We start from the raw sequence: 63,460 nt of genomic DNA, 5'->3' as shown, positions 1-63,460 counted from the left end.
CCACAGCATCCGCCCATGTAACACTTCCCAATCTGCAGTGAAAGGTGACAGAGCTAGAGCTGTGTTTGTCAGACCATGAGACATCCCGATAATCAGTCTTCTCACAAAATCGTCTGAACGGTTTGGCCTACAAACTATTATGACCTCTCTATGGAAAGATGACTCTCTCATCCATTTTGCTCTACGACCCCCACAAGCGTCTTGGGACTCGTCTGAAGTCGGTACAGCCGATCTGCCAACTTCTGTCTGTAGCGTCCAAACAGTTTGGGCTACACACTGATATGACCCCTCTGTGGAAAGGTCAGACTCTCACCTCACCTCCTCACTCTGTGGAAAAGTGTTTTGCTCTAGGATGCCGACAGGCCTCACAAGACTCGTCTGAAGGTCCCCTGGTACCAGTTGAAAAAATGAATGAAAGTATATATGGAGACTGTTTAGTGCCAAAAATAAGGGGTTAAATGCATGTCAAACAAATAGCAAATGTTTCCTAATCGTTCTTATATCTCCAGATATAGGACAGACACTTCAGAACAACATTTGTATGGGCTAATAGCAGTAAGACCAAATACACATTTTCATCAAATACTTTTTTTATATATATTTTTGATACTTCAAGGGGACTTGGTATGACCTTCTTAAGAGTCTAAGCCCTGACTAAACCCTGACTAAACCCTGACTAAGCCCTGACTAAACCCTGACTAAACCCTGACTAAACCCTGACTAAACCCTGACTAAACCCTGACTAAGCCCTGACTAAACCCTGACTAAACCCTGACTAAGCCCTGACTAAACCCTGACTAAACCCTGACTAAACCCTGACTAAGCCCTGACTAAACCCTGACTAAGCCCTGACTAAGCCCTGACTAAACCCTGACTAAGCCCTGACTAAGCCCTAAATAAGCCCTGACTAAGCCCTGACTAAACCCCCCCCCGGCTTAGACAAGGTTTAGACTCTTATGGGTTAAAATAGCAAGAGAGAAAAGTGACAAAAAGTAAAATAAAGATGTATTAATTAAAATAAAATAAACAATCTGAAAGGGCTTTTCTCATAGAGCACCTGCACTTTTGCCCTCCTATCCGTGCCTGTGTGTGTGGGCACACACCAATAAGAGTGGTGAATTTGCCATCACTCTGAAAGAGCCTGCATGCTGGCCGCTCTGCCACAGAGACTTAAGAACTACAGATGTATCAATCAATTGCTATTTGTATGTGAAAATGTCATTGGATGCATTTGTTCCATCGTTAACATTTTTTTGTTGGTGGCCCAGTTTGAGGGTGTTTTAAAATATCTCCTAATTTCACTGTGACCTGCTGCTGCTGACTACCAGGCAGTGGGGAGGGCTGTTGGTGAGGGAGGGAGTGGGTTTGTTTGACATTGCAGCTGAAATAACTACTCATTATTATTTGTAAATCAGTCAGTCAGTCACCATTTACCCACAATGCATCATGGGTTTGATGCTCTCTAAAACGGCCAATGAGTGAGTGGTGGGGAGGGCTGGACTGGGACGGCTGGAGGGGTGTATGTGTTGAGAGAGCGCTGCAGGCAGCTGGGTGAGTGTGTTGAGAGAACGCTGCAGGCAGCTGGGTGAGTGTGTTGAGAGAACGCTGCAGGCAGCTGGGTGAGTGTGTTGAGAGAGCGCTGCAGGCAGCTGGGTGAGTGTGTTGAGAGAGCGCTGCAGGCAGTTGGGTGAGTGTGTTGAGAGAGCGCTGCAGGCAGCTGGGTGAGTGTGTTGAGAGAGCGCTGCAGGCAGCTGGGTGAGTGTGTTGAGAGAGCGCTGCAGGCAGTTGGGTGAGTGTGTTGAGAGAGCGCTGCAGGCAGCTGGGTGAGTGTGTTGAGAGAGCGCTGCAGGCAGCTGGGTGAGTGTGTTGAGAGAGCGCTGCAGGCAGAGCAGGCAGCTGGGTGAGTGTTGAGAGAGCGCTGCAGGCAGCTGGGTGAGTGTGTTGAGAGAGCGCTGCAGGCAGAGCAGTCAGCTGGGTGAGTGTGTTGAGAGAGCGCTGCAGGCAGCTGGGTGAGTGTGTTGAGAGAGCGCTGCAGGCAGAGCAGTCAGCTGGGTGAGTGTGTTGAGAGAGCGCTGCAGGCAGCTGGGTGAGTGTGTTGAGAGAGCGCTGCAGGCAGTTGGGTGAGTGTGTTGAGAGAGCGCTGCAGGCAGCTGGGTGAGTGTGTTGAGAGAGCGCTGCAGGCAGTTGGGTGAGTGTGTTGAGAGAGCGCTGCAGGCAGTTGGGTGAGTGTGTTGAGAGAGCGCTGCAGGCAGTTGGGTGAGTGTGTTGAGAGTGCGCTGCAGGCAGTTGGGTGAGTGTGTTGAGAGAGCGCTGCAGGCAGCTGGGTGAGTGTGTTGAGAGAGCGCTGCAGGCAGCTGGGTGAGTGTGTTGAGAGAGCGCTGCAGGCAGCTGGGTGAGTGTGTTGAGAGAGCGCTGCAGGCAGTTGGGTGAGTGTGTTGAGAGAGCGCTGCAGGCAGCTGGGTGAGTGTGTTGAGCGAGCGCTGCGGGCAGCTGGGTAAGTGTGTTGAGAGAGCGCTGCAGGCAGTTGGGTGAGTGTGTTGAGAGAGCGCTGCAGGCAGTCGGGTGAGTGTGTTGAGAGAGCGCTGCGGGCAGCTGGGTGAGTGTGTTGAGAGAGCGCTGCAGGCAGTTGGGTGAGTGTGTTGAGAGAGCGCTGCAGGCAGCTGGGTGAGTGTGTTGAGAGAGCGCTGCAGGCAGTTGGGTGAGTGTGTTGAGAGAGCGCTGCAGGCAGAGCAGTCAGCTGGGTGAGTGTGTTGAGAGAGCGCTGCAGGCAGCTGGGTGAGTGTGTTGAGAGAGCGCTGCAGGCAGTTGGGTGAGTGTGTTGAGAGAGCGCTGCAGGCAGCTGGGTGAGTGTGTTGAGAGAGCGCTGCAGGCAGTTGGGTGAGTGTGTTGAGAGAGCGCTGCAGGCAGTTGGGTGAGTGTGTTGAGAGAGCGCTGCAGGCAGTTGGGTGAGTGTGTTGAGAGTGCGCTGCAGGCAGTTGGGTGAGTGTGTTGAGAGAGCGCTGCAGGCAGCTGGGTGAGTGTGTAGAGAGAGCGCTGCAGGCAGCTGGGTGAGTGTGTTGAGAGAGCGCTGCAGGCAGCTGGGTGAGTGTGTTGAGAGAGCGCTGCAGGCAGTTGGGTGAGTGTGTTGAGAGAGCGCTGCAGGCAGCTGGGTGAGTGTGTTGAGCGAGCGCTGCGGGCAGCTGGGTAAGTGTGTTGAGAGAGCGCTGCAGGCAGTTGGGTGAGTGTGTTGAGAGAGCGCTGCAGGCAGTCGGGTGAGTGTGTTGAGAGAGCGCTGCGGGCAGCTGGGTGAGTGTGTTGAGAGAGCGCTGCAGGCAGTTGGGTGAGTGTGTTGAGAGAGCGCTGCAGGCAGCTGGGTGAGTGTGTTGAGAGAGCGCTGCAGGCAGTTGGGTGAGTGTGTTGAGAGAGCGCTGCAGGCAGAGCAGGCAGCTGGGTGATTGTGTTGAGAGAGCGTTGCAGGCAGCTGGGTGAGTGTGTTGAGAGAGCGCTGCAGGCAGAGCAGGCAGCTGGGTGAGTGTGTTGAGAGAGCGCTGCAGGCAGCTGGGTGAGTGTGTTGAGAGAGCGCTGCAGGCAGCTGGGTGAGTGTGTTGAGAGAGCGCTGCGGGCAGCTGGGTGAGTGTGTTGAGAGAGCGCTGCAGGCAGCTGGGTGAGTGTGTTGAGAGAGCGCTGCAGGCAGCTGGGTGAGTGTGTTGAGAGAGCGCTGCAGGCAGCTGGGTGAGTGTGTTGAGAGAGCGCTGCAGGCAGAGCAGGCAGCTGGGTGAGTGTGTTGAGAGAGCGCTGCAGGCAGCTGGGTGAGTGTGTTGAGAGAGCGCTGCAGGCAGCTGGGTGAGTGTGTTGAGAGAGCGCTGCGGGCAGCTGGGTGAGTGTGTTGAGAGTAGCACCAGCATGAGTGCACGTCATGACATCACTCAGGCTTTGTGGGTAGGTTTTGAGTTGTCATTGGGCTGGAGCTTTTTTGCTAGACCTGGCAACCATGCCCTGATTCCGCCATTCCTGAAGAGGGTGGCTTTACACATCCTCATCACGAGCTCCACAAACCCTGAAGGCTTGTCAACTTCAACCCTGGTTTCAACCACATGAAATGCAGCCTAGCAGAACCTGCTGTGGGAATCTCCCTTGATATAAAACCTTTGCTTCCTCATGTCTCTCAGAACATGAAATAGGCTAGAGGCCAATCCTCCTACCCAAGGTATAGCAAAGCACAACCATCTCCTACCCAAGGTATAGCAAAGCACAACCATCTCCTACCCAAGGTATAGCAAAGCACAACCATCTCCTACCCAAGGTATAGCAAAGCACAACCATCTCCTACCCAAGGTATAGCAAAGCACAACCATCTCCTACCCAAGGTATAGCAAAGCACAACCATCTCCTACCCGAGGTATAGCAAAGCACAACCATCTCCTACCCGAGGTATAGCAAAGCACAACCATCTCCTACCCAAGGTATAGCAAAGCACAACCATCTCCTACCCAAGGTATAGCAAAGCACAACCATCTCCTACCCAAGGTATAGCAAAGCACAACCATCTCCTACCCGAGGTATAGCAAAGCACAACCATCTCCTACCCGAGGTATAGCAAAGCACAACCATCTCCTACCCAAGGTATAGCAAAGCACAACCATCTCCTACCCAAGGTATAGCAAAGCACAACCATCTCCTACCCAAGGTATAGCAAAGCACAACCATCTCCTACCCAAGGTATAGCAAAGCACAACCATCTCCTACCCAAGGTATAGCAAAGCACAACCATCTCCTACCCAAGGTATAGCAAAGCACAACCATCTCCTACCCAAGGTATAGCAAAGCACAACCATCTCCTACCCAAGGTATAGCAAAGCACAACCATCTCCTACCCAAGGTATAGCAAAGCACAACCATCTCCTACCCAAGGTATAGCAAAGCACAACCATCTCCTACCCAAGGTATAGCAAAGCACAACCATCTTCTACCCAAGGTATAGCAAAGCACAACCATCTCCTACCCAAGGTATAGCAAAGCACAACCATCTCCTACCCAAGGTATAGCAAAGCACAACCATCTCCTACCCAAGGTATAGCAAAGCACAACCATCTTCTACCCAAGGTATAGCAAAGCACAACCATCTCCTACCCAAGGTATAGCAAAGCACAACCATCTCCTACCCAAGGTATAGCAAAGCACAACCATCTTCTCCCAAATATGACATGGATGGTTGTATAAAAATATTTTACTACCTTAGACTGGGGGCGAAGATTTACATTCCAACAGGACAATGACCCCAAGTATACAGCCAAAGCAACGCTGGAATGGCTTCAGAACAAGAATGTGAAAGTGAGTGGCCCAGCCAAAGACTTGAATCTCATTGAAAATCTGTGGAAAGACTTGGAAGATTGCTATTCACCGCCGCTCTCCATCTAACTTAACAGAGCTAGAGAAAATCAGCAAGCAAGAATGGGAGAAAATCCCCAAATCCAGATGTGATACAGACATACCAAAGACGACTCAAAGCTGCAATGGCCGACAAAGATGCTTCTACAAAGTATTGACTCTGGTGTGGATACTTATGTAAATGATATATCTGTATTTCATTTTCAATACATTTGCAAACATTTCTAAAATGTTTTCACTTTGTCATTATGGGGTATTGTGTGTAGATGGGTGAGTTCAAAACATTGATTTAATCAATTTGGAGTATTCACACCCAAGTCAATGCATGTTAGAATCTGCTTTGGCAGTGATTACAAGCTGTGAGTCTTTCTGGGTAAGTCTCAGAGCTTTGCACACCTGGCTTGTACAATATTTGCACATTATTATTTAAAAAATTCTAAAAGCCCTGTCAAGTGGGTTGTTGATCATTGCTAGACAGACATTTTCATGTCTTGTCTTAGTTTTGACTTAAATCGGCTTGAAAATCTAACACGGCCACTCGAACATTCAATGTTGTCTTGGTAAGCAACTCCAGTGTATATTTTGCCTTGTGTTTTAGGTTATTGTCCTGATGAAAGGTGTATCTTCTCAGTATATCCATAATGACCACCCATACACAAAAATGTATGCACGCATGACTGTAAGTCGCTTTGGATAAAAGCGTCTGCTAAATGGCATATTATTATTATTATTATTATTATTATAATATTTGGTTAAACTCATGGGTACGCTAGCAATTTACATATTAGTCATTTAGCAGACGCTCTAATCCAGAGCAATTTACAGTTAGTGCATTCATCTTAAGGTAACTAGGTGAGACAACCACATTTCTCAGTCATAGTAAGTACATTTATTCCTCAAAGTAGCCATCAGCAAAGTCAGAGCTAGTCAAGTGCAGGTTCAATGATTATACATTTTTATTTTATTTTTTTGGGGGGGGGGGGTAGGAATATTTAAGATACTGTTTGAAGGTTTTTTTGTGTGAGACCAGAGGACTCAGTAGGCTGAGTGAATGAGTAGTTGATGTCGTCAACATTATTTATTTTTTGAAACAATTTTTTTTTTTTTACATTTCATTTCACCAATTTGGACTATTTTGTGTATGTCCATTGCATGAAATCCAATGAAAATCTATTTAAATTACAGGTTGTAATGCAACAAAATAGGAAGAACGCCAAGTGGGATGAATACTTTTGCAAGGCACTGTATGTTCATTTTTATTTTTCAATTATACTTTTTTTGGTAGGTGTATTGAGGCTTGAAATACATTTATTTTATTTTATAATACACAGATATTTTTTGGAATAGATTAGATTAGAATATAATATACAGTATCAGTCAAACTGATTCAAGTGTTTTCTACATTGTAGAATAATAGTGAAGACATCAAAACTATGACAAAACATAAATGGAATCATGTAGTAACTAAAGAAGTGTTAAACAAATCAAAATATATTTTATATTTGAGATTCTTCAAAGTAGCCACCCTTTGCCTTGATGACAGCTTTGCACTCTTGCCATTCTCTCAACCAGCTTCATGAGGTAGTCACCTGGAATGCATTTCAATTAACAGGTGTGCCTTGTTAAAAGTTAATTTGTGGAATTTCTTTCCTTCTTAATGAGTTTGAGCCAATCAGCTGTGTTGTGACAAGGTAGGGGTGGTATACAGAAGATAGTCCTATTTGGTAAAAGACCAAGTCCATATTATGGCAAGAACAGCTCAAATAAGCAAATAGAAATGACAGCCCATCATTACTTTAAGACATGAAGGTCAGTCAATACGGAAAATGTCAAGAACTTTAAACGTTTCTTCAAGTGCAGTCACAAAAACCATCAAGCGCTATGATGAAACTGGCTCTCATGAGGACCGCCACAGGAAAGGAAGACCCAGAGTTACCTCTGCTGCAGAGGATAAGTTCATTAGAGTTACCAGCCTCAGAAATTGCATCCCAAATAAATGTTTCACAGAGTTCAAGTAACAGACACATCAACATCAACTGTTCAGAGGAGACTGTGTGAATCAGGACTTCATGGTTGAATTGCTGCAAAGAAACCACTACTAAAGGACACCAATAAGAAGAAGATACTTTCTTGGGCCAAAAAACACGAGCAATGGACATTAGACCGGTGAAAATCTTTCCTTTGGTCTGATGAGTCCATATTTGAGATTTTTGGCTCCAACCTCTGTGTCTTTGTGAGACGCAGAGTAGGTGAACGGATTATCTCTGCATGTGTAGTTTCCAACGTGAAGCATGGAGGAGGAGGTGTGATGGTGTGGGGGTGCTTTGCTGGTGACACTCAGTGATTTATTTAGAATTCAAGGCACACTTAACCAGCATGGCTACCACAGCATTCTGCAGCAATACGCCATCCCATCTGGTTTGCGCTTAGTGGGACTATCATTTGTTTTTCAACAGGACAATGACCCAACACACCTCCAGGCTGTGTAAGGGCTATTTTACCAAGAAGGAGACTGATGGAGTGCTGCATCAGATGACCTGGCCTCCACAATCACCAGACCTCATCCAAATTTGAGATGCTTTGGGATGAGTCGGACTGCAGAGTGAAGGAAAAGCAGCCAACATGTGCTCAGTATATGTGGGAACTCCTTCAAGAACGGTTGGAAAAGCATTCCAGGTGAAGCTGGTTGAGAGAATACCAAGAGTGTGCAAAGCTGTCAAAGGCTACTTCGAAGAATCTAAAATATATTTTGATTTGTTTAACACTTTTTTGGGTTACTACATGATTCCATGTGTTATTTCATAGTTTTGATGTCTTCACTATTATTCTAGAGTGTAGAAAATGGTAAAAATTAAGAAAAACCCTTGAATGAGTAGGTGTGTACAAACTTTTGACTGTATTAGAATATAATTTTTTTAAACCGAATAAAATGTACCATTAAATATATAAAACATCTAAATTCACACATAACAGATACAAATGCTAGACAAGATATATTAAGTATTATTGAGTATTATATTTGAGTATTTTGTTTTCTAAAGGAGGCATCTAGGGAACTGTCACGGATTTGTACATTTCTCCACGTCCAATTTGATCTGTAGTGTCCAAGGGTTCTTTTTACTTTGTCAAAGTTTATGGTTACATTTTCCAGATAAGCAGAGTTAAGACTGACCCAATTCATGTTTTTTGTGGGCCGCTGGCCAGATTTCAATGTCATTCTCTGCATACCACTATGTGAGCAGGCAACTGTATGAGACTAGTACAAGATGTACCCGTCCCAAACTTAGTCGAACCAAAGTGTATTTAGTTGTCTCAACTCTTTATTTGTCAATTTTGCTAAAGATGAAGCTACTTTAAGGAATATCCTTGGAGAGACCAACATATTCTCTCTCATGTATATCACATATGGATATTAAAATGCATGTACCATGTTGAGAATTCCTCTGCCGGAGACTAACACCCTCTTCAGCTCTCTGTCAAGCTCCCCCAGACGTATAGCTCTGGTCCAGGTCGTTGGTGTGTGTTCCTCCACTGCTATACGTTTGGGGGTAGCTCTGGTCCAGGTCGTTAGTATTCCTAAACACTCTTAGAACAGATGTGTTACTTTTCTAAGAGTGTTCTAACGCAGTGGAGGAACACACATCAACAACCTGGACCAGAGCTACCCCCAAACGTATAGCAGTGGAGGAACACACACCAACAACCTGGACCAGAGCTACCCCCAAACGTATAGCAGTGGAGGAACACACACCAACAACCTGGACCAGAGCTACCCCCAAACGTATAGCAGTGGAGGAACACACACCAACAACCTGGACCAGAGCTACCCCCAAACGTATAGCAGTGGAGGAACACACACCAACAACCTGAACCAGAGCTACCCCCAAACGTATAGCAGTGGAGGAACACACACCAACAACCTGGACCAGAGCTACCCCCAAACGTATAGCAGTGGAGGAACACACACCAACAACCTGGACCAGAGCTACCCCCAAACGTATAGCAGTGGAGGAACACACACCAACAACCTGGACCAGAGCTACCCCCAAACGTATAGCAGTGGAGGAACACACACCAACAACCTGGACCAGAGCTACCCCCAAACGTATAGCAGTGGAGGAACACACACCAACAACCTGGACCAGAGCTACCCCCAAACGTATAGCAGTGGAGGAACACACACCAACAACCTGGACCAGAGCTACCCCCAAACGTATAGCAGTGGAGGAACACACACCAACAACCTGGACCAGAGCTACCCCCAAACGTATAGCAGTGGAGGAACACACACCAACAACCTGGACCAGAGCTACCCCCAAACGTATAGCAGTGGAGGAACACACACCAACAACCTGGACCAGAGCTACCCCCAAACGTATAGCAGTGGAGGAACACACACCAACAACCTGGACCAGAGCTACCCCCAAACGTATAGCAGTGGAGGAACACACACCAACAACCTGGACCAGAGCTACCCCCACTCTCAGTCGGGCCCTGCTGCAGCAGATTGCAGGGCCATAAAATGGGATAGTGAGCTCGCAATTGTTTTCTATTTACTTTTGTTTTTTATTTATTTAACTTACTCCTTTCTCCAGGAAGTCCCATTGAGGTTAAAAAAATAACTATTTTCAGGGTGTTGCATTTTCTATTCTTGGTTTCTACCCATTTTGCCATGGGGTGGAGTTTTCTTTCTTCTTCAGTTTTAAAGCTAATTTCCTGCAATTCTACACATTTTGCCATGACTTATTTTTAGCAGACGCTCTTATCCAGAGCGACTTACAGTTAGTTAGTGCATACATTTTCATACTGGCCCCCCCGTGGGAATCGAACCCACAACCCTGGCGTTGCAAGCGCCATGCTCTACCAACTGAGCTACAGGGGACCTGTATGCCATGTAAATATGACATTGAGTGACTAACAAAATCAAATGGGTGCGCCCTGGAGGTCAGGACCCCTGGGCACGCCAGTAAAAACTTCACCCTGGAGCATGTAACGATCTACACAGCTCTCACCTGAACAGGACCAAGGGGTGCTTTTATACATTTGACATTTTCCCCCCTGAAAATAATTACCAAAACTATGGTTCGTACCCTGTCACAGGTATCCTGTGCACCCTGCCGGAGGACAGAGGACAGGACCTGGCCAAAGCCCTAGTCAGCAGCATGTCCAGGAGGCTCTATGATCAGGGCTACCCAGTGTTCTGCTTCATAGAGGAGGAGAACACAATTATCCTACAGCCTCTTCACCAGCCTGGGCTTTACTGAGGACCCTCAGTACAGGGCTGCATGGTACCAGTTCAATTATTAACGTTAGCTAGTTCTGGGCGTTACTGAGGACCCTCAGTACAGGCATGCATGGTTCGCCTTTAACAGTTTGCGACTAAGGTTTTGCATAGAGATCAATATTGACAAAAGCTACTTGATCCAAATAAAATGCAAGTGTATGGAGAGATCATATCATTGCAGGAGGATGGACTTTGACCAAATATTACTTTGAACATTAAATTAAATATTATGCTTTTAAATGCATCTTATCAATGCACACGATTCAAATACCTATTAATTTATTTTTTTTACCCCTTTTTCTCCCCAGTTTGTAGTTACAGTTTTGTCCCATCGCTGCAACTCCCGTACGGACTCGGGAGAGCCAAAGGTCGAGAGCCATGCGTCCTCCGAAACACGACCCTGCCAAGCTGCACTGCTTCTTGACACACCGCTCGCTTAACCCGGAAGCCAGACGCACCAGTGTGTTGGAGGAAACACCGTACAACTGGCGACCGAAGTCAGCGTGCATGCGCCCGGCCTGCCACAAGGAGTCGCTAGAGCGCGATGGGACAAGGACATCCCGGCCGGCCAAACCCTCCCCTAACCCGGACGACGCTGGGCCAATTGTGCGCCACCTCATGGATCTCCCGGTCGCGGCCGGCTGCGAGGCAGTGCTTTAGACCGCTACGCCACTCGGAGAGGCCCTTCAAAGACCTTTTACACTAGCAAAGATTATTGTTTGTGTTTCTCCATGCAAATGTTTAGTGTAAACTGTGTGGTTTAGATTAGAACACCACAAAGGAAAATATTATAATTGTATTCTTAGCTGTAACATATTATCAGTGTTGTGTTTAGAGTTCTGATGGTAAATGTTAATTTAATAACTGAAATGAGGGTATTTTTCCTTTAATAATTTTATTGTATGAAACATAAGAAACCATTTCTCGTTCGCCTTCGTTTGTTGATTACTGAACTCCACAGGCTGATGCTGCCACCTAGTGGTTAGATTTCCTCAGAAGTTATGGTCCCTGCTTTAAAAGCAAAACAACTCAAAGTTTAGACTAGACAAAATGTTACACTGTACAACAATTTAACATTCTCAACACAGTGTAAAGTCAGTGATGCATTTTCTAGCTTGAAATACTTCCTTGAGGTGACGCAACACTACACTAAATAGCTGTTGTCAAACGTGTCAAGCTCAAAATAGGGCAATGTCGCAAAAAGACAGTCGCAGGACAGAGTATAAAATACTAAATTGTCTGTTTCTGAGAAGACTAACACTCCTTAGTCCAAGTCACCAGTCAAATGTGTCAGAAAATAAAATAAATGTCTGTATCTGGGGGTGAGAGTACTTCTAGGTCTCTGGAAGGGAGTAGTAGCAATGCCATCCGTTACATCAGCAGCAAAGACACCTTCACCTCCTCTCTCTGTACTCCTCCAGTCGTACCAGCCATCTCTCCCAGTAGTGTAGCACCTGCTCTGAGCTCAGTTGATGAGGATGGGCCGGGGAACCATCTTTATAGGCCACCACTATCAGTCCATTCTCAACCTGCAGGGACAAAGTGGGGGTAGCCATGGAGGAAATGAAGCACATTGTATAGCATGTAGGAAAGAGATACCACATGTTTCATGGGGAGAGAGTCAGCCAGTCCCAATTTGCTCCCTGCCCCTCCCCCTTGGACGTTTGCAGATCTGTAAGGTGGCAGCAATACTGGAAGTTCCTTCACTACACTGCTTATACCTACCCAGAACCTTCAGAACTGGAAGCTCCTTCACTACACTGCTTATACCTACCCAGAACCTTCAGAACTGGAAGCTCCTTCACTACACTGCTTATACCTACCCAGAACCTTCAGAACTGGAAGCTCCTTCACTACACTGCTTATACCTACCCAGAACCTTCAGAACTGGAAGCTCCTTCACTACACTGCTTATACCTGTGAAGGAGCAACGGTTGCAACTAAAAACAATATCCTTTTAGCCAGCTACATTCGTTCGCAGCGACGCCGTTTTTCAAACAAAGTCAACACAGTAGCCATTGCTAGCCAGCCTACACTACCAGCAGGCTGTGGTAGCTAAATACAATATCTTTGTGCTAGCTACCCAACGTTTAATCGTTGCTGCGTTATGAAAGGTAAGCTTGGCTTCTTATATGGTGTTGAGTAAAGCTTAAACAATGTATTTAGATTGTAGGTAGGTATTGTAGTTTGGTATTATAGGTAGCTTACTCAGGTAGTTATTGAAGGTTATTGTAAGTAATTATTGTAGGTTAGGATTTTATTCGGCGGACCCCGGCGAAGCACGAGGCTAGCCTACCCACTACTTGGACCAACAAAGCTAGCTAGCTAGCGGGAAGCTACTGGTAACTTTTTGCAACTATGGTTAATTGTTTCCAATGTTATTTCATGCTTAAGAGTACCTGTGATTGAGCCAGCTAGCTGCTACCATTCAGCTGTTTTTCTAACCTCATCCGAGGCATTAACGTTAGGTGGTTGGTAGCTGCTGTACTTAATTACAGCTACTGATAACAGTCTGCTGTAGTTTACAACAATTCTAATTTCTAAAGTGGAAGTTGGGAGAGTTTTACTCGGGTGGTTCAGTGAAACAATTATAGTTTCTGAGGTGGAAGTTGGGAGAGTTATATATATATTTTTTTTTTGGTGAGGGAGGCATGCTCTCTCCTTTCCCTGATGTTTAGTTCATTTCATCCCGATCTCCTCTGCATTATTGTAGCCATCTGCTGCAGCCTGTCAACTATGCCTCTGCCTATCCCTGTTCTCTCCTCTCCGCACAGGCTACACAAACGCCTCACACCGCGTGGCTGCTGCCTCTCTAACCTGGTGGTCCCTGCACGCACCACACACCTGGAGTTCCAGGTCTCAGGCAGCCTCTGGAACTGCCGTTCTGCCGCCAACAAGGCTGACTTCATCCCAGCCTATGCCACCCTCCAGTCCCTCGACTTCCTGGCACTGACGGAAACATGGATTAATTTTTCCCCTAACCCATCTGTCTATCTCCTCATTTAAATTCCACGCTGTCACAGTCACTAGCCCATTTAAGCTTAATATCCTTGTCATCTATCGCCCTCCAGGTTCCCTTGGAGAGTTCATCAATGAGCTTGACGCCTTGATAAGTTCCTTTCCTGAGGATGGCTCACCCTTCACAGTCTTGGGGGATTTCAACCTCCCCACGTCTACATTTGACTCATTTCTCTCTGCCTCCTTCTTTCCACTCCTCTCCTCTTTTGACCTCACCCTCTCACCATCCCCCCCCCCACTCACAAGGCAGGCAATACGCTTGACTTCATCTTTACTAGATGTTGCTCTTCTACTAATCTCACTGCAACTCCCCTCCATGTCTCCGACCACTACTTTGTATCCTTTTCTCTCTCGCTCTCCTCCAACACTACTCACTCTGCCCCTACACAGATGGTAACGCGCCGCCGCAACCTTCGCTCTCTCTCTCCCACTACTCTCTCCTCTTCCATCCTATCATCTCTTCCCTCTGCTCAATCCTTCTGCCTCCAATCTCCTGATTCTGCCTCCTCAACCCTCCTCTCCTCCCTTTCTGCATCCTTTGACTCCCTGTGTCCCCTATCCTCCCGGCCGGCTCGGTCCTCCCCTCCAGCTCTGTGGCTTGATGACTCATTGCGAGCTCACAGAACAGAGCTCCGGGCAGCTGAGCGGAAATGGAAGAAAACTAAACTCCCTGCCAACCTGGCATCTTTTCACTCCCTCCTCTCTACATTTTCTTCATCTGTTTCTGCTGCTAAGGCCACTTTCTACCACTCTAAATTCCAAGCATCTGCCTCTAACCCTAGGATGCTCTTTGCCACATTCTCCTCACTGCTGAATCCTCCCCCCCCCCCTCCTCCCTCTCTGTGGATGACTTTGTCAACCACTTTGAAAAGAAGGTTGACGACATCCGATCCTCGTTTGTTAAGTCTAATGACACTGCTGGTCCTGCTCACACTGCCTTACCCTATGCTTTGACTTCTTTCTCCCCTCTCTCTCCAGATAAAATCTTGCGACTAGTGACTGCAGGCCGCCCAACAACCTGCCCGCTTGACCCCATCCCCTCCTCTCTTCTCCAGACCATCTCCGGTGACCTTCTCCCCTACCTCACCTCGCTGATCAACTCATCCTTGACCGCTGGCCATGTCCCTTCCGTCTTCAAGAGAGCGAGAGTTGCACCCCTTCTCAAAAAACCAACACTCGATCCCACTGATGTCAACAACTACAGACCAGTATCCCTTCTTTCTTTTCTTTCCAAAACTGTTGAGCGTGCCGTCTTTAGCCAACTCTCTTGCTATCTCTCTCAGAATGACCTTCTTGATCCAAACCAGTCAGGTTTCAGGACTGGTCATTCAACTGAGACTGCTCTTCTCTGTGTTACGGAGGCTCTCCGCACTGCTAAAGCTAACTCTCTCTCCTCTGCTCTTGTCCTTCTAGACCTGTCTGCTGCCTTTGATACAGTGAACCATCAGATCCTCCTCTCCACCCTCTCCGAGCTGGGCATCTCCGGCGCGGCTCACTCCTGGATTGCGTCCTACCTGACCGGTCGCTCCTACCAAGTGGCGTGGCGAGAAGCTGTCTCCGCACCACGTGCTCTCACCACTGGTGTCCCCCAGGGCTCAGTTCTAGGCCCTCTCCTTTTCTCCCTATACACCAAGTCACTTGGCTCTGTCATATCCTCACATGGCCTCTCCTATCATTGCTACGCTGACGATACACAACTAATCTTCTCCTTTCCCCCTTCTGATAACCAGGTGGCGAATCGCACCTCTGCATGTCTGGCCGACATATCAGTATGGATGACGGATCACCACCTCAAGCTGAACCCTGGCAAGACAGAGCTGCTCTTCCTCCCGGGGAAGGACTGCCCGTTCCATGATCTCGCCATCACGGTTGACAACTCCGTTGTGTCCTCCTCCCAGAGTGCGAAGAGCCTTGGCGTGACCCTGGACAACACCCTGTCGTTCTCCGCCAACATCAAGGCGGTGACCCGATCCTGCAGGTTCATGCTCTACAACATTCGGAGAGTACGACCCTGCCTTACACAGGAAGCGGCACAGGTCCTAATCCAGGCACTTGTCTTCTCCCGTCTGGATTACTGCAACTCGCTGTTGGCTGGGCTCCCTGCCTGTGCCATTAAACCCCTACAACTCATCCAGAATGCCGCAGCCCGTCTGGTGTTCAACCTTCCCAAGTTCTCTCACGTCACCCCCCTCCTCCGCACACTCCACTGGCTTCCAGTTGAAGCTCGCATCCGTTACAAGACCATGGTGCTTGCCTATGGAGCAGTGAGGGGAACGGCACCTCCGTACCTTCAGGCTCTGATCAGTCCCTACACCCAGGCGAGGGCATTGCGTTCATCCACCTCTGGCCTGCTGGCTCCCCTTCCTCTGCGGAAGCATAGTTCCCGCTCAGCCCAGTCAAAGCTGTTCGCTGCTCTGGCACCCCAATGGTGGAACAAGCTCCCTCACGACGCCAGGACAGCGGAGTCACTCACCACCTTCCGGAGACATTTGAAACCCCACCTCTTTAAGGAACACCTGGGATAGGATAAAGTAATCCTTCTACCCCCCCCCCCAAAAAAAAAAAAAAAGTATAATTGTAAAGTGGTTATCCCACTGGCTATAGGGTGAATGCACCAATTTGTAGTCGCTCTGGATAAGAGCGTCTGCTAAATGACGTAAATGTGCCCTTGAGCAAGGCACTTAACCCTAATTGCTCCTGTAAGTCGCTCTGGATAAGAGCGTCTGCTAAATGACTAAAATGTAAATGTAATACCTACCCAGAACCTTCAGAACTGGAAGCTCCTTCACTACACTGCTTATACCTACCCAGAACCAAAAGCTCCCTCACTACACTGCTTATACCTACCCAGAACTGCAAACATTGAAGGGTTAGGGCCGAGGAGGAGCGGTAGGAAGCGAATTAGGACAGGCTGAGAGAGTATGGTGGTCTCCAGGGGTGTAGTGGAGGGTAAATGCGGGTAAATGCCGTTTACGCAGCTTTTGTATTTTTGCTTGTGCGGTTACCCCACCTTCTGCTGAAAAATGCATTGAAAGTACAGGGAGCGTTACTGTACTCACCATGAACTGCGATCAACGTTTACCCACCTAATATTTTTTATTTTTTACCGCTACATCGCTGGTGGTCTCGTTTAAAATCACACCTACCTGGTAGTTGTAGTTCACGTCGTTGTTTAAGGCCCCAACGTAGGCTGCCACCTGTAGCGGGTTGTCGTACGTGTTGCTGAGGAACGGTTTAGACCTCTCTGATGTTTTCCAATCGATCACACACAGCACCCCCCTGAGGAAGGAAGGCTGAGCTTTAGGGGGAGACGTTTCCCCGGGACACAGTTTAGAACTAGTCCAGGGCCCTTCCACTTGAGATTCTTCATTAAGCACGCACGTTTTTATAGTCTGGGGGGAAACTGGCCGTGGGAATCACACAAGTGGAGACGATGAATAAAAGTGCGAGTTGGCCAAATAAACGGACAGGTCAGGTAGAGATCGAGTCCACTGCATTGCAGACAATGCATTACATCAAATTGCTACATCATACGATGTGGTTAGCGGACGTGTTGAACACCTATCAAGTTGTTGAGAGATCTATTAGTCGTCTGCAATGTAGTCAGCCCCTGGAACATGGCCCACCATCACCATCCTTACCTGTAGAGAGCCACACAGTCCACAATCCCCAGGTATCCTAGTGTGTCATGCTGCACACGGCTCTCGATGGCTCTCACTCCCCTAACGTCCTCCAACACATGGCGTACACTCTCCATGTATCCCTCTACCTCGGACGGAACCGCTGGTGCCTCCTCAGGATCTTCCCCCGGTACCTCCTTTGTTGTTGTCAATGGGAGAACACGCTCCACGGCCGTATGGAAAAGCTTCCCTTGCCTGAAGAGATCTGACATAGAAACATTTGGGTCATTTGAATGACAGTGTGTGTGTGTGTGTGTGTGTCATGTCCTCATATGCAGAAAATTCATATTTTAGAGCCTTAAACAAACCTTTAGAATCAGAGGGTTCTGCCTACTTACTCTGACTGTATTCCTTGAAGCCATCCTCTCCCAGTTGAGCTATCATCTTCCTCCTCCATCTCTCCAGGTAAAACTGTTGCTCTGGGGACATAGTCTCCTGTAGGATACGGGTCACACTGGGCCCTGAGCCTCTGTCCTGACCCCTCCGTAGGATAATTCTGGCTGGAGCCCCTCCAAACTCAGTTTCGCCAGATTCAAATACCTTGTCTTGGTTGAGCAACGGGTGGAGGATTTTAGGCACTTTGGATGGTGGTTGGGTTCGATGAGATGGTGTTGGGGATTTTATCACAGGTCCGTAGATTTGAACATCTTGCTCCTCTAGGATCTCGGGAGTTTGAGCACTGACTCTGTGGGACACAACTGACTTGAGGAGTGAGGAGTAGCGTCCGCTGTCCACCGAACTGTATGGACTGCTTTTCTTGCGAGCTGGACAGACATTGGAGGTGGAGAAAGTATTCACGGAAGTCCGGGTACAATGGGAGAAGAGTCCAGGGACAACCCTAGATGGCTCCCCAACACGCTGGGCACATCTCAACAGTTGATGAAAATGCATTCTAGTTAGCTAGTTGGAGCACACAGTGAAAGTTGTAGGATATATCTATTTATTTCTTTATCTTTGCGTTTGCAGCTAGGTATTTAAAGTGACTCAAGACAGCAACACCTTAGGTTATGCTTTGGTTACATGAAATAATTAATGAAGATATAGAAAAATAACGAATTAAGTTAGAGGATAGCAGTCACCTCTCCCAAACGTCGCGCCATTTTTGTTGTTAAAACGTTTTCACCGGAGAGAGAGAGAGAGATTGCCGGGGCTTGTATTTTCTTCTCAAGGAAATCCTGTGTGGGATAATATAGAAAAAACTACAAGTCCAGTAATTCATTTGAAGGTGTGTCTTTGAAACTGGTCCGTGTTTTCCTGACATGGAATCAAAGTGAACTTGTGATATTGTAGCTGGAAACCAGCCCTAAAAAAAAATAAGCTTGTTTGAAAAGTTCACATACTCCGTGGCCATATACAGTACCTTTTTTAAAATACGTAATAATTGAGGATGTTTAATTGTTGCATCGGTATGTTCAAAATGCCACGTGCGTTGAATCAACAACAACAAAAAAGAGCAAACAATTATTTTGATTGACGTTCAGAAACCTTGAAACCTTGAAACCTTGTCCAATCAAAAACATCAGTGCGAATCAGTGGGCGGAATTTATCTGTCATAGGACAGGGGGGGTGTTTTTGAAGCTAGCGAATATCGATTTACAGCGCAATTTGTACCGTTTGTATTGTGTTTTTATAATCATGACATCTACCCTTGATGATAGCGAAAAAGAAAAGGTAAGTTATAAGCGATGTACGCGAATAACGTCGGATCGTTAGCCAACTACCTAGCTATTTGATTAACGTAACGTTAGCTAGCCCGCTAACGCGGCTAGCTGTGGTTAGATAAGACAATGTATCTAGTTAGCTAGGAAGTTTGAGACGCTCACTTTCTTCAAGCACAACGGTACGTTATTTATACAATCGGCTATCTATGATAACTTTAGCTGACTAGCTAATGAACTGAAAGTAAGGCTGCTTAGCCTGCTATCTAGCTAAAAGAAACACGTTAGTGTGTTGAAAGTAACAGTACGTTAGCTAACTTAGTATTGTATTTCCTTTGGTGTTGACCTAGCTAGCTAACGTTAACTTGTTAGCTAGCTACTTCACCGTCGAATGTTGTCACAATATCTTATGCATTATTGTATTGTCACCAATCCTGGCTACTTTAATTTTGCCATAAAATGCTTGATATTGTATTGTTCAATTGTATAGTGAGCGTTGTGCCAGTAACCGAAAGGTCGCTGGTTCTAATCCCCGAGCCGACTAGATGAAAAATATGTCGATGTGCCCTTGAGCAAGGCACTTAACCCTAATTGCTCCTGTAAATCGCTCTGGATAAGAGCGTCTGCTAAATGACAAAAAATAATAATAATTGTAGGCTCTCTCTTAAGTCTTCTACTGCCTCTGCCAAGAGAGCTGGGCTTTTTTTAATTTTAATTTTTTAATTTCACCTTTATTTAACCAAGTAAGCCAGTTGAGAACAAGTTCTCATTTACAACTGCGACCTGGCCAAGATAAAGCAAAGCAGTGTGATAAAAACAACAACAGAGTTACATATGGGGTAAACAAAACCTACAGTCAATAACACAACAGAAAATATATATACAGTGTGTGCGAATGTAGTAAATTATGGAGGTAAGGCAATAAATAGGTCATAATGCAAAATAATTACAATTTCGTATTAACACTAGAATGATAGATGTGCAAGAGATGATGTGCAAATAGAGATACTGGGGTGCAAAATAAATAACAATATGGGGCTGAGGTAGTTGGGTGGGCTAATTTCAGAATGGCTGTGTACAGGTGCAGTGATCGGTAAGGTGCTCTGACAACTGATGCTTAAAGATAGTGAGGGAGATAAGAGTCTCCAGCTTCAGAGATTTTTCGTTCCAGTCATTGGCAGCAGAGAACTGGAAGGAATGGCGGCCAAAGGAGGTGTTGGCTTTGGGGATGACCAGTGAGATATACCTGCTGGAGCGCAGACTACGGGTGGGTGTTGCTATGGTGACCAGTGAGCTAAAATAAGACAGGGATTTGCCTAGCAGTGATTTATAGATGACCTGGAGCCAGTGGGTTTGGTGACAAATATGTAGTGAGGGCCAGCCAACAAGAGTGTACAGGTCACAGTGGTGGGTAGTATATGGGGCTTTGGTGACAAAACGGCTGGCACTGTGATAGACTACATCCAATTTGCTGAGTAGAGTGTTGGAGGCTATTTTGTAAATGACATCGCCAAAGTCAAGGATCTGTAGGATAGTCAGTTTTACGAGGGCATGTTTGGCAGCATGAGTGAAGGAGGCTTTGTTGCGAAATAGGAAGCCGATTCTAGATTTAACTTTTGATTGGAGATGCTTAATATGAGTCTGGAAGGAGAGTTTACAGTCTAACCAGACACCTAGGTATTTGTAGTTGTCCACATACTCTAGGTCAGACCCGCCGAGAGTAGTGATTCTAGTCGGGTGGGTGGGTGCAAGCAGCGTTCAGTTGAAGAGCATTCATTTAGTTTTACTAGTGTTTAAGAGCAGTTGGAGGCTATGGAAGGAGTGTTGTATGGCGTTGAAGCTCGTTTGGAGGTTTGTTAACAGTGTCCAATGAAGGGCCAGATGTATACAAAATGGTGTCGTCCGCGTAGAGGTGGATCCAAGTGTCACCAGCAGCAAGAGCGACATCATTGATATACACAGAGAATAGAATTGGCCCGAGAATTGAACCCTGTGGCACCCCCACAGACTGCCATAGGTCCAGACAACAGGCCCTCCGATTTGACACATTGAACTCTATCTGAGAAGTAGTTGGTGAACCAGGCGAGGCAGTCATTTGAGAAACCAAGGCTATTTAGTCTGCCAATAAGAATGCGGTGGTTGACAGAGTCGAAAGCCTTGGCCAGGTCGATGAAGACTGCTGCACAGTACTGTCTTTTATCGATCGCGGTTATAATATCGTTTAGGACCTTGAGCGTGGTTGAGGTGCACCCATGACCAGCTCGGAAACCGGATTGCATAGCGGAGAATGTACGGTGGGATTCGAAATGGTCGGTGATCTGTTTGTTAACTTGGCTTTCAAGTTAAGGGGGGGGGGGGGAGGGCAAGTTGCAGCGGAGGGTGCAGAGCTTTTATGTCACGGATGGCAGTGCATTGGCTTCTTCAATAACGTCAGACCAGGCTCGCTGGTTCAATTTCTGCTCTTGCCGTTTCCCCCCAATCACTATATTTGGAATGATATGTGGCTAGAGGGCTATTGATTTTTGAGTGTGGAGCACAGACCAGTGAGCTAACCATTGCCTTTGGGGACTTGCAACGTGGCAGGAACAGGTTACTTTTTTGCATTGCATATTCTTTGGTGCACAATAAATCACAATAGTGTTGTGCGCAAAGTATTGTCCTGGCCAATGACAGAAGAACTCAGATGGCTTACATATGGACTGGCTTGGAATTGGAAAGTCCTGCGGTTTTTTTTCATTTCCTGTTAGACTTTACAGAGGAAACTAACACTGCTATATTTCTGATGACTCTGCAATGCTGAGTATCAGAGTACAGGCTGTGGATCATTCACACAGTACTAGCCTATCTATCTATGAATCCTAATAACATCTGGATCAAGTTTATGATCAAGGTTTCTCAAATCCTGTTCAAATTATGTTTCACCCACTCAAACAGAAACAGCTGTTCAGATGGGAGAAATGGAGCCTTGACAACAATAACCATAGGGAGTGTTAAGATGCTACAAACAGATCTGGGACCAGGCTAGGAGAAATGTACACTAGCAGATTCTTGGGAACCCTGACTTACCCATTTCGGGAGAACAGCTGGAGTAATTCCACCAATTTAGTGTGTGTGTGTGTGTAATTCAATCCCAAGTATGAGTCACATATCACAGGGCTTTGAATTCAGTGAAGAGTAATGAGACTTACTGGTAATCCACTCTAAAGTGAAAGAAAGCCTTCATTTGTGTTGTGTTAGACCAGATCTCTCTCCACTCTGTCCTCTCCAGTCTAAGGTCACATTCAATAGTACATGGGTAGTCAACAGTAAGGTTTTCAAGAATATGTTAGGGAGTTTGGAATAGGTATCCCTGAGACATGATACGCCATAATCTACTGACGTGTCTTAAAGGTAGGGTCTAGGCCACTTGTTGTCCAGGCCTCACATAGCCTACAGACAGCATTCCCTTCCTGTGAATGCCCTCCTCTAGAATAGATCAGAAATATTCAGTTGAATTTCTGTCTCACACACAAGCATATGTAACATATTTCACAGATGAAGGATTCTGCCAACTGGTAGTTGTGGAAGTTGACCGTGTCCTTGATTCTGTCCCCCATCTCTTAGGCACACTCTGTGTCTGTGGACCTAAACAACGACGCCTCTCTACTCATCGACATTCCTGATGCACTCTGTGAACGAGACAAAGTCAAGTTCACTGTCCACACCAAGGTATGTATTAAAAATGTACCAGTCTTTATCCTTCTCTCACGTCACCCCGCTCCTCCACACACTCCACTGGCTTCCAGTTGAAGCTCGCATCTGCTACAAGACCATGGTGCTTGCCTACGGAGCTGTGAGGGGAACGGCACCGCCGTACCTTCAGGCTCTGATCAGTCCCTACACCCAAACGAGGGCATTGCGTTCATCCACCTCTGGCCTGCTGGCTCCCCTTCCTCTGCGGAAGCATAGTTCCCGCTCAGCCCAGTCAAAACTGTTCGCTGCTCTGGCACCCCAATGGTGGAACAAGCTCCCTCACGACGCCAGGACAGCGGAGTCACTCACCACCTTCCGGAGACACTTGAAACCCTACCTCTTTAAGGAATACCTGGAATAGTATAAAAGTAATCCTTCTACCCCCACCCCACCCCCCACGTGCTGCCAAATTCTCTAAAACGATGTTGGAGGGTGTCTTGTGGTAGAGACATTAACATACAATTATCTGGCAACAGCTCTGGTGGACATTGTTGCAGTCAGCATGCCATCTGCAAGCTCCCTCAAATTTTGAGACGTCTGTGGCATTGTGTTGTGTGACAAAACTGCACATTTGAGAGTGCCTTTTATTGTCCCCAGCACAAGGTCCACTAATGTAATGATCATGCTGTTTAATCAGCTTCTTGATATGCCACACCTGTCAGGTGGATGGATTATCTTGGCAAAGGAGAAATGCTCACTAACAGGGATGTAAACAAATTTGAGAGAAATAAGCTTTTTGTGCGCCTGGAAAATTTCAGGGATCTTTTATTTCGGCTCATGAAACATGGGACCAGCACTTTACATGTTGTGTTTATATTTTTGTTCAGTGTATATTAAAGCCTTTTGATAATGCACTTTAAATGGAGCTTGACTTGAATTGTCTTGTCTGTCTCACCAGACCACCCTGAGCTCCTTCCAGAAGCCAGACTTCTCTGTTCCTAGGCAACATGAGGACTTTATCTGGCTCCATGACACGCTGGTTGAAACTGAAGACTATGCTGGGCTCATTGTGAGTGACCTGTTAAGTCCACCACACACACACACACACACACACACACACACACGCTGGTTTGAGACTATGCCGGTCTCATCGTGAGTGACTTGAATAGTCTACGGCAGTGGTTCTCAACTGGTTTTGCCTCGGGACCCAAATTGAACCAGGTTGTCTCAGTCGCGACCCAATATTCGCATCCCAAAAAGAATAGCCAAAAATACAATCTGGAAAACTATTTTTAATGCTATATTGATATTGAATGTAGCAATTCTATGACAAGGGAACAACATTCCCACCTCTTTCATTGTCAATAATATAATTTTGCCCATATTCAAGATGAATGTTAGTAAACTCACTGGTTTGAGACTACAAAAATCTACCAAAATGGCGCTGCTAATAGCTCTATATTAAGTTCATTATCATTCCTACACGCTTTCTACCTGGTTTAAGTCGTTTAAGTTCGGAGGATGTTGTCATTACATTTTTTATTGTAATTTAATTTTTTACTGAGACACCCACGACCAACCAGTTGAGAATCGCTGGTCTACGGACCACACACACCACTTATTTATAGTTGAATGTAATTTCACAAGTTCACTGTCATTACATGTAAGTGTTACTTGAAGGGGAATGTGCGGAGGACTCTGTAGTGTCTGCTCAAATGTTCTTAATACCATCGGCTCTATCACTGAGTTTTATTACAGCTCTGCATACAGCTGGTGTAAGAAATCTTACCAGAAACTCACCTCTCCTCCTTTCCTCTCCCGCCTCTCCCTGTCTGTCCAGATCCCTCCAGCCCCCCCGAAGCCAGACTTTGAGAGCCCCAGGGAGAAGATGCATAAACTGGGAGAGGGAGAAGCCACCATGACCAAGGAGGAATACGCCAAGATGAAGCAGGAGTTAGAAGCGTGAGTTCTGACCCTTACCCCTTGTCACTGTGTCCAAGCTTAATTGGCACAGTTTTAAAATATTTCTCTTTGAAAATGGTTCTTAATGATTCCTGTGGGAAGGATTCTGGTGATTTCAATCTCGTGACTGTCTGTGTGTGTATCTGTGTCTGTCTGTCTGTCTATGTGTGCTCTATCAGTTAGTAATTCGCTGTCTGCCGGCTCTGTCTCTCTTCTAGTGAGTACCTGGCTGTATTCAAGAAGACTGTTCAAGTCCACGAAGTATTCTTGCAGCGACTATCTTCTCACCCCATCCTGAGCAAGGACAGAAACTTCCAGATATTCCTGGAGTATGACCAGGATGTGAGTTTGACACTGAAAAGGAAACATAGAAGACAGACTGCATACTTTCCAGTAGTACTGACTTCCTGGTTCGCTGCTGGGTCGTGTTCACTAGAGCACACCGTAGCAAAACATTTTGCAGTGGAAAATGAACGTTTGTTATTGGACGGTTCAGATAGTACCTCTGTTTCGAGTCGTTTTGTGCCTACTGAACACTACCCTCTGGTCAGTACTGTAGGAGGGAGAGGTGGAGGACAGGACTGTAGGAGGGAGAGGTGGAGGACAGGACCGTAGGAGGGAGAGGACAGGACCGTAGGAGGGAGAGGTGGAGGACAGAACTGTAGGAGGGAGAGATGGAGGACAGGACAGTAGGAGGGAGAGGTGGAGGACAGGACCGTAGGAGGGAGAGGTGGAGGACAGAACTGTAGGAGGGAGAGGTGGAGGACAGGACTGTAGGAGGGAGAGGTGGAGGACAGGACAGTAGGAGGGAGAGGTGGAGGACAGGACCGTAGGAGGGAGAGGTGGAGGACAGGACCGTAGGAGGTGGAGGACAGGACCGTAGGAGGTGGAGGACAGGACCGTAGGAGGTGGAGGACAGGACCGTAGGAGGTGGAGGACAGGACCGTAGGAGGTGGAGGTGGAGGACAGGACCGTAGGAGGGAGAGGTGGAGGACAGGACCGTAGGAGGGAGAGGTGGAGGACAGGACTGTAGGAGGTGGAGGACAGGACTGTAGGAGGTGGAGGACAGGACCGTAGGAGGTGGAGGACAGGACCGTAGGAGGGAGAGGTGGAGGACAGGACTGTAGGAGGTGGAGGACAGGACTGTAGGAGGTGGAGGACAGGACTGTAGGAGGTGGAGGACAGGACCGTAGGAGGGAGAGGTGGAGGACAGGACTGTAGGAGGTGGAGGTGGAGGACAGGACTGTAGGAGGTGGAGGTGGAGGACAGGACTGTAGGAGGGAGAGGTGGAGGACAGGACTGTAGGAGGTGGAGGTGGAGGACAGGACTGTAGGAGGGAGAGGTGGAGGACAGGACTGTAGGAGGGAGAGGTGGAGGACAGGACCGTAGGAGGGAGAGGTGGAGGACAGGACCGTAGGAGGGAGAGGTGGAGGACAGGACCGTAGGAGGTGGAGGACAGGACCGTAGGAGGTGGAGGACAGGACCGTAGGAGGTGGAGGACAGGACCGTAGGAGGTGGAGGACAGGACCGTAGGAGGTGGAGGACAGGACCGTAGGAGGGGGAGGACAGGACTGTAGGAGGAAGAGGACAGGACCGTAGGAGGGAGAGGTGGAGGACAGGACTGTAGGAGGTGGAGGACAGGACTGTAGGAGGGAGAGGTGGAGGACAGGACTGTAGGAGGGAGAGATGGAGGACAGGACCGTAGGAGGGAGAGGTGGAGGACAGGACCGTAGGAGGGAGAGGTGGAGGACAGGACCGTAGGAGGGAGAGATGGAGGACAGGACCGTAGGAGGTGGAGGTGGAGGACAGGACTGTAGGAGGTGGAGGACAGGACCGTAGGAGGGAGAGGTGGAGGACAGGACTGTAGGAGGGAGAGGTGGAGGACAGGACTGTAGGAGGTGGAGGACTGTAGGAGGTGGAGGACAGGACCGTAGGAGGTGGAGGACAGGACCGTAGGAGGTGGAGGACAGGACCGTAGGAGGTGGAGGACAGGACCGTAGGAGGGAGAGGTGGAGGACAGAACTGTAGGAGGGAGAGGTGGAGGACAGGAGTGTAGGAGGGAGAGGTGGAGGACAGGACTGTAGGAGGGAGAGGTGGAGGACAGGAGTGTAGGAGGGAGAGGTGGAGGACAGGAGTGTAGGAGGGAGAGGTGGAGGACAGGACTGTAGGAGGGAGAGGTGGAGGACAGGACTGTAGGAGGGAGAGGTGGAGGACAGGACTGTAGGAGGTGGAGGACAGGACTGTAGGAGGTGGAGGACAGGACTGTAGGAGGTGGAGGACAGGACCGTAGGAGGGAGAGGTGGAGGACAGGACTGTAGGAGGTGGAGGACAGGACTGTAGGAGGTGGAGGACAGGACCGTAGGAGGGAGAGGTGGAGGACAGGACCGTAGGAGGGAGAGGTGGAGGACAGGACCGTAGGAGGGAGAGGTGGAGGACAGGACTGTAGGAGGTGGAGGACAGGACCGTAGGAGGTGGAGGACAGGACCGTAGGAGGTGGAGGACAGGACCGTAGGAGGTGGAGGACAGGACCGTAGGAGGTGGAGGACAGGACCGTAGGAGGTGGAGGACAGGACCGTAGGAGGTGGAGGACAGGACCGTAGGAGGTGGAGGACAGGACCGTAGGAGGTGGAGGACAGGACCGTAGGAGGTGGAGGACAGGACCGTAGGAGGGAGAGGTGGAGGACAGGACCGTAGGAGGGAGAGATGGAGGACAGGACCGTAGGAGGTGGAGGTGGAGGACAGGACTGTAGGAGGGAGAGGTGGAGGACAGGACTGTAGGAGGTGGAGGACAGGACTGTAGGAGGTGGAGGACAGGACCGTAGGAGGTGGAGGACAGGACCGTAGGAGGGAGAGGTGGAGGACAGGACTGTAGGAGGTGGAGGACAGGACCGTAGGAGGGAGAGGTGGAGGACAGGACCGTAGGAGGGAGAGGTGGAGGACAGGACTGTAGGAGGTGGAGGACAGGACTGTAGGAGGGAGAGGTGGAGGACAGGACTGTAGGAGGGAGAGGTGGAGGACAGGACTGTAGGAGGGAGAGGTGGAGGACAGGACCGTAGGAGGGAGAGGTGGAGGACAGGACCGTAGGAGGTGGAGGACAGGACTGTAGGAGGTGGAGGACAGGACCGTAGGAGGTGGAGGACAGGACCGTAGGAGGTGGAGGACAGGACCGTAGGAGGGAGAGGACAGGACTGTAGGAGGAAGAGGACAGGACCGTAGGAGGGAGAGGTGGAGGACAGGACTGTAGGAGGGAGAGGTGGAGGACAGGAGTGTAGGAGGGAGAGGTGGAGGACAGGAGTGTAGGAGGGAGAGGTGGAGGACAGGACTGTAGGAGGGAGAGGTGGAGGACAGGACTGTAGGAGGGAGAGGTGGAGGACAGGACTGTAGGAGGTGGAGGACAGGACTGTAGGAGGTGGAGGACAGGACTGTAGGAGGTGGAGGACAGGACCGTAGGAGGGAGAGGTGGAGGACAGGACTGTAGGAGGTGGAGGACAGGACTGTAGGAGGTGGAGGACAGGACCGTAGGAGGGAGAGGTGGAGGACAGGACCGTAGGAGGGAGAGGTGGAGGACAGGACCGTAGGAGGGAGAGGTGGAGGACAGGACTGTAGGAGGTGGAGGACAGGACCGTAGGAGGGAGAGGTGGAGGACAGAACTGTAGGAGGGAGAGGTGGAGGACAGGAGTGTAGGAGGGAGAGGTGGAGGACAGGACTGTAGGAGGGAGAGGTGGAGGACAGGAGTGTAGGAGGGAGAGGTGGAGGACAGGAGTGTAGGAGGGAGAGGTGGAGGACAGGACTGTAGGAGGGAGAGGTGGAGGACAGGACTGTAGGAGGGAGAGGTGGAGGACAGGACTGTAGGAGGTGGAGGACAGGACTGTAGGAGGTGGAGGACAGGACTGTAGGAGGTGGAGGACAGGACCGTAGGAGGGAGAGGTGGAGGACAGGACTGTAGGAGGTGGAGGACAGGACTGTAGGAGGTGGAGGACAGGACCGTAGGAGGGAGAGGTGGAGGACAGGACCGTAGGAGGGAGAGGTGGAGGACAGGACCGTAGGAGGGAGAGGTGGAGGACAGGACTGTAGGAGGTGGAGGACAGGACCGTAGGAGGTGGAGGACAGGACCGTAGGAGGTGGAGGACAGGACCGTAGGAGGTGGAGGACAGGACCGTAGGAGGTGGAGGACAGGACCGTAGGAGGTGGAGGACAGGACCGTAGGAGGTGGAGGACAGGACCGTAGGAGGTGGAGGACAGGACCGTAGGAGGTGGAGGACAGGACCGTAGGAGGTGGAGGACAGGACCGTAGGAGGTGGAGGACAGGACCGTAGGAGGTGGAGGACAGGACCGTAGGAGGGAGAGGTGGAGGACAGGACCGTAGGAGGGAGAGATGGAGGACAGGACCGTAGGAGGTGGAGGTGGAGGACAGGACTGTAGGAGGGAGAGGTGGAGGACAGGACTGTAGGAGGTGGAGGACAGGACTGTAGGAGGTGGAGGACAGGACCGTAGGAGGTGGAGGACAGGACCGTAGGAGGGAGAGGTGGAGGACAGGACTGTAGGAGGTGGAGGACAGGACCGTAGGAGGGAGAGGTGGAGGACAGGACCGTAGGAGGGAGAGGTGGAGGACAGGACTGTAGGAGGTGGAGGACAGGACTGTAGGAGGGAGAGGTGGAGGACAGGACTGTAGGAGGGAGAGGTGGAGGACAGGACTGTAGGAGGGAGAGGTGGAGGACAGGACCGTAGGAGGGAGAGGTGGAGGACAGGACCGTAGGAGGTGGAGGACAGGACTGTAGGAGGTGGAGGACAGGACCGTAGGAGGTGGAGGACAGGACCGTAGGAGGTGGAGGACAGGACCGTAGGAGGGAGAGGACAGGACTGTAGGAGGAAGAGGACAGGACCGTAGGAGGGAGAGGTGGAGGACAGGACTGTAGGAGGGAGAGGTGGAGGACAGGACCGTAGGAGGGAGAGGTGGAGGACAGGACCGTAGGAGGTGGAGGACAGGACTGTAGGAGGGAGAGGTGGAGGACAGGACCGTAGGAGGGAGAGGTGGAGGACAGGACCGTAGGAGGGAGAGGTGGAGGACAGGACCGTAGGAGGTGGAGGACAGGACTGTAGGAGGGAGAGGTGGAGGACAGGACCGTAGGAGGGAGAGGTGGAGGACAGGACCGTAGGAGGGAGAGATGGAGGACAGGACCGTAGGAGGTGGAGGTGGAGGACAGGACTGTAGGAGGTGGAGGACAGGACCGTAGGAGGGAGAGGTGGAGGACAGGACTGTAGGAGGGAGAGGTGGAGGACAGGACTGTAGGAGGTGGAGGACTGTAGGAGGTGGAGGACAGGACCGTAGGAGGTGGAGGACAGGACCGTAGGAGGTGGAGGACAGGACTGTAGGAGGTGGAGGACAGGACTGTAGGAGGTGGAGGACAGGACTGTAGGAGGTGGAGGACAGGACTGTAGGAGGTGGAGGACAGTACTGTAGGAGGTGGAGGACAGGACTGTAGGAGGTGGAGGACAGGACCGTAGGAGGTGGAGGACAGGACTGTAGGAGGTGGAGGTGGAGGACAGGACTGTAGGAGGGAGAGGTGGAGGACAGGACTGTAGGAGGGAGAGGTGGAGGACAGGACTGTAGGAGGTGGAGGACAGGACCGTAGGAGGTGGAGGACAGGACCGTAGGAGGTGGAGGACAGGACCGTAGGAGGTGGAGGACAGGACCGTAGGAGGGAGAGGTGGAGGACAGGACCGTAGGAGGGAGAGGTGGAGGACAGGACCGTAGGAGGGAGAGGTGGAGGACAGGAAAGAGAGAGGGCAGCAGACCTACTGAATGACACACACATCCTGCTGCTGACTTCAGCTGTAATTCTAGACCATTCTCTCGCTGTCAGTGGAGCTGTTAGTCAACTGGGGTCAGCTGAGATGGATTTGTTCATCCTTTTGGGAAATGTTATACAGGCATATTCAGTGTGATGCTTATTGTATTAATGCTGAACCCTCTTCATTCCTATTTGGCACAAAAGGGCTCCATAAGAGGAACTGTTGCAGCTCACATAATCAATGTTACATTGCCAACTTCTACTGTGATGTCATTAGCTGAGTCATGTCTCTGAATAAATCCGTTCCCTCCCTGTGATTGGTCTGTGTAGCTGAGCGTACGGAGGAAAAATGCCAAGGAGACGTTTGGAAGTTTCTTTAAGAATATGGTGAAGAGTGCTGACGAGGTCATCATCTCAGGGATAAAGGTGGGTGTGGCCTCCTCATATCATACAGTAGCCGCGTTCGAGAGCATCAAATCCATGATGCATTGTGGGAAAATAGTGACTGACTGATCTACAAATAATAATGAGTAGTTATTTATGCAAGGTGATTTCTAGATCAGTCAGTCCAGTCAGCAGTCGCCTGCACTGTCGGTTGAATTGTCAAACAAGCCCGATGCTTTTACTGTGTATTTCCATGGAAATCCATTTTGCGAGGTCGGCTATGCATTAAAAACTAGACCGAGAAAATCAGTACAATGCATTACAGTAGCAGACTCTAAGAAAGAGAAACGGAACGTCACGGTTCTGCTGAGCAGGGCCCTTCATATCCAGAATGAAGATCTGGCTTTGTATGTGTGACTGTATTTTAGGCAGAAGGTTGATGCCTTTTAAACAGAACCTAAATTATTTTCCAATCGTTTTGTTCTGAACAGAACCACTATTTTTTTTTTGTTCATTCCGACCAGCAAAATAAAGTTGTGAACTGGTTCGAACCCCCCAAAAAAGTACTGGTTTATGTTGTTCCTTTTTAACATGTGAAATCAATATATATTTTTTTACATTTAGCTAATTAAATGACTTCACCAATCAGTGCAGTTAGAGCAGGCAAGCTAGTTGTTTACATGCGTGATGGACAGACAAGTGTAACCTATGGTGCAAGATGTGACTGAAGGGTTGAGGAGCAGGCTTGAAGCGCTGGGCATCTTATCACATGTATTATCTGAATTAGGTCCACAGAATTATACCTAGGAGGAGTTGCTTCTATGAAGGAACTTTGAATGTCCTTTGAGCTAGCTAGCTAACGCGTTGGTGTGTGCAGAGCAGCAACAGAATTAAAAACACATCTTACCTTTTTTGTAGTTAATATAAAATCTACGTGAAACGTGATAACTAGGCCTATAGAATCCTTAGCTAGCATTTGAAAAAAGTTAATCCATTCTTCTCTAGCTAATAAAATATCTCTATCTTCTCACGCTTCTAACGTCAGTCCAGTAGCCTATACTTCAGAGGGGCAGGTTGTCTAAACACGCACACCCACTGGCAAAGATTTTCAGCTCGCTGGAATATGTTTCTGAGTGACAGCGAGGGCTTTGCATAGGCTCTTTGTCGCGTTTTTTTGTGGGACTAGAAAATAATGCCAGGAACGTAAAATAACGTTATCAACCGGTTTCCATGCTTTTAAAATAACGGTTCTGTTCCTTGAACATTTGTTGTTTTCCATCCTGTTCCCTGAACCGGTTCCAACCCCTGCTTTTAAATTATTTTTCTTGCAGGAAGTAGATGATTTCTTTGAGCAGGAGAAGACCTTCCTGCTTGATTATTCGTCTAAGATCAAAGACTCCACTGCCAGGGCAGAGAAGATGACCCGCTCCCACAAAAGTAGGACTATGATGACAACAACAACCCTAACAAACATCTTTGTTGTCAAATATGAATCGGAAATGTCTTTTTGCTTTCTTGTGTTATTGATAAGAACAGTTATTTTCCTTTTTCATAGATGATTCAGTCACATTTATTTTATAAAGACCTTTTTACATCAGCAGTTGTCACAAAGTGCTTTAAAGATACCCAGCCTAAAAGTCCCAAAGAGCAAGGCTCAGAGGGGTGGCCAGTCCTCTTCTGGCTGTACCGGGTAGAGAGGAACCAGGTTCAGAGGGGTGGCCAGTCCTCTTCTGGCTGTACTGGGTAGAGAGGAACCAGGCTCTGAGGGGTGGCCAGTCCTTTTCTGGCTGTACTAGGTAGAGAGGAACCAGGCTCAGAGGGGTGGCCAGTCCTCTTCTGGCTGTACCGGGTAGAGAGGAACCAGGCTCAGAGGGGTGGCCAGTCCTCTTCTGGCTGTACCGGGTAGAGAGGAACCAGGCTCAGAGGGGTGGCCAGTCCTCTTCTGGCTGTACCGGGTAGAGAGGAACCAGGCTCAGAGGGGTGGCCAGTCCTCTTCTGGCTGTACCGGGTAGAGAGGAACCAGGCTCAGAGGGGTGGCCAGTCCTCTTCTGGCTGTACCGGGTAGAGAGGAACCAGGCTCAGAGGGGTGGCCAGTCCTCTTCTGGCTGTACCGGGTAGAGAGGAACCAGGCTCAGAGGGGTGGCCAGTCCTCTTCTGGCTGTACCGGGTAGAGATTTAAGAGTACATGTGGCCATTAAGGCCAGATAGTTTTCAAGACGTTCAAACATTCATAGATGACCAGCAGGATGTGGTACAACGTCTTCCAGTTACCCATACTGAGTGTTGATTGTCTTGTCTCTCTTTGTCTCAGATGTTGCTGACGATTACATCCACATCTCTTCCACTTTGAACAGTCTCTCTGTCGATGACAACACAGCACTTAAAAAGTAAGTAACAACATACAGTGCCTTCGGAAAATATTCAGACCCCTTGACTTTTTCCACATTTCGTTAGGTTACAGCCTTATTCTAAAATGGATCAAATAGTTTTTTCCCCTCATCAATCTACACACAATACTGCATAATGACAAAGCAAAAATAGGTTTTTATAAATTGTTGCTAATTTATAAAAATTTAATGGAAATATCACATTTACATATGTATTCAGACCCTTTACTCAGTACTTTGTTGAAGCACCTTTGGCAGCGATTACAGCCTTGAGTCTTCTTGGGTATGACGCTACAAGCTTGGCACACCTGTATTTGGGGAGTTTCTCCCATTGTTCTCTGCAGATCCTCTCAACCTCTCTCAGGTCGGATGGGGAGCGTTCCTGCACAGCTATTTTCAGGTCTATCCCGAGATGTTCGATCGGGTTCAAGTCCGGGCACTGGCTGGGCCACTCAAGGACATTGAGACTTGTCCCGAAGCCACTCCCGCATTGTCTTGGCTGTATGCTTAGGGTCGTTGTCCTGTTGGAAGGTGAACCTTCGCCCCAGTCTGAGGTCCTGAGCGCTCTGGAGCAGGTTTTCATCAAGGATCTCTCTGTACTTCGCTCCATTAATCTTTCCCTCGATCCTGACTAGTCTCCCAGTCCCTGCCGCTGAAAAACATCCCCACAGCATGATGCTGCCACCACCGTGCTTCACCGTAGGGATGGTGCCAGGTTTCCTCCAGACGTGACGCTTGGCATTCAGGCCAAAGAGTTCAATCTTGGTTTCATCAGACCAGAGAATCTTGTTTCTCATGGTCTGAGAGTCTTTTAGGTGCCTTTTGGCAAACTCCAAGCGGGCTGTTATGTGCCTTTTACTGAGGAGTGGCTTCCGTCTGGCCACTCTACCATAAAGGCCTGATTGGCGGAGTGCTGCAGAGATGGTTGTCCTTCTAAAAGGTTCTCCCAACTCCACAGAGGAACTCTGGAGCTCTGTCAGAGTGACCATTGGGTTCTTGGTCACCTCCCTGACCAAGGCCCTTCTCCCCTGATTGCTCAGAGCTGGCCAGGCGGCCAGTGGTGGTGGTTCCAAACTTCTTCCATTTAAGAATGATGGAGGCCACTGTGTTGTTGGGGACCTTCAATGCTGCAGACATTTCATGGTACCCTTCCCCAGAGCTGTGCCTCAACACAATCTTGCATCGGAGCTCTATGGACAATTCCTTCGACCTCATGGCTTGGTTTTTGCTCTGACATACACTGTCAACTGTGGGACCTTATATAGACAGGTGTGTGCCTTTCCAAATCATGTCCAATCAATTGAATTTACCACAGGTGGACTCCAATCAAGTTGTTGAAACATCTCAAGGATGATCAATGGAAACAGGATGCACCTGAGCTCAATTTCGAGTCTCATAGCAAAGGGTCTGAATACTTATGTAAATAAGGTTTCTGTTTCCATTGTTGTGTCTGTTTCCACTGTTTTTTATTTTTAATAAATTTGCCACAGTTTCTAAAAACCTGTTTTCACTTTGTCGTTACGGGGTATTGTGTGTAGATTGCTGAGGATTTTTTATTTAATCCATTTTAGAATAAGGCTGTAACGTAACGTAACAAAATGTGGAAAAAGTCAAGGGGTCTGAATACTTTCCGAAGGCATCTTATTATAGTACTAAGTATGTGAATGGGGGCCATTTGTTAACTCAAGCCAACAACAGGTTGCTAAATTAATGGTTTACATCTCAACCAATAACAGAAAAACGAAAGAGAATGTTCTGACTTTGCTCAACTGTTGATGGTTTGTGTATTCCCTTCAGGCTCCTTGAGAAGTTAGCCGACCTGTTTGAGAAACTACGGGTAAGAACCACACTGCCGGTCTTCTGCACTCCTCATCCTCAACTATTTCCTATCTTTATTAACTTTTATATGATCCCTTTTATTGTCCATTTCCATGCAAATTCATTTAGTGAAGTCAGCAATACATTTAAACACTTGTGTTTGCTTTTGTGAGCTGTTCATATTTCATTTTTATTTCATTTTTTTAAAGTGACTAGGCAACAGGATAGATAATAGACAGTAGCAGCAGTATACTGTAGGTAGGGGTAAAGTGACTAGGCAACAGGATAGATAATAGACAGTAGCAGCAGTATACTGTAGGTAGGGGTAAAGTGACTAGACAACAGGATAGATAATAGACAGTAGCAGCAGTATACTGTAGGTAGGGGTAAAGGGACTAGACAACAGGATAGATAATAGACAGTAGCAGCAGTATACTGTAGGTAGGGGTAAAGTGACTAGGCAACAGGATAGATAATAGACAGTAGCAGCAGTATACTGTAGGTAGGGGTAAAGGGACTAGACAACAGGATAGATAATAGACAGTAGCAGCAGTATACTGTAGGTAGGGGTAAAGTGACTAGGCAACAGGATAGATAATAGACAGTAGCAGCAGTATACTGTAGGTAGGGGTAAAGTGACTAGGCAACAGGATAGATAATAGACAGTAGCAGCAGTATACTGTAGGTAGGGGTAAAGTGACTAGGCAACAGGATAGATAATAGACAGTAGCAGCAGTATACTGTAGGTAGGGGTAAAGTGACTAGACAACAGGATAGATAATAGACAGTAGCAGCAGTATACTGTAGGTAGGGGTAAAGTGACTAGACAACAGGATAGATAATAGACAGTAGCAGCAGTATATTGTAGGTAGGGGTAAAGTGACTAGACAACAGGATAGATAATAGACAGTAGCAGCAGCATACTGTAGGTAGGGGTAAAGTGACTAGACAACAGGATAGATAATAGACAGTAGCAGCAGTATACTGTAGGTAGGGGTAAAGGGACTAGGCAACAGGATAGATAATAGACAGTAGCAGCAGTATACTGTAGGTAGGGGTAAAGTGACTAGACAACAGGATAGATAATAGACAGTAGCAGCAGTATACTGTAGGTAGGGGTAAAGGGACTAGGCAACAGGATAGATAATAGACAGTAGCAGCAGTATACTGTAGGTAGGGGTAAAGTGACTAGGCAACAGGATAGATAATAGACAGTAGCAGCAGTATACTGTAGGTAGGGGTAAAGTGACTAGGCAACAGGATAGATAATAGACAGTAGCAGCAGTATACTGTAGGTAGGGGTAAAGTGACTAGGCAACAGGATAGATAATAGACAGTAGCAGCAGTATACTGTAGGTAGGGGTAAAGTGACTAGACAACAGGATAGATAATAGACAGTAGCAGCAGTATACTGTAGGTAGGGGTAAAGTGACTAGACAACAGGATAGATAATAGACAGTAGCAGCAGTATATTGTAGGTAGGGGTAAAGTGACTAGACAACAGGATAGATAATAGACAGTAGCAGCAGCATACTGTAGGTAGGGGTAAAGTGACTAGACAACAGGATAGATAATAGACAGTAGCAGCAGTATACTGTAGGTAGGGGTAAAGGGACTAGGCAACAGGATAGATAATAGACAGTAGCAGCAGTATACTGTAGGTAGGGGTAAAGTGACTAGACAACAGGATAGATAATAGACAGTAGCAGCAGTATACTGTAGGTAGGGGTAAAGGGACTAGGCAACAGGATAGATAATAGACAGTAGCAGCAGTATACTGTAGGTAGGGGTAAAGTGACTAGGCAACAGGATAGATAATAGACAGTAGCAGCAGTATACTGTAGGTAGGGGTAAAGTGACTAGGCAACAGGATAGATAATAGACAGTAGCAGCAGTATACTGTAGGTAGGGGTAAAGTGACTAGGCAACAGGATAGATAATAGACAGTAGCAGCAGTATACTGTAGGTAGGGGTAAAGTGACTAGACAACAGGATAGATAATAGACAGTAGCAGCAGTATACTGTAGGTAGGGGTAAAGGGACTAGACAACAGGATAGATAATAGACAGTAGCAGCAGTATACTGTAGGTAGGGGTAAAGTGACTAGGCAACAGGATAGATAATAGACAGTAGCAGCAGTATACTGTAGGTAGGGGTAAAGGGACTAGACAACAGGATAGATAATAGACAGTAGCAGCAGTATACTGTAGGTAGGGGTAAAGTGACTAGGCAACAGGATAGATAATAGACAGTAGCAGCAGTATACTGTAGGTAGGGGTAAAGTGACTAGGCAACAGGATAGATAATAGACAGTAGCAGCAGTATACTGTAGGTAGGGGTAAAGTGACTAGGCAACAGGATAGATAATAGACAGTAGCAGCAGTATACTGTAGGTAGGGGTAAAGTGACTAGACAACAGGATAGATAATAGACAGTAGCAGCAGTATACTGTAGGTAGGGGTAAAGTGACTAGACAACAGGATAGATAATAGACAGTAGCAGCAGTATATTGTAGGTAGGGGTAAAGTGACTAGACAACAGGATAGATAATAGACAGTAGCAGCAGCATACTGTAGGTAGGGGTAAAGTGACTAGACAACAGGATAGATAATAGACAGTAGCAGCAGTATACTGTAGGTAGGGGTAAAGGGACTAGGCAACAGGATAGATAATAGACAGTAGCAGCAGTATACTGTAGGTAGGGGTAAAGTGACTAGACAACAGGATAGATAATAGACAGTAGCAGCAGTATACTGTAGGTAGGGGTAAAGGGACTAGGCAACAGGATAGATAATAGACAGTAGCAGCAGTATACTGTAGGTAGGGGTAAAGTGACTAGGCAACAGGATAGATAATAGACAGTAGCAGCAGTATACTGTAGGTAGGGGTAAAGTGACTAGGCAACAGGATAGATAATAGACAGTAGCAGCAGTATACTGTAGGTAGGGGTAAAGTGACTAGACAACAGGATAGATAATAGACAGTAGCAGCAGTATACTGTAGGTAGGGGTAAAGGGACTAGGCAACAGGATAGATAATAGACAGTAGCAGCAGTATACTGTAGGTAGGGGTAAAGTGACTAGGCAACAGGATAGATAATAGACAGTAGCAGCAGTATACTGTAGGTAGGGGTAAAGTGACTAGGCAACAGGATAGATAATAGACAGTAGCAGCAGTATACTGTAGGTAGGGGTAAAGTGACTAGGCAACAGGATAGATAATAGACAGTAGCAGCAGCATATTTGACGAGTCAAAACAGTTAGTGCAAAAGGGTAGTCCGGGTAGGGGGGGGGGGGGGGGGGGGGGGGGGGTGGAGCGACGTCATAACGTCTGCTAAATGACGTGAATGTGCCCTTGAGCAAGGCACTTAACCCTAATTGCTCCTGTGAGTCGCTCTGGATAAGAGCGTCTGCTAAATGACTAAAATGTAAATATAACATCTGTGTTCTATCTATCTGCTCCTGTCTGTAGAAAGTGGAGGGCAGAGTGGCGTCATAACATCTGTGTTCTATCTATCTGGTCTGTAGAAGGTGGAGGGCAGAGTGGCGTCATAACATCTGTGTTCTATCTATCTGGTCTGTAGAAGGTGGAGGGCAGAGAGGCGTCATAACATCTGTGTTCTATCTATCTGGTCCTGTCTGTAGAAGGTGGAGGGCAGAGTGGCGTCAGACGAGGAGCTGAAGCTCACCGAGTTGCTCCGATACTACATGAGGGACATCCAGGCAGCTAAGGTGAGCCACCTCTAGTCTGTCAGTCTGTTTCTCTGTCAAAAACCCTGATGAACTTCTTTTGACTGTTGAAATGTTGGTTGTGACATCCATTGAACTGTTTGTGGAGCATCCAAGACCCCCAGAGTGCTGGAGTTTATTCCTTTTTATTGAATAGTTTTTTTTTCTCTCAATGCACCTGGAAACACAATAGGCGTACATATTACTTACATTACCTGGAAACACGATAGGCGTACATATTACTTACATTACCTGGAAACACGATAGGCGTACATATTACTTACATTACCTGGAAACACGATAGGCGTACATATTACTTACATTACTTTTTTCAAGGACAAGAAAATAACAGGCTTATTGTGACCACAGATATAAAAAAAAACAGCTAGGTCAGTGATATTTCACCGGATGTATAAATGTGAAGCATCCGGTTGGCGTTTCCATTCACTACCAAATATGATGAGGAGAGGAATCCCATTGGCCGGCAGTGGGAGAAGATGGCACGAGATGGATTTTGGCCAACATTCTGCTAATTTTCTCATCGTTGAAACATTTAATCTCCATAGAGTTTTCTGTTTCCAAAACTAGAGTCTGTAACAAAGAGTGGACTGCATTTTGTAGACTTTACCCTTTGCCAAAGTTTATAAAAATTGCGTTGTTTAGAAGGAATGCAAGGACGAATTGAGTGTATTGCACACACGCATTTCACAGAGGATCTCACTAGCTCGTGCTTGGCTCTGCCCACCTCCTTGCTTGTTCTGCCCACTATGATTAATTTGCTCCCATTGGAAAGGACAGGAAGCTCTGGTCTATCTTGGGTCAGTTATTATCTTTATCACTCTGAGAAATTCTGTATTTTTCTTAAACGCTACATGAACGTGGATGTGTCTTAACCTCTCTATGGATGTGTCTTGACCTCTCTATGGATGTGTCTTGACCTCTCTATGGATGTGTCTTGACCTCTCTATGGATGTGTCTTGACCTCTCTGGATGTGTCTTGACCTCTCTGGATGTGTCTTGACCTCTCTGGATGTGTCTTGACCTCTCTATGGATGTGTCTTGACCTCTCTATGGATGTGTCTTGACCTCTCTATGGATGTGTCTTGACCTCCTATATGGATGTGTCTTGACCTCCTATATGGATGTGTCTTGACCTCTCTATGGATGTGTCTTGACCTCCTATATGGATGTGTCTTGACCTCTCTATGGATGTGTCTTGACCTCTCTATGGATGTGTCTTGACCTCCTATATGGATGTGTCTTGACCTCCTATATGGATGTGTCTTGACCTCTCTATGGATGTGTTTGTGTCTTGACCTCTATATGGATGTGTTTGTGTCTTGACCTCTATATGGATGTGTCTTAACCGCTAGGCTTAGGTGATACCACGGTATAAAGGTATATTTAGAAATACCGACGTTCAATATAGTTTTTTGGGAGGGGTGGGTACCCCACTGCTTATAACCATAAGATAAGTATAGAAATCTAAATGTCAAGATCAAGCTTCTTGGTTACAGCAGAGACATTCAAACCCCTCCTGGATCAAGATCTGTGTTGCCTAAATATGTTTTGTGGGTAAAAAAAAAAAAAAAAAAACATTTGGTAATACCGTCTACCCCGGTATGGCACAGAAACAATATGATGGTATGAATATCTGGATACCGCCCAACCCTATTAACGGCTGTGTGTGTGTGTGTGTGTGTGTGTGTGTGTGTGTGTGTGTGTGTGTGTGTGTGTGTGTGTGTGTGTGTATCAGGACCTGTTATACAGGCGGGCTCGGGCCCTGGCTGACTATGAGAACAGTAACAAGGCTCTGGACAAGGCCCGGCTGAAGAGTAAAGACATTACTCTGGCTGAGGAGCACCAACAACAATGTCTGCAGAAGTTTGACAAGCTCTCCGAGTCGGGAAAAAGAGGTGTGTAATGCCAGTCGAAACAGTTCGCATATATTATGACATTTTGTGACGTTTTGGTGTTCGGCAGTTTTTTGGGGGGCTGTTCGCGCCCACAATATTTGTTCGGTAGCCAAAGTATACGCTCCTTCCTCGGTGATTGGTCAACAGTAGGGGTGGGCGGTATGGACAGGATTCTTTGATTAACGAGAGAGAGTGGCGAGGGTAGCGGCAGATAGGAACTACTGTCTGCAGTGCACTACTAGTTTTCATGCACATTTATCACTCGAAGTACTGCATTAAACCTCTACATTTGTAAAATTGCGCGACTATGACCTCCTCGGAAAAAAACGTAAACATTTATTACAGATTTCCTGATTTATCTTAGATTAATATGGACTATTTTGAGGAAGTGTTACTGGCTTAAATTGTTTCTACGGCGTCTCAAGAGGAACAAACAACGGTAGGATTTCTGCTAGGAGCACACCGAACCTATGGATACGAATGCCTTTAGACAGGATGAATGTAGGTTTGGGCTAACGTTTTCTAACATAGTACAGTACAGTGAGTACTAACAGCGTGGTGTTCTCTTCCCAGAGCTGACCAGTTTTAAGGGCAGGAGAGTGGTGGCTTTCCGTAAGAACCTGATAGAAATGGCTGAACTGGAGATCAAGCATGCTAAGGTGAGTCGGACTGTCTAGTGAGGTGACTATCTGCAGGTGGTGTTACCCGCTAGACCAGCCCCAAACACAACGCTCTACGTTGTTGTTGGAAAGAGGATACCTAGTCAGTTGTACAACTGAATGCATTCAACCGAAATGTCTCCCGCATTTAACCCAACCCCTTTGAATCTCCATTATTCGAAGTCCACGTCATCGGCGCCCGGGGAGCGGTTGTTGTCTGGGGGTTAGCTGCCTTGCTAGAGGTTCATGTTATGTGGTAGTGATTTTCTGGTATACCGGGTATTTGGAAAAAGCCACGGGATGGTTTTTCAATACCGTTGAAACTATTTATTTGATGTTTTTTAATACATTTGAAAATTTGTAGCTACTTTTTAAGTAAATACTGTACCTATAGTCAACTTGTGCCATACGTTAGGAGATAAAGAAGATTACGTTCTTCATTTCACCCGTCACATCATTTTTTGATTATGAAGCTTACGGATAGTCCCCAGTCACATGGTGTTTTGTTTACAAGCACACAATGAAGAGAGACCAGAGCCTTGTGAGTCACTCACTGTTGAGCAGCATGCGCCAGGTGATCCAATTACAGTATGGAATTCACAACTAAATGCTTGACAGCTAGATATCTTATAACTATTAAATTAACTTAATGCTCTGTAGTTGTGCATTTGGTTTGCTAATTTAGTAGTTAGTTAGCTATCTAGCTAAGTGGTTAGCTTCCTCCAAAATCAAGCATTCACTTGCTAACAGCAGAGAATCCCCTCCTGGATCAAGAGCCTTGCCGTCTAATATTAGTTTTGTGGGTGCAGCAAACTGTGAGTAGCATTTTTGAGTTACTTGTATAGGTTAGGTCATAGACTGTAAAAGGTTTGCAATGCGCTCGTCAGCATTTAGGTAGCATTCTCTATGGGATCAGTGGGGTTTGAAAACAGCAACCCGGTTCAGTGCCGGTATTACTGAATATCCCGGTATGGCACAAGGTCGGTATGAAGGTATGACAATCCGCCCAAGTCTAGTAGTGGTTCATGTTATGTGGTCGTGGTGTGTATGTATATATTGTGCCCCATTCCTTGTGAAATGTCTGTTGTTTTTGTGGTTGTTGTCATGGATATGATACTGATATCGCTGTTCTCTCTGTTTTTCCCAGAACAACATGTCTCTGCTGCAGGGCTGCATTGAGCTTCTCAAGAGCAGCTGAGCCACCGGTCTCCTAGCAACCCTCCCAGACCTCCAGACCAGACCACTGGCCAGCTAGCCTGGGCGCCAGACTGTTTGTGCTCTCTTGCAACTCCTTATGGAATCGTCATGCAAAACAATGACTGGAGTAGGCAAAATCACAAACTGATCTGGGACCAGGATACTGACCAGCAACCTTTTTGAGAAGGAAACCTGGATACCCCTGCTCTCTCCACCCCACGTGTGTCAAACTCATTCCACGGAGGGCCGAGTGTCTGCGGGTTTTCGCTCCACTCTTGTTCTTGATTGATGAATTAAGGTCACTGATTAGTCAGGAACTCCCCTCACCTGGTTACCTAGGTCTTAATTGAAAGGAAAAGCCAAAAACCTGCTGACACTTGGCCCTCCATGGAATGAGTTTGACACCCCTGCTTACTCCCGAGGGGACCTGGATACCCATGCCTTCCCCTCTCTACCCCCAAGGGGACCTGGGTACCCATGCCCTCCACCCTCTACCCCCAAGGGGACCTGGGTACCCATGCCCTCCACCCTCTACCCCCAAGGGGACCTGGGTACCCATGCCTTCCCCTCTCTACCCCCAAGGGGACCTGGGTACCCATGCCCTCCACCCTCTACCCCCAAGGGGACCTGGGTACCCATGCCCTCCACCCTCTACCCCCAAGGGGACCTGGGTACCCATGCCCTCCCCTCTCTACCCCCAAGGGGACCTGGGTACCCATGCCCTCCACCCTCTTCCCCCAAGGGGACCTGGGTACCCATGCCCTCCACACTCTACCCCCAAGGGGACCTGGGTACCCATGCCCTCCACCCTCTTCCCCCAGGGGAACCTGGGTCGTGTTTATTAGGGCACACGGTAGAAAAACTTCCCTTTGCAACAGAAAATGAAAATAAGCATTTCTTATTGGTGAAGATTAGATAGTCCCTCCCTGTTTCACTCATTTGCGGAGTGTTTCGTGCCTTGAACCTGATCCTGGATACCCCCTTCCTCCACGCCAAAAAGGGTCAGATGCCACTTCAGAAACCTGCACAAGAACCTGCAGATGTCTGTTTGCAGTTTGTCTGTCTCACTCTCTCTGTCTGTTTGGATGTTTAGAGTCTCTGTCCACCTGCCCCTCCATGTCTCCTTCTACCCCTCCATGTCTCCTTCTATCCCCTCCATGTCTCCTTCTACCCCCTCCATGTCTCCTTCTACCCCCTCCATGTCTCCTTCTACCCCCTCCATGTCTCCTTCTACCCCCTCCATGTCTCCTTCTACCCCCTCCATGTCTCCTTCTATCCCCTCCATGTCTCCTCCTACCCCCTCCATGTCTCCTTCTATCCCCTCCATGTCTCCTTCTATCCCCTCCATGTCTCCTTCTACCCCCTCCTCCATGTCTCCTTCTACCCCCTCCTCCATGTCTCCTTCTACCCCTCCTCCATGTCTCCTTCTACCCCTCCTCCATGTCTCCTTCTACCCCTCCCCCATGTCCCATGGAACACTCACCTTTTGTGGTGACAGCGTTCCGGAACAGGGAGAATCCAGCAGCCTGCCCAGTCTTCCTCTTCCTGTCTGTGTTCCGGAACAGGGAGAATCCAGCAGCCTGCCCTGTCTTCCTCTTCCTGTCTGTGTTCCGGAACAGGGAGAATCCAGCAGCCTGCCCTGTCTTCCTCTTCCTGTCTGTGTTCCGGAACAGGGAGAATCCAGCAGCCTGCCCTGTCTTCCTCTTCCTGTCTGTGTTCCGGAACAGGGAGAATCCAGCAGCCTGCCCTGTCTTCCACTTCCGTCTGTTTTTGAATCATGGGTTTTTTCTATTCTGGATGAATTACACTTGTATTCTTGTATTGGATTTTCTATTTGTAACAATGATGCTGATGGTGGACTTTTTGCCGCATTGTGATAATGTTTCTAATTTTGGGGTTGCTTTTCAAGGCATGCGCCTACTAACCCCGTCACGCCCCGCACTTATACGCATAAAGACAGACTCCTGGGTGGTGTTCATTAGACACAAAACACGTAAACAAGCGTTTCATTTAGGTTGAATTTGGTCCTAGCAGAACAGTTTAACTAGGCAGAGTGGAGTGATTTTCGGATGACCTGGTGTTTTTAAGGTACAGGCATAGCTAGCAATAATGGAATAGTTACGTTTTCTCATTGCAACGCCACTTTAAACCACTCTAATACTAGTCTGAAGAGTCACACACTGAATCACTCAGCTGCTCCCTCTCTGGTTTCTAGTGGAACTGTTTACAAGGTCCTATTCATTAGGCCACGCTGTAGCAAAACGTTTTTGCAATGGAAAACTAAAACGATTGTTTCTTATTGGACAGGTTCAGATAGTCCCTCCCTGTTTTTCTTCGGTTTGGTGGCTAGTGAATACGACCCAGATGGGAGCGACTGTTTACAAAGAGGGTACAAAATGGATGGGAAAAGGGAGAAAGACTAACTTAGTGCCTAAATACAGGTCCTTATGATGGAAGCATTGGCTGAAGGGAGTTTTCACCACCAGGCTGGGATGAACTCACTCAACCCACCAGTGGTTAAGAAGTGTGTAGTAGTTTGTCCAACAGTGTGGTACCACACAGAAATGCTGTGGCTGTACCTCAGGAACAGCTCTTTTGCGCACATTCGTCTACATTACTGCCAGTAACAACTGGAGCCAAAAATCATATTTTTGTCTTAAGACTCAAATTGATTTTGACAAGTTTAGGCTAATGGCTACTGGAGAGGAACTCTGGCCCCAGCACTTATTCAGAGGAGTGTGACTGATGTGTCCTTCAGCGTCTGCTTGTAGCTGTTGTCTATGTCCCGATTCTTTAACATTCTGCCCTAAGTGTGCACTTGATCACTTCCCTTCATGGATTTTAAAGAGACTGACTAGTTTAAGAAAAATGGGGGGTACTCCCGTGTTTACACCAATTATCCAACGCTTTTAATTGTGTGGGGAGGACACCTAGATAATTAGGATGCAGGGAGAGTTGGCTTCCTGTGCACTGCATTGATATCCTGCAGTGTTTACCAGTGTGGCTTCCTGTGCACTTCATTGATATCCTGCTGTGTTTACGAGTGTGGCTACTGCACCTGCTCTTAGGGAGATGTACTGAGCAACACTAACCTAACCTATCCATCCATCCTCCCATCCATCCATCCTCCCATCCATCCATCCATCCATCCATCCTCCCATCCATCCATCCCATCCATCCATCCATCCATCCATCCATCCATCCTCCCATCCCCTTGCTTATTACTGCTGGTGCAGGATTTCTTTGAAGAATTACATTTTAGGGTCGCTTATATTTCTCATATTGCTTTTTGTTACTGACGGAACCTTTTTTATATTGCTAAACTAGCCTGGGCGCCAGTCTGTTAGCCTGGGCGCCAGTCTGTTAGCCTGGGCGCCAGTCTGTTAGCCTGGGCGCCAGTCTGTTAGCCTGGGCGCCAGTCTGTTAGCCTGGGCGCCAGTCTGTTAGGAGTTGGATCTGGGACCAGGCCTAAACGTGCACTATGGTGGTAAATACTTAACAATAATTTCCATGCCCAGAGAGAGCTGTGTTTGTAAAGTGGTGTTTTTGATAATTGAGTGTATTTCTAATGGATTCCAACTGGGTTTTTTTCTTACGGAGCATCTATTTTTTTTCACATTTGCAATAATGACATTAAATAAGTACTACTTTCCAAAATCCTCATTGTGTTAGTCTCTTATTAATGAACCTTGTGTGATATCATAATTCTGATGATACTATTACTATTGAAGTGATCAACTGTTACCAGGACCATTGCACCGTCACACCAGCAGGTGGTGCAGTCTGCATCCTGAAGCGGATAGGGGAGAGTAGACCCAACAAGCTCTCTCTTTGTAAAATTAGACGTTCTCCAAACGTCAAATTTCGAAGTTAAAGATTAGGCACTCATTCCAAATGGTTACGGTAAGGGTTAAAGTTTGGGATAAAAATCTGTTTCCCAGTCATGATCCAGAGTCATAGGATTGATAATTGAAAGTATTTCTAATGGATTCCAACTGTGAATTACTTATTTAGATACTGTTTTTTTTTTTTTTTTTTTTTTACTGGGATTGAACACCCATCTTTCGGATCCAGAGTCATGGGATCACCCCCTTCCACAACACCCTCACAAAACCAGGGTAGGGGAGGGAATGGCCGGCAGGGATGTAGCTCAGTTGATAGAGCATGGCGTTTGCAACGCCAGGGTTGTGGGTTCGATTCCCACGGGGGGCCAGTATAAAAAATAAAAAAAATGTATTCACTAACTGTAAGTCGCTCTGGATAAGAGCGTCTGCTAAATGACAAAAAAAAACAAAAAAAACCCAAGTCTACTAGATGGTAAAAGCGCTCACTGTTGCCCCTAGTGGCCGGTTTTGAGGGCATTTCCCAACATCAATCTTGAACGACCTGGCTGAGTAGACCTCACCAAAAACCTACTGTAACATCTGGAAGAGTGTTCTTTAACTTATTCCTTTGCTGCCTTTCATCCCACAACAGGCTATGTCAGTTGTGTGTTGGGGGGGGGGGGGGGGGGTTGATAGGGTCTTTTCATGCACAACATTCAAAAAATGCAAACATTTTCATTCTGCAGAATGTGACCATTGCATGAATAGACTCCATAATTACCTCAACACTCCTATGTAATTACATGTACAGTACTTTCTCTCAGAGCGTTACCACTATGCTATTGGTCCTAAAGGATTATTTGGGACCACGTGCCTGTTCAGAGTTCCCCTGCTCACAGTAATATTACAATCGGCAGTGCTGATTTGATACGGGATATTTGGGAGTGTCGTGTGAGCGTATCAGTGGAATGGTTGCCAGGGGCTATTTTCCCTTGCCTTGGACTGTAAAATAATCTTATGTTGACTGCAACTTTACTCAGCTGTGAGAATTAACTTTCCTATCTTAGAACCATAGCCACAGGAAGTACGGGTGCTGACGGTGCTGCAGTATCCCCTGATCAATTGAAAAAAGTATAAATATATATTTTTAAATAAATCCACCAGATTAGTGCACTAGGCCTTTATTACTTGTATTATAATTTGTAGACAAAAATGTCCCTCAGTCTGGTGTATTATACTGGAGGGTTAGGGTTCAGTCTGGTGTATTATACTGGAGGGTTAGGGTTCAGTCTGGTGTATTATACTGGAGGGTTAGGGTTCAGTCTGGTGTATTATACTGGAGGGTTAGGGTTCAGTCTGGTGTATTATACTGGAGGGTTAGGGTTCAGTCTGGTGTATTATACTGGAGGGTTAGGGTTCAGTCTGGTGTATTATACTGGAGGGTTAGGGTTCAGTCTGGTGTATTATACTGGAGGGTTAGGGTTCAGTCTGGTGTATTATACTGGAGGGTTAGGGTTCAGTCTGGTGTATTATACTGGAGGGTTAGGGTTCAGTCTGGTGTATTATACTGGAGGGTTAGGGTTCAGTCTGGTGTATTATACTGGAGGGTTAGGGTTCAGTCTGGTGTATTATACTGGAGGGTTAGGGTTCAGTCTGGTGTATTATACTGGAGGGTTAGGGTTCAGTCTGGTGTATTATACTGGAGGGTTAGGGTTCAGTCTGGTGTATTATACTGGAGGGTTAGGGTTCAGTCTGGTGTATTATACTGGAGGGTTAGGGTTCAGTCTGGTGTATTATACTGGAGGGTTAGGGTTCAGTCTGGTGTATTATACTGGAGGGTTAGGGTTCAGTCTGGTGTATTATACTGGAGGGTTAGGGTTCAGTCTGGTGTATTATACTGGAGGGTTAGGGTTCAGTCTGGTGTATTATACTGGAGGGTTAGGGTTCAGTCTGGTGTATTATACTGGAGGGTTAGGGTTCAGTCTGGTGTATTATACTGGAGGGTTAGGGTTCAGTCTGGTGTAGTGTACTGGAGGGTTAGGGTTCAGTCTGGTGTAGTGTACTGGAGGGTTAGGGTTCAGTCTGGTGTATTATACTGGAGGGTTAGGGTTCAGTCTGGTGTATTATACTGGAGGGTTAGGGTTCAGTCTGGTGTATTATACTGGAGGGTTAGGGTTCAGTCTGGTGTATTATACTGGAGGGTTAGGGTTCAGTCTGGTGTATTATACTGGAGGGTTAGGGTTCAGTCTGGTGTATTATACTGGAGGGTTAGGGTTCAGTCTGGTGTATTGTACTGGAGGGTTAGGGTTCAGTCTGGTGTATTATACTGGAGGGTTAGGGTTCAGTCTGGTGTATTATACTGGAGGGTTAGGGTTCAGTCTGGTGTATTATACTGGAGGGTTAGGGTTCAGTCTGGTGTATTATACTGGAGGGTTAGGGTTCAGTCTGGTGTATTATACTGGAGGGTTAGGGTTCAGTCTGGTGTATTATACTGGAGGGTTAGGGTTCAGTCTGGTGTATTATACTGGAGGGTTAGGGTTCAGTCTGGTGTATTATACTGGAGGGTTAGGGTTCAGTCTGGTGTATTATACTGGAGGGTTAGGGTTCAGTCTGGTGTATTATACTGGAGGGTTAGGGTTCAGTCTGGTGTATTATACTGGAGGGTTAGGGTTCAGTCTGGTGTATTATACTGGAGGGTTAGGGTTCAGTCTGGTGTATTATACTGGAGGGTTAGGGTTCAGTCTGGTGTATTATACTGGAGGGTTAGGGTTCAGTCTGGTGTATTATACTGGAGGGTTAGGGTTCAGTCTGGTGTATTATACTGGAGGGTTAGGGTTCAGTCTGGTGTATTATACTGGAGGGTTAGGGTTCAGTCTGGTGTATTATACTGGAGGGTTAGGGTTCAGTCTGGTGTATTATACTGGAGGGTTAGGGTTCAGTCTGGTGTATTATACTGGAGGGTTAGGGTTCAGTCTGGTGTATTATACTGGAGGGTTAGGGTTCAGTCTGGTGTATTATACTGGAGGGTTAGGGTTCAGTCTGGTGTATTATACTGGAGGGTTAGGGTTCAGTCTGGTGTATTATACTGGAGGGTTAGGGTTCAGTCTGGTGTATTATACTGGAGGGTTAGGGTTCAGTCTGGTGTATTATACTGGAGGGTTAGGGTTCAGTCTGGTGTATTATACTGGAGGGTTAGGGTTCAGTCTGGTGTATTATACTGGAGGGTTAGGGTTCAGTCTGGTGTATTGTACTGGAGGGTTAGGGTTCAGTCTGGTGTATTATACTGGAGGGTTAGGGTTCAGTCTGGTGTATTGTACTGGAGGGTTAGGGTTCAGTCTGGTGTATTATACTGGAGGGTTAGGGTTCAGTCTGGTGTATTATACTGGAGGGTTAGGGTTCAGTCTGGTGTATTATACTGGAGGGTTAGGGTTCAGTCTGGTGTATTATACTGGAGGGTTAGGGTTCAGTCTGGTGTATTATACTGGAGGGTTAGGGTTCAGTCTGGTGTATTATACTGGAGGGTTAGGGTTCAGTCTGGTGTATTATACTGGAGGGTTAGGGTTCAGTCTGGTGTATTATACTGGAGGGTTAGGGTTCAGTCTGGTGTATTATACTGGAGGGTTAGGGTTCAGTCTGGTGTATTATACTGGAGGGTTAGGGTTCAGTCTGGTGTATTATACTGGAGGGTTAGGGTTCAGTCTGGTGTATTATACTGGAGGGTTAGGGTTCAGTCTGGTGTATTATACTGGAGGGTTAGGGTTCAGTCTGGTGTATTATACTGGAGGGTTAGGGTTCAGTCTGGTGTATTATACTGGAGGGTTAGGGTTCAGTCTGGTGTATTATACTGGAGGGTTAGGGTTCAGTCTGGTGTATTATACTGGAGGGTTAGGGTTCAGTCTGGTGTAGTGTACTGGAGGGTTAGGGTTCAGTCTGGTGTATTATACTGGAGGGTTAGGGTTCAGTCTGGTGTATTATACTGGAGGGTTAGGGTTCAGTCTGGTGTATTATACTGGAGGGTTAGGGTTCAGTCTGGTGTATTATACTGGAGGGTTAGGGTTCAGTCTGGTGTATTATACTGGAGGGTTAGGGTTCAGTCTGGTGTATTATACTGGAGGGTTAGGGTTCAGTCTGGTGTATTATACTGGAGGGTTAGGGTTCAGTCTGGTGTATTATACTGGAGGGTTAGGGTTCAGTCTGGTGTATTATACTGGAGGGTTAGGGTTCAGTCTGGTGTATTGTACTGGAGGGTTAGGGTTCAGTCTGGTGTATTATACTGGAGGGTTAGGGTTCAGTCTGGTGTAGTGTACTGGAGGGTTAGGGTTCAGTCTGGTGTATTATACTGGAGGGTTAGGGTTCAGTCTGGTGTATTGTACTGGAGGGTTAGGGTTCAGTCTGGTGTATTATACTGGAGGGTTAGGGTTCAGTCTGGTGTATTATACTGGAGGGTTAGGGTTCAGTCTGGTGTATTATACTGGAGGGTTAGGGTTCAGTCTGGTGTATTATACTGGAGGGTTAGGGTTCAGTCTGGTGTATTATACTGGAGGGTTAGGGTTCAGTCTGGTGTATTATACTGGAGGGTTAGGGTTCAGTCTGGTGTATTATACTGGAGGGTTAGGGTTCAGTCTGGTGTATTGTACTGGAGTGTTAGGGTTCAGTCTGGTGTAGTGTACTGGAGGGTTAGGGTTCAGTCTGGTGTATTGTACTGGAGGGTTAGGGTTCAGTCTGGTGTATTGTACTGGAGGGTTAGGGTTCAGTCTGGTGTATTGTACTGGAGTGTTAGGGTTCAGTCTGGTGTAGTGTACTGGAGGGTTAGGGTTCAGTCTGGTGTATTATACTGGAGGGTTAGGGTTCAGTCTGGTGTATTATACTGGAGGGTTAGGGTTCAGTCTGGTGTATTGTACTGGAGTGTTAGGGTTCAGTCTGGTGTAGTGTACTGGAGGGTTAGGGTTCAGTCTGGTGTATTGTACTGGAGGGTTAGGGTTCAGTCTGGTGTATTATACTGGAGGGTTAGGGTTCAGTCTGGTGTATTGTACTGGAGGGTTAGGGTTCAGTCTGGTGTATTATACTGGAGGGTTAGGGTTCAGTCTGGTGTATTATACTGGAGGGTTAGGGTTCAGTCTGGTGTATTATACTGGAGGGTTAGGGTTCAGTCTGGTGTATTATACTGGAGGGTTAGGGTTCAGTCTGGTGTATTGTACTGGAGGGTTAGGGTTCAGTCTGGTGTAGTGTACTGGAGGGTTAGGGTTCAGTCTGGTGTAGTGTACTGGAGGGTTAGGGTTCAGTCTGGTGTATTATACTGGAGGGTTAGGGTTCAGTCTGGTGTATTGTACTGGAGGGTTAGGGTTCAGTCTGGTGTATTATACTGGAGGGTTAGGGTTCAGTCTGGTGTAGTGTACTGGAGGGTTAGGGTTCAGTCTGGTGTATTATACTGGAGGGTTAGGGTTCAGTCTGGTGTATTATACTGGAGGGTTAGGGTTCAGTCTGGTGTAGTGTACTGGAGGGTTAGGGTTCAGTCTGGTGTATTATACTGGAGGGTTAGGGTTCAGTCTGGTGTATTATACTGGAGGGTTAGGGTTCAGTCTGGTGTATTATACTGGAGGGTTAGGGTTCAGTATGGTGTATTATACTGGAGGGTTAGGGTTCAGTCTGGTGTAGTGTACTGGAGGGTTAGGGTTCAGTCTGGTGTATTATACTGGAGGGTTAGGGTTCAGTCTGGTGTATTATACTGGAGGGTTAGGGTTCAGTCTGGTGTATTATACTGGAGGGTTAGGGTTCAGTCTGGTGTATTATACTGGAGGGTTAGGGTTCAGTCTGGTGTATTATACTGGAGGGTTAGGGTTCAGTCTGGTGTATTATACTGGAGGGTTAGGGTTCAGTCTGGTGTATTATACTGGAGGGTTAGGGTTCAGTCTGGTGTATTATACTGGAGGGTTAGGGTTCAGTCTGGTGTATTGTACTGGAGGGTTAGGGTTCAGTCTGGTGTATTATACTGGAGGGTTAGGGTTCAGTCTGGTGTATTATACTGGAGGGTTAGGGTTCAGTCTGGTGTATTATACTGGAGGGTTAGGGTTCAGTCTGGTGTATTGTACTGGAGGGTTAGGGTTCAGTCTGGTGTATTATACTGGAGGGTTAGGGTTCAGTCTGGTGTATTATACTGGAGGGTTAGGGTTCAGTCTGGTGTATTATACTGGAGGGTTAGGGTTCAGTCTGGTGTATTATACTGGAGGGTTAGGGTTCAGTCTGGTGTATTATACTGGAGGGTTAGGGTTCAGTCTGGTGTATTATACTGGAGGGTTAGGGTTCAGTCTGGTGTATTATACTGGAGGGTTAGGGTTCAGTCTGGTGTAGTGTACTGGAGGGTTAGGGTTCAGTCTGGTGTAGTGTACTGGAGGGTTAGGGTTCAGTCTGGTGTATTATACTGGAGGGTTAGGGTTCAGTCTGGTGTATTATACTGGAGGGTTAGGGTTCAGTCTGGTGTATTATACTGGAGGGTTAGGGTTCAGTCTGGTGTATTATACTGGAGGGTTAGGGTTCAGTCTGGTGTATTATACTGGAGGGTTAGGGTTCAGTCTGGTGTATTATACTGGAGGGTTAGGGTTCAGTCTGGTGTATTATACTGGAGGGTTAGGGTTCAGTCTGGTGTATTATACTGGAGGGTTAGGGTTCAGTCTGGTGTATTATACTGGAGGGTTAGGGTTCAGTCTGGTGTATTATACTGGAGGGTTAGGGTTCAGTCTGGTGTATTATACTGGAGGGTTAGGGTTCAGTCTGGTGTATTATACTGGAGGGTTAGGGTTCAGTCTGGTGTATTATACTGGAGGGTTAGGGTTCAGTCTGGTGTATTATACTGGAGGGTTAGGGTTCAGTCTGGTGTATTGTACTGGAGGGTTAGGGTTCAGTCTGGTGTATTATACTGGAGGGTTAGGGTTCAGTCTGGTGTATTATACTGGAGGGTTAGGGTTCAGTCTGGTGTATTATACTGGAGGGTTAGGGTTCAGTCTGGTGTATTATACTGGAGGGTTAGGGTTCAGTCTGGTGTATTATACTGGAGGGTTAGGGTTCAGTCTGGTGTATTATACTGGAGGGTTAGGGTTCAGTCTGGTGTATTGTACTGGAGGGTTAGGGTTCAGTCTGGTGTATTATACTGGAGGGTTAGGGTTCAGTCTGGTGTATTATACTGGAGGGTTAGGGTTCAGTCTGGTGTATTGTACTGGAGGGTTAGGGTTCAGTCTGGTGTAGTGTACTGGAGGGTTAGGGTTCAGTCTGGTGTATTATACTGGAGGGTTAGGGTTCAGTCTGGTGTATTGTACTGGAGGGTTAGGGTTCAGTCTGGTGTATTGTACTGGAGGGTTAGGGTTCAGTCTGGTGTATTATACTGGAGGGTTAGGGTTCAGTCTGGTGTATTGTACTGGAGGGTTAGGGTTCAGTCTGGTGTATTGTACTGGAGGGTTAGGGTTCAGTCTGGTGTAGTGTACTGGAGGGTTAGGGTTCAGTCTGGTGTATTATACTGGAGGGTTAGGGTTCAGTCTGGTGTATTGTACTGGAGGGTTAGGGTTCAGTCTGGTGTATTGTACTGGAGGGTTAGGGTTCAGTCTGGTGTATTATACTGGAGGGTTAGGGTTCAGTCTGGTGTATTATACTGGAGGGTTAGGGTTCAGTCTGGTGTAGTGTACTGGAGGGTTAGGGTTCAGTCTGGTGTATTATACTGGAGGGTTAGGGTTCAGTCTGGTGTATTATACTGGAGGGTTAGGGTTCAGTCTGGTGTATTATACTGGAGGGTTAGGGTTCAGTCTGGTGTATTATACTGGAGGGTTAGGGTTCAGTCTGGTGTATTATACTGGAGGGTTAGGGTTCAGTCTGGTGTATTATACTGGAGGGTTAGGGTTCAGTCTGGTGTATTATACTGGAGGGTTAGGGTTCAGTCTGGTGTATTATACTGGAGGGTTAGGGTTCAGTCTGGTGTATTATACTGGAGGGTTAGGGTTCAGTCTGGTGTATTATACTGGAGGGTTAGGGTTCAGTCTGGTGTATTGTACTGGAGGGTTAGGGTTCAGTCTGGTGTATTATACTGGAGTGTTAGGGTTCAGTCTGGTGTAGTGTACTGGATGGTTAGGGTTCAGTCTGGTGTATTGTACTGGAGGGTTAGGGTTCAGTCTGGTGTATTGTACTGGAGGGTTAGGGTTCAGTCTGGTGTATTATACTGGAGGGTTAGGGTTCAGTCTGGTGTATTGTACTGGAGGGTTAGGGTTCAGTCTGGTGTATTATACTGGAGGGTTAGGGTTCAGTCTGGTGTATTATACTGGAGGGTTAGGGTTCAGTCTGGTGTATTATACTGGAGGGTTAGGGTTCAGTATGGTGTATTATACTGGAGGGTTAGGGTTCAGTCTGGTGTAGTGTACTGGAGGGTTAGGGTTCAGTCTGGTGTATTGTACTGGAGGGTTAGGGTTCAGTCTGGTGTATTGTACTGGAGGGTTAGGGTTCAGTCTGGTGTATTGTACTGGAGGGTTAGGGTTCAGTCTGGTGTATTATACTGGAGGGTTAGGGTTCAGTCTGGTGTATTATACTGGAGGGTTAGGGTTCAGTCTGGTGTATTATACTGGAGGGTTAGGGTTCAGTCTGGTGTATTATACTGGAGGGTTAGGGTTCAGTCTGGTGTATTATACTGGAGGGTTAGGGTTCAGTCTGGTGTATTATACTGGAGGGTTAGGGTTCAGTCTGGTGTATTATACTGGAGGGTTAGGGTTCAGTCTGGTGTATTATACTGGAGGGTTAGGGTTCAGTCTGGTGTATTATACTGGAGGGTTAGGGTTCAGTCTGGTGTAGTGTACTGGAGGGTTAGGGTTCAGTCTGGTGTATTGTACTGGAGGGTTAGGGTTCAGTCTGGTGTATTGTACTGGAGGGTTAGGGTTCAGTCTGGTGTATTATACTGGAGGGTTAGGGTTCAGTCTGGTGTATTATACTGGAGGGTTAGGGTTCAGTCTGGTGTATTATACTGGAGGGTTAGGGTTCAGTCTGGTGTATTATACTGGAGGGTTAGGGTTCAGTCTGGTGTATTATACTGGAGGGTTAGGGTTCAGTCTGGTGTATTATACTGGAGGGTTAGGGTTCAGTCTGGTGTATTATACTGGAGGGTTAGGGTTCAGTCTGGTGTATTGTACTGGAGGGTTAGGGTTCAGTCTGGTGTATTGTACTGGAGGGTTAGGGTTCAGTCTGGTGTATTATACTGGAGGGTTAGGGTTCAGTCTGGTGTATTATACTGGAGGGTTAGGGTTCAGTCTGGTGTATTATACTGGAGGGTTAGGGTTCAGTCTGGTGTATTATACTGGAGGGTTAGGGTTCAGTCTGGTGTATTATACTGGAGGGTTAGGGTTCAGTCTGGTGTATTATACTGGAGGGTTAGGGTTCAGTCTGGTGTATTATACTGGAGGGTTAGGGTTCAGTCTGGTGTATTATACTGGAGGGTTAGGGTTCAGTCTGGTGTATTATACTGGAGGGTTAGGGTTCAGTCTGGTGTATTATACTGGAGGGTTAGGGTTCAGTCTGGTGTAGTGTACTGGAGGGTTAGGGTTCAGTCTGGTGTATTGTACTGGAGGGTTAGGGTTCAGTCTGGTGTATTGTACTGGAGGGTTAGGGTTCAGTCTGGTGTATTATACTGGAGGGTTAGGGTTCAGTCTGGTGTATTATACTGGAGGGTTAGGGTTCAGTCTGGTGTATTATACTGGAGGGTTAGGGTTCAGTCTGGTGTATTATACTGGAGGGTTAGGGTTCAGTCTGGTGTATTATACTGAAGGGTTAGGGTTCAGTCTGGTGTATTATACTGGAGGGTTAGGGTTCAGTCTGGTGTATTATACTGGAGTGTTAGGGTTCAGTCTGGTGTAGTGTACTGGAGGGTTAGGGTTCAGTCTGGTGTATTGTACTGGAGGGTTAGGGTTCAGTCTGGTGTATTATACTGGAGGGTTAGGGTTCAGTCTGGTGTATTATACTGGAGGGATAGGGTTCAGTCTGGTGTATTATACTGGAGGGTTAGGGTTCAGTCTGGTGTAGTGTACTGGAGGGTTAGGGTTCAGTCTGGTGTATTATACTGGGGGGTTAGGGTTCAGTCTGGTGTATTATACTGGAGGGTTAGGGTTCAGTCTGGTGTATTATACTGGAGGGTTAGGGTTCAGTCTGGTGTATTATACTGGAGGGTTAGGGTTCAGTCTGGTGTATTATACTGGAGGGTTAGGGTTCAGTCTGGTGTATTATACTGGAGGGTTAGGGTTCAGTCTGGTGTAGTGTACTGGAGGGTTAGGGTTCAGTCTGGTGTATTATACTGGAGGGTTAGGGTTCAGTCTGGTGTATTATACTGGAGGGTTCAGTCTGGTGTATTATACTGGAGGGTTAGTGTTCAGTCTGGTGTAGTGTACTGGAGGGTTAGGGTTCAGTCTGGTGTATTATACTGGAGGGTTAGGGTTCAGTCTGGTGTATTATACTGGAGGGTTAGGGTTCAGTCTGGTGTATTATACTGGAGGGTTAGGGTTCAGTCTGGTGTATTATACTGGAGGGTTAGGGTTCAGTCTGGTGTATTATACTGGAGGGTTAGGGTTCAGTCTGGTGTATTATACTGGAGGGTTAGGGTTCAGTCTGGTGTATTATACTGGAGGGTTAGGGTTCAGTCTGGTGTATTATACTGGAGGGTTAGGGTTCAGTCTGGTGTATTATACTGGAGGGTTAGGGTTCAGTCTGGTGTATTATACTGGAGGGTTAGGGTTCAGTCTGGTGTATTATACTGGAGGGTTAGGGTTCAGTCTGGTGTATTATACTGGAGGGTTAGGGTTCAGTCTGGTGTATTATACTGGAGGGTTAGGGTTCAGTCTGGTGTATTATACTGGAGGGTTAGGGTTCAGTCTGGTGTATTATACTGGAGGGTTAGGGTTCAGTCTGGTGTATTATACTGGAGGGTTAGGGTTCAGTCTGGTTTATTATACTGGAGGGTTAGGGTTCAGTCTGGTGTATTATACTGGAGGGTTAGGGTTCAGTCTGGTGTATTATACTGGAGGGTTCAGTCTGGTGTATTATACTGGAGGGTTAGGGTTCAGTCTGGTGTATTATACTGGAGGGTTCAGTCTGGTGTATTATACTGGAGGGTTCAGTCTGGTTTATTATACTGGAGGGTTAGGGTTCAGTCTGGTGTATTATACTGGAGGGTTCAGTCTGGTGTATTATACTGGAGGGTTAGGGTTCAGTCTGGTGTATTATACTGGAGGGTTAGGGTTCAGTCTGGTGTATTATACTGGAGGGTTAGGGTTCAGTCTGGTGTATTATACTGGAGGGTTAGGGTTCAGTCTGGTGTATTATACTGGAGGGTTAGGGTTCAGTCTGGTGTATTATACTGGAGGGTTAGGGTTCAGTCTGGTGTATTATACTGGAGGGTTAGGGTTCAGTCTGGTGTATTGTACTGGAGGGTTAGGGTTCAGTCTGGTATATTATACTGGAGGGTTAGGGTTCAGTCTGGTGTAGTGTACTGGAGTGTTAGGGTTCAGTCTGGTGTATTATACTGGAGGGTTAGGGTTCAGTCTGGTGTATTATACTGGAGGGTTAGGGTTCAGTCTGGTGTAGTGTACTGGAGGGTTAGGGTTCAGTCTGGTGTATTGTACTGGAGGGTTAGGGTTCAGTCTGGTGTATTATACTGGAGGGTTAGGGTTCAGTCTGGTGTAGTGTACTGGAGGGTTAGGGTTCAGTCTGGTGTAGTGTACTGGAGTGTTAGGGTTCAGTCTGGTGTATTATACTGGAGGGTTAGGGTTCAGTCTGGTGTATTATACTGGAGGGTTAGGGTTCAGTCTGGTGTATTATACTGGAGGGTTAGGGTTCAGTCTGGTGTATTATACTGGAGGGTTAGGGTTCAGTCTGGTGTATTATACTGGAGGGTTAGGGTTCAGTCTGGTGTATTATACTGGAGGGTTAGGGTTCAGTCTGGTGTATTATACTGGAGGGTTAGGGTTCAGTCTGGTGTATTATACTGGAGGGTTAGGGTTCAGTCTGGTGTATTATACTGGAGGGTTAGGGTTCAGTCTGGTGTATTATACTGGAGGGTTAGGGTTCAGTCTGGTGTATTATACTGGAGGGTTAGGGTTCAGTCTGGTGTATTATACTGGAGGGTTAGGGTTCAGTCTGGTGTATTATACTGGAGGGTTAGGGTTCAGTCTGGTGTATTATACTGGAGGGTTAGGGTTCAGTCTGGTGTAGTGTACTGGAGGGTTAGGGTTCAGTCTGGTGTAGTGTACTGTAGTTGAGTTGAAAGAAAATGCCAGTGTGCCTCAGGGACTTTTCACCACCAAAACCCACACTGTGACTGTACATATCCTGCTTGGTGAGCTGCTTAGCAACCACTACTAAACAAACCAATGGGCCTACAGCCCTGCACTGGCCAAGCTCTTTTCTTGTTAGGGTTCAGTAAAAATATGGTTTGGCTGATGCTATGTACAGAACTGATGCTATCTACTATCTACATAACTGATGCTATCTACAGAACTGATGCTATCTACTATCTACAGAACTGATGCTATCTACTTTCTACAGAACTGATGCTATCTACTATCTACAGAACTGATGCTATCTACAGAACTGATGCTATCTACTATCTACAGAACTGATGCTATCTACTATCTACAGAACTGATGCTATCTACTATCTACAGAACTGATGCTATCTACTATCTACATAACTGATGCTATCTACAGAACTGATGCTATCTACTATCTACAGAATTGATGCTATCTACTATCTACAGAATTGATGCTATCTACTATCTACAGAACTGATGCTATCTACTTTCTACAGAACTGATGCTATCTACTATCTACAGAACTGATGCTATCTACTATCTACAGAACTGATGCTATCTACTATCTACAGAACTGATGCTATTTACTATCTACAGAATTGATGCTATCTACTATCTACAGAACTGATGCTATCTACTATCTACAGAATTGATGCTATTTACTATCTACAGAATTGATGCTATCTACTATCTACAGAACTGATGCTATCTACTATCTATAATAATAATAATATGCCATTTAGCAGACGCTTTTATCCAAAGCGACTTACAGTCGTGCGTGCATAAATGTTTTGTGTATGGGTGGTCCCGGGGATCGAACCCACTACCTTGGCGTTACAAGCGCCGTGCTCTACCAGCTGAGCTACAGAGGATCTACAGAACTGATGCTATCTACTATCTACAGAACTGATGCTATTTACTATCTACAGAACTGACGCTATCTACTATCTACAGAACTGATGCTATCTATTGTCTACATAACTGATGCTATCTACATAACTGACGCTATCTACTATCTACAGAACTGTACATGTATACACTGTACCTTGTATGATGAACTTTCAACAGGTATTTTTCTGGTCTATCAGCATTTTACCCCAGTAAAGAATGTTTGCCGTGCGTGCTAGCCTGCATGCGTGCGTGTGTCAGCTACACTGTGAGTGTATCCTCCGAGAGATTGCCGAGACTTCCTGAGCAAACATCATACTAACGTGTGGAGAGCAAACAGCAATTTCCCACACTGGACTGGCAAATAACACTATCACACTGCAGAAAGTGCTGACTATGGCTGCATCCCAAAAATGGCACCCTATTCCCTATATAGTGCACTACTTTTGACAAGGGCCCATATGGGAATAGGGTGCCATTTGAGACGCAAGCCATACCTCTATCAGCACCCAGGGAAAGTGGTCTGATTACTATCTTGCCACGTTGATATTAAAGTGTGTTTGAGTAAATTAGAGCAGTTGTTTTGAATTTGTACATGTTTGATAAAGGCCTATTCTGTCCTGTCCAATGAACTCGTCCAAAGTCAGTGCCATGGAGGGAACATAGAGTATGTAGCCAAGGCTGTCATAGAGTCTTTGTAGTACTCGGAGGTCATTAGAGATATGGCTGCACCTTTTATAACCCACTAATAAATCATTTTAAGAATAGTACACTGTTACCTCTATATCGCTTATGTCATGGAACATGTCAAACTTGTTGTTTACAGGTAATTGCAGTTTAATTTTCTTTGTAAGTATGAATGCCCCTCCCTTGCTTTTTGGGTGAGGTGACTGCTGACGTATAATGGTTAAGACACACACTAACACACACACACACAGCCAGCTCTCATGTCAGCCACACCAGCTTTCCCCATACTGTTTGCGTCATGACTCCCGAGTTGGGTTGGCCTGATCAGGACTGACTGTAGCCTGCTGCTACTGACTCACAGGGTCAGAGTTACCACAGGGTCAGAGTTACCATTAGGTCAGAGTTACCACAGGGTCAGAGTTACCACAGGGTCAGAGTTACCATTAGGTCAGAGTTACCACAGGGTCAGAGTTACCACAGGGTCAGAGTTACCATTAGGTCAGAGTTACCACTAGGTCAGAGTTACCACAGGGTCAGAGTTACCACAGGGTCAGAGTTACCACAGGGTCAGAGTTACCACAGGGTCAGAGTTACCATTAGGTCAGAGTTACCACTAGGTCAGAGTTACCACAGGGTCAGAGCTACCACTAGGTCAGTTACCATTAGGTCAGAGTTACCATTAGGTCAGAGTTACCACAGGGTCAGAGTTACCACTAGGTCAGAGATACCACAGGGTCAGAGTTACCACAGGGTCAGAGTTACCATTAGGTCAGAGTTACCACAGGGTCAGAGTTACCATTAGGTCAGAGTTACCACAGGGTCAGAGTTACCACAGGGTCAGAGTTACCACAGGGTCAGAGTTACCATTAGGTCAGAGTTACCACAGGGTCAGAGTTACCATTAGGTCAGAGTTACCATTAGGTCAGAGTTACCACAGGGTCAGAGTTACCACAGGGTCAGAGTTACCACAGGGTCAGAGTTACCATTAGGTCAGAGTTACCATTAGGTCAGAGTTACCATTAGGTCAGAGTTACCACAGGGTCAGAGTTACCACAGGGTCAGAGTTACCATTAGGTCAGAGTTACCATTAGGTCAGAGTTACCATTAGGTCAGAGTTACCATTAGGTCAGAGTTACCACTAGGTCAGAGTTACCACAGGGTCAGATCTACCACTAGGTCAGAGTTACCACAGGGTCAGAGTTACCACAGGGTCAGAGTTACCATTAGGTCAGAGTTACCATTAGGTCAGAGTTACCACAGGGTCAGAGTTACCATTAGGTCAGAGTTACCATTAGGTCAGAGTTACCACAGGGTCAGAGTTACCACAGGGTCAGAGTTACCATTAGGTCAGAGTTACCATTAGGTCAGAGTTACCACAGGGTCAGAGTTACCATTAGGTCAGAGTTACCATTAGGTCAGAGTTACCACAGGGTCAGAGTTACCACAGGGTCAGAGTTACCATTAGGTCAGAGTTACCACAGGGTCAGAGTTACCATTAGGTCAGAGTTACCACAGGGTCAGAGTTACCACAGGGTCAGAGTTACCACTAGATCAGAGTTACCACAGGGTCAGAGTTACCACTAGGTCAGAGTTACCACAGGGTCAGAGTTACCACTAGGTCAGAGTTACCACAGGGTCAGAGTTACCACTAGGTCAGAGTTACCACTAGGTCAGAGTTACCACAGGGTCAGAGTTACCACTAGGTCAGAGTTACCACAGGGTCAGAGTTACCACTAGGTCAGAGTTACCATTAGGTCAGAGTTACCATTAGGTCAGAGTTACCACAGGGTCAGAGTTACCACAGGGTCAGAGTTACCATTAGGTCAGAGTTACCATTAGGTCAGAGTTACCATTAGGTCAGAGTTACCACAGGGTCAGAGTTACCACTAGGTCAGAGTTACCACTGGGTCAGAGTTACCATTAGGTCAGAGTTACCATTAGGTCAGAGTTACCACAGGGTCAGAGTTACCACTAGGTCAGAGTTACCACTGGGTCAGAGTTACCACAGGGTCAGAGTTACCACAAGGTCAGAGTTACCACAGGGTCAGAGTTACCATTAGGTCAGAGTTACCACAGGGTCAGAGTTACCATTAGGTCAGAGTTACCATTAGGTCAGAGTTACCATTAGGTCAGAGTTACCACTAGGTCAGAGTTACCACTAGGTCAGAGTTACCACAGGGTCAGAGTTACCATTAGGTCAGAGTTACCACTAGTTCAGAGTTACCATTAGGTCAGAGTTACCACTACGTCAGAGTTACCACAGGGTCAGAGCTACCACTAGGTCAGTTACCATTAGGTCAGAGTTACCACTACGTCAGAGTTACCACAGGGTCAGAGCTACCACTAGGTCAGTTACCATTAGGTCAGAGTTACCATTAGGTCAGAGTTACCATTAGGTCAGAGTTACCACTAGGTCAGAGTTACCACTAGGTCAGAGTTACCACTGGTTCAGAGTTTCCACAGGGTCAGAGTTTCCACAGGGTCAGAGTTTCCATTAGGTCAGAGTTACCATTAGGTCAGAGTTACCATTAGGTCAGAGTTACCATTAGGTCAGAGTTACCACAGGGTCAGAGTTACCACTGGGTCAGAGTTACCACAGGGTCAGAGTTACCATTAGGTCAGAGTTACCACAGGGTCAGAGTTACCACAGGGTCAGAGTTACCATTAGGTCAGAGTTACCACAGGGTCAGAGTTACCACAGGGTCAGAGTTACCACAGGGTCAGAGTTACCATTAGGTCAGAGTTACCACAGGGTCAGAGTTACCATTAGGTCAGAGTTACCATTAGGTCAGAGTTACCACAGGGTCAGAATTACCACAGGGTCAGAGTTACCACTAGGTCAGAGTTACCACTAGGTCAGAGTTACCACAGGGTCAGAGTTACCACTAGGTCAGAGTTACCACTAGGTCAGAGTTACCACAGGGTCAGAGTTACCACAGGGTCAGAGTTACCACTAGGTCAGAGTTACCACTAGGTCAGAGTTACCACAGGGTCAGAGTTACCACTAGGTCAGAGTTACCACAGGGTCAGAGTTACCACAGGGTCAGAGTTACCACAGGGTCAGAGTTACCACAGGGTCAGAGTTACCATAGGGTCAGAGTTACCACAGGGTCAGAGTTACCATTAGGTCAGAGTTACCATTAGGTCAGAGTTACCACTAGGTCAGAGTTACCACTAGGTCAGAGTTACCACAGGGTCAGAGTTACCACTAGGTCAG

The 63,460-nt window shown here is 47.1% G+C and overlaps 2 protein-coding genes across 2 annotated transcripts; one reads left to right on the top strand and one right to left on the bottom strand.

Annotated features, from left to right (window-relative positions):
• Positions 1–11,522: 11,522 nt before the first annotated feature.
• Positions 11,523–18,473, bottom strand: LOC311100742 (mitochondrial genome maintenance exonuclease 1-like). Its single transcript, XM_084141704.1, has 4 exons — positions 17,688–18,473; positions 17,311–17,554; positions 16,816–16,948; positions 11,523–12,180 (listed from the first exon to the last, which is right to left on the bottom strand). Exons 1-4 carry the CDS (start codon positions 18,238–18,240, stop codon positions 12,046–12,048), a joined length of 1,065 nt encoding a protein of 354 aa, XP_083997830.1. The 5' UTR covers positions 18,241–18,473; the 3' UTR covers positions 11,523–12,045.
• Positions 18,474–18,608: 135 nt separating this feature from the next.
• On the top strand, positions 18,609–44,689 carry LOC311100737 (sorting nexin-5-like). The gene is made up of 13 exons (XM_084141698.1): positions 18,609–19,020; positions 22,611–22,715; positions 23,638–23,748; positions 24,520–24,641; positions 24,860–24,983; positions 30,764–30,859; positions 32,149–32,254; positions 33,129–33,204; positions 35,002–35,041; positions 38,667–38,753; positions 40,507–40,666; positions 41,240–41,325; positions 42,473–44,689. Exons 1-13 carry the CDS (start codon positions 18,985–18,987, stop codon positions 42,521–42,523), a joined length of 1,200 nt encoding a protein of 399 aa, XP_083997824.1. The 5' UTR covers positions 18,609–18,984; the 3' UTR covers positions 42,524–44,689.
• Positions 44,690–63,460: the final 18,771 nt, after the last annotated feature.

This window comes from Coregonus lavaretus (assembly GCF_964263955.1).
Source record: "Coregonus lavaretus genome assembly, chromosome: 25".
Classification (NCBI taxonomy): Eukaryota; Metazoa; Chordata; class Actinopteri; order Salmoniformes; family Salmonidae; genus Coregonus; species Coregonus lavaretus.
Note: the sequence above shows the minus strand (reverse complement) of the source record. Positions and strands in the feature narration are given on the sequence as shown.

Coding starts and splice junctions, on each gene's coding strand:
- LOC311100742 (XM_084141704.1), bottom strand. CDS start 18,240: ATGCATTTTCATCAACTGTTGAGATGTGCCCAGCGTGTTGGGGAGCCA. Junction 16,949..17,310: donor GACTGTGTGGCTCTCTACAG/GTAAGGATGGTG, acceptor TTCCTTCCTCAG/GGGGGTGCTGTGTGTGATCG. Junction 12,181..16,815: donor ACGTGAACTACAACTACCAG/GTAGGTGTGATT, acceptor TTGTCCCTGCAG/GTTGAGAATGGACTGATAGT.
- LOC311100737 (XM_084141698.1), top strand. CDS start 18,985: ATGACATCTACCCTTGATGATAGCGAAAAAGAAAAG. Junction 23,749..24,519: donor AAGACTATGCTGGGCTCATT/GTGAGTGACCTG, acceptor CTGTCTGTCCAG/ATCCCTCCAGCCCCCCCGAA. Junction 24,984..30,763: donor TCCTGGAGTATGACCAGGAT/GTGAGTTTGACA, acceptor TGGTCTGTGTAG/CTGAGCGTACGGAGGAAAAA.